The sequence below is a fragment of the Miscanthus floridulus genome, chromosome 3, assembly GCF_019320115.1.
Source record: "Miscanthus floridulus cultivar M001 chromosome 3, ASM1932011v1, whole genome shotgun sequence".
Lineage (NCBI taxonomy): Eukaryota > Viridiplantae > Streptophyta > Magnoliopsida > Poales > Poaceae > Miscanthus > Miscanthus floridulus.
The window spans coordinates 141,665,598-141,735,637 of NC_089582.1; the positions used below are offsets into that span (position 1 = coordinate 141,665,598).

Below are 70,040 nucleotides of genomic sequence, written 5' to 3' on the forward strand. Positions count from 1 at the left end.
TTTGATACCAAAAATGATGTTTAGCTGAACCAGTTAGCATGTCCATCTAATAAATTTGATACTGTTGAAAAAGGGACATTAGATCGATGATGGATTGCCATGATTTTTTCTAACTCTGCAATAATTTGCATATGAGAAATGAGTATATTAGAGAGAGTACTATGTAGAAGATGGATTTGAATTATTATATCATTCACAGAAAAGCTAAGAGCTTTTGTGCAAAGCTAGGGGTTTAATTATGTAGATGGGCTGATCGTCAGCTCTTGCCTGCAAAATCGAACATTCAGGTAAACATACACAATATAAGTTAAAATATATAATAAAATATACATGTTCATGGGCTCAAATCAGGCAGTCCTTTGGATAAGTATAAATCAGAATAGAGAGTCATAGCTGATAATAATTTGATGAAAACTTTGGAACTAATGACAGTAGATATACTAAAATTAACTACAAGTTTAATTAGGGGAAGCAAACGTTGTATATCTAATCAGTCTATACATGGCAGTTAACTTAACGTGGAGGGTTCTTTGTCATGTCAGGAACATGGAATTCTTTGATCATGCAGTAGGAAAGCTGGAGAAGCTATTAGCAAGTTGAGAGAGCATGGGATGGTGAGCTACCACGACATAGAAGAAATGGGGCAGATATTTGTCTTCAATTAATTCTAAGCATGAATTCCTTCTTAGGTGCAGATGCTTAAGATAAAAACATTATGAACTGTAATGCCACACATTTTAGATGTGGGCACCAAGAAGAGCACCGACTGAAACCTAGCCTAGCCTATCTATGGTTAACAGGAAACAGATGAACATGTACAATAAGATCAAGACATACCACAGTACCACACACCAAGCTGTCAAGCACTGCGATAAATCATATCAGGATGTGGTTTAATGTTGGCTTCTTAATGTTCAATATCAAAATATCTGCTTGCGAAAGGTGAACAATTATTTTTGTCCCTTTCTTAATGGATTGACTCTTTGGTAAAATGGCAAGCATTGCTTGGGCCATTATTTCAATAGACTGAAAAAACTCCAGACGAAATCTAAACTGAAACCTTGCATTTTAAAAGTTTTTGGTTCATTTCCAGCCGGATCGGGTCTTATGCACTGATGTGATGAAGGGTGCAGAGATAAGTCTCCTCCTGTTCGAAATATTGCACAGAGAATTCAATGGAGTCGAAATTGTTGAAACTTGACAAATTTGAGCACGGCTATGAACTATTCAAGAAACTCGCACTGGACATTCTGAACTCTGGTGAGCCAAAGCAATCCATAAGTCCATATTATGCAGACCTAAGGTGAGCCCGCATCATTTTAGGAGAGAAAGCTAGCGAGAAAAAGGTTTTACCGTTTGCAGGGACTGTACGCATCGGAAGCTGCCGGCGTAGGAGGCATTGCGGCAGCGCTTCTCCAGATCGTTCACCGCCAGCGGTAGGCGTGGCGTTCTTGGCCGCGGCGCCAGCTCCGACGGCGAACGCGGCAGGGCAGCAGAGCCAGCCGATCTGGTGGAGCCGGATGCCGCAGAAGCAAAGCACCGTGTCGCACGTCGCCTTGGGAAGGGGCAGCGGCACAAGGCGCTTCCCTAGCGCGGCGCCCAGCGCGTGAACGCACCTCTGGGCTCCAGCCCCTCCTCCCGGGCGAGCGCCGAGGGCACGGACAACGCGGTGTGCGCGTGTGCGGCGAAGAGCCATATCGCGAGGACTGGGCAGCAGCGGTCGCGTTCGAGCGAGCCCGGGCCCCGCCGGTGCCGCACGTCGCGGCCACGCCACCGACCAGCTCGGCGAAAAACGGAAGCCTATTTCCAAGCATCAATAAAGGATCACATCAATAACATGTAATAAAATATTATGTTCGCAAAAAAAAATGTAATAAACTACTATAACCAGCAATCAAACAGGTGAGCTAAGCTTAGTACTAAATGTGGATTCTCTCACTAGTTATCTGAACATCATGCGGCCTGTTCGGTTGGCTGGTTCGTATCGTTGCTGGTTCGTGAGGAAGTACTGCTGGTTGGTTTGTGTGAGAGAAAAATACTGTTTCGGCTGAAAATTTACGATCGTTTACGACAAGCCACAACCAAACGAACAGGCTGCATAAGCGGTGGAACTACAGTCAACCGAGCAGGTGCACAGATTCTCACTTAATTCTTGGCCCACATAGTAAATCACAAATTTCCACCATAGATGCCCCTGCTTCGCATTAACCATAAGGCTCTCAGCTAGTGCTAAACTAGCTTCGGCTAGCATGCCCCTGCTCCATTTTTTTCTGGACCTGCCATGGCCCTGTGCATGAAAATTGAAACTGCAGTGATGAGACATTACTTGTGTTGTGGTTTCACATGTATAACATTGGACTGTTAGCAATTTATATGAAATTGGATTGCTCCATCATCTCTTCACACTAGTGCTACATGCTTTCTAACCTCTGGTAGGTCAACTTGCAATGAAAAACGGAAACCCAACTCCAAGCATCAGTAAAGGATCACATCAATAACATGTAATAAAACTAATATTACCAGAAATCAAACAGGTGACCTAAGCTTAGTACTAAATGGGGATACTGATATCAGAATTCAAATTTTACAAATTGCATCATCCATGATGCATGGCAAAAGGAACAAAATACAGAAACAGAGTTAAAGACTAACATAGTAATATTGAGTAAAGATTAGTAATATTGAGTAAAGATAAGCTACACCCAGGACTTATTCATATGGAAAACTGCCTACCTGATAGCATGGACAACAATCGACGGTGCAAACAAATTACTGATGCACAGCAAATAAAACACTAGCATTCTTAGCACCAGATGGAAAAATGATATAAGGAAGTTCAAAATAGGGATTTATAACACACAATCATATTACATTAGCATAATAGTGATATTGACTAGAGCACCTGATGCTGCAAAAGACAAAGCAACCGCTATTTTAACTAAGAAATAGTTGGCAAATATCATAATCAAGTAGTCAGCAGTTCAATAAACATTTAAACACACATACCATCACATCAAACCATCAACGACGTGAACTAAATGGTACCAAAGCCAAAAACTAACGCAACTTAGGTTGTGTTTAGTTCGCAAAATGAAAATTTTTAGATGTTACATCGGATGTTTCGGGGATATCGAAAGGGATTTTCGGATACTAATAAAAAAATTAATTACATAGCTCGTCTGGAAACTGCGAGACGAATTTATTAAGCCTAATTAATCCATCATTAGCGCATGTTAGTTACTGTAGCACTTATGGCTAATCATGGACTAATTAGTCTTAAAACATTCGTCTCGCGATTTCCAACCAAACTGTACATCTAGTTTTTTTCGTCTATATTTAATACTCCATGCATGTGTAGCAAGATTCGATGTGATAGTTTGGGGTGAAAATTTTTGGAACTAAACCAGGCCTTACTGCTAAACTTGTTAGATACTTTGGATCATCTAGTAGTGGATCCGGTGGATGTTTACTTTACTAATTGAATCAAATAGACCTAGAGCTTTCTTCGGGAAAGGAGACAGAGAGAGAGAGGGGGGGGGGAATGTAGGAGCATCTGACCGTCGGAGGGTTTGGAGGAGCTCCCTGCCTTCGCTGCTTCACCGGTGATGATCTGTGCTAGGGCAGCGATGTTTGGTGTAGCTGTGGAGATCGGCGGTGGTGGAGGCAGTGGCGCTTCCCGCCGCTGGCAGTGCCACCCTCTGGATCGGATTAGGGTTAGGACAGTGGGGCTGTGGCGGCGGTGAACCTCGTACCCAGAGCCGTTTGCCCCACCTCCTCTTTATAGGCACTGTGCGACGGGGGCCCACTAGCCACTAGATGGCTGGACGTCCCCGATCAGGACGCGGTCAAGGGGTCCGTCTCGGCCGTTGCGTCAAGACGGATGAGATCAATTCTAACATTCTCCCCCTTGATCTCAACTCATACTTTAACTTTGAACTTTGACTTTAATCCATTTTACTTTTATTTGTTCCATCATAGATTAGTGCATAGAGCATGCTTCATCGTCACGGTCAATCGCCGATAGACTTAACAGCTACAATACACATCTCTGTTCTGAAACAGATTCTTTAACTTTGGGCCCTTTATTGTCCAGAAATCATAGGCTATACCATAAACCCATGTCGATTGTGTGTTCTCTAAACACACTGGGTGGTAAGCCTTTTGTACGCGGATCCGCAAGCACTTGCTTGTTACTTATATGTTCAATACTTTTAGTATGATTCTGGACTTTCTTCTTCACAACGTACAACTTTAACGTCAATGTGTTTGGCAGCACACTTGACCCGTTGTTATAGGAGCGAACTACTTAAATGGTTATTGCTGTTGTATACCATTATCAATTCCGGGTGTAAGTTCTTTTAACCATTTCGCCTGTCCTTAAGCCTCATAACAAGCTATACCATGGGTATGCATCTTTGATGACACCATAACTGTTTCTTTAGAGCTTTTCCACAATAAAACTCCAACTGCGAGTGTTAGCTACTATGTGGGTTTCACTAAACATCTCACCAAAATTTAACTTTTGTACCCACAACTATTTGAGAGTACTTATTCTTTCTTACTCACCATGAGGCCTATAAATCTTTGCACAATTGCAAAACATTCTCAACTCCATTCTAGTGATCTATATCGGGACTGGACTTCTGCAAAAAAACATCCCGGATACATAAACTGTGTCAGGGTAAGTTCTTGCTTATAAGCATTCAGTAAGCTTCCAACAACTGAAGCATATAGGACGTCCATTTGATCGATCTCACATTTATTCTTGGAACACTGAAAGTTCCGAAAACTATTACCCTTGACTATAGGAACAGGCGCATGTTTATTCACATATATACTTTATTTCTTTAGAATCTTCTCTAAGTATACACTTGAGATAGTTCTAATATCCCTTTTCCTTTTATCTCGGTAAGTTCCAATTCCTGGAACGACTGATGCTTTACAAAGACCATTCTCATTGAAACTTGAGGACAAGAACTGCTTCTTCTCCAACAGTAGATTAACACCACTACTAGCGAGTAAGGTGCTACCCACATGCAGGATTAGGAAAATAAATTTCCTATGTTTAAACTTTGCATAAATACAATTGTCCTCTACATTTTCTTTAAAACCCAAACTTTCTTATTGTACTGTCAAACTTCAAGAACCACTGTCTTGAAGCTTGCTTTAACCCATAAATGGATTTCTTCAGGCAATATCCCTTACGTTCTTTTCTGACAAAACCTTTTGAGTTATGCCATGTAAACTTTTCCATATAAATCCCCGTTGAGGAATGTGTCTTTACATCTTTCTGATGTAACTGTAAATCGTAATGTGCCACTAACACCATTATGATTCTAAAAGAATCCTTGCATGCTCATTATAATCTATTCCTTGTCTCTTAGTAAATCATTTCGCCACAAGTGGCGCTTTGTAGCTTTCCATATTCCCTTTTGGAGTCACATTTGTCTTGCAGACCCATTATAGCCTACTGTTTTGGCTCCATTGAGAATTTCTTCTAACTCCCAAACATCGTTGGTATTTATCAATTTCATTTCATCTTCCTTTGCTTCTTGCCATTTAGACGAGTGAACGCCTCTCATGGCTTTTCTCTTAACATTGACTCCTTAGTCACCAGAAATATTTGATTTTCTTATTCTTTAAGACCTTTTGGAGCCTCGTGGCACTTCTTTTATATGGGGCTATTGTTACTCTTCATTGCCAAAAGGCAATTGTTCTATAGCCTCCTGTATCACAAGATCCTTGTTTACTTATTCATCTTCTTTAAGAGCTAACATCTGGTGTTGTATATGTCATACAACATCAGCATGTATAAGGCAATTTGTTGCTCTAAAAAACACTATAGTGGATATGTAATTCCACTTCTATTCAAGCCTTAGGTATCTACATACCATGCTCCCCCAGATTACTCCATCTTCTGAAAAGATGGTGTATCTTCAAATTTCTTATTTTGGGTTTAATCTGCTAAAAACTCATACGGCGCGTTTAGCACCGCCTTGATAACTCTGAACTCGTCCAGTATGAATACTAGCCGACTATGCTATCTTCCTATCGGAACTATAAAAAGTCCAGGAATTTAGCTATTTCTTTACTTTAGGGGTATCGTTATTATGACCGTCTTACTCCCTCAACGATCACATTCATCTTTTATAGATCACTTTTACCTTCAATGCATAGTATGCATTGCATTATCTGAAGTATGGGGAAGTATCTTTCTTAATTAATCTTACATTTCTCCCCCTCGAAATGTGGTATGAACTTTTCTACCATAATTTCGAAACATTCAGAACTCTTGTGAATGAGGAAACTTTGATTACTTACTTCATCCACATGATTATATCATGCAAACAAAATTCGTATGGGAGTATATTTTCCTCATTACACTTCAAAACTCAACATAGTCTATTATTATCAATACTTCTGTAAGTCACACTTGTATATCATTCTTATCTTTTGATTCACATGCAACTTTCTTTTGTTCTTAAACTCATTGAGTACTTAATGACCATGACACAATCAGAGTGTACAGTCAATTCTAGGATAGCATAAGAGCTACCTCAAACTTCTCTCCATGTGTGGAATACACTCAGAGCACATGAGTCATCATATCCTTCTCTCGCCATGCGGGATAAGTACTATGCCAACTTCACCCCGCCATGCGGGTATTTTCTCAAACTTTTCCCGCCATGCGGGTACTATCACAACCTTTTCCCGCCATGCGAGATAATTCTCTTGAACGGACATAATTGCTAGGATTGGCTCGTGTTCAATTATCAAATTCAGAAATAAATCTGAATATTCTTTTAACACACATGTTTAATCCATGTATATGACTTTTACAACTCTCATAAGTGAAGCTGAAAATAAGTTCTTCTTCACAAAGAGTACATAAAAGACATTTCTCAATGAAGACTCTCATTGATCTATCTCTTTTCTTGGATCAATATCCTAGAATTCTTTTCTTTTGAAGCCATTCTTTAAAGAGAACACAGTCTCTTAAACAATGGCATTCTTTCATACATAACTTGCCCTTAGGCATTTCATCATCTGAGTCATAAGTACCCAGCTCATTTCTCTTACTGCCTTCAAAAATGAAAGCATGGAGATCTTTTGTCTGAAAAAATATTCAATAATAATGCTCATTAAACTTTGAAATCTTTATGTTCTATTCTATATCACCGTTGGGCAGAAATAGAATAAAACATCATTCTTCTACATTAATTCCACATCACCGTTGGGTAGAAATGGAATTAACGTATAGAAATTCAATAATCTTGAAAACATAGTACTGCTCCTCAAAATTAAATTCTCCCGTTGGTTCGAATTTAATTAGAAGACAATCAACTTCATTGCAGCGGAAACATGAAAATACATTTCTCTAGTTTAAGAGCATTCCTTGATCTTTATCTTTTCTCTGAAAAATTGGTCACTTTAATGCAAAATTCATCAGAGATTTAAACTTTAAACATAAAACTCATAGAATTATAATATTGTTATAATCAACGTTGGTCAGAAAATAATAATACCATAATTTAACTTTAAACTTAAACTCATAAATAAACTTATAATATTGTTATCATCAACGTTGGTCAGAAAATAACAATATTATAATTTATCTTAACTATCAACCGACTATTCCTCTAATTAAAAATTTTCCAGGTGGTTCTAATTTTAACTGGAGGATAAACTTTTCATCATTTACTGAATAACTATAACTGCTCTTCAAATTAGAAGACAATAAACCTTTAACTTTGCAGCGTAAAATTGACAAAATTTCTTTTCTACTTTTCAGAAGCATTTTACTGTACTTTTCTACTTTCTGAAAATTCTAACACATTGGTGCAATAATTATCAGAGATTTTAAATCATTCTTTGAAAGAAATCATCAAAATTTGCTTCTGAAAAATAATAAAACAATTCTTAATCATCACTGTGCATTCTGGCCCGGTCCAGCACTGTGTAGCCCGGAGCCCAGCAGCAGCAGTGCGTGCGGCCCAGCTGCTCACGCGCTCGGCCCATATGCTACAGCAGCGCGCGGCCCACAAGCAGCAGCAGCGCACGGCCCACCACTACGCGTGCGCCTTCCTCCCCGCGCCCAGGCCACAACTTGGGTCTGGGCCGGGAAAGCTCAATCTCGCCTAGGCTACGAAACGGCCCATTCGATCTCCTCGCTGTCGGATCTTGATCGGACGGTCGTCCTTGCATTTCGCGCGAACAAAACCGGCACGAGTGGCCTTACCGTGAAACCCTAACCTCATTTCCTCCCTCCCCTTCTCTCTCATCGCGCAGCGCCGCTTAGAGACGCAGCCGCAGCAGCAGCCGTCCTCGGTGGCTGAGGGAGAAGAAGAGGGGCTCCGCCCCGCGTGTGCGCAAAGCCGGCGCCGCCGTTGGGCTTTTCGTCAGCGCGCGCGCTCGCCCGTGGCTGAGCAGGCCGCTGCCGAGTAGCCTGGCGATGGTGCCCTATCCCGCGCGACGTCCAGTGCGACGACAGGCGGTGGTGACGGCGCAGGGGATCCCTAGGTAGGAGAAAACCCCTTCCAATCCGTCCTTTCTTTCTTGATTCGAGATCACAGTTAGGGTTAAGGCATGTTCTTTCCCGATCCGATCCAGATCAGTCATTCTTTCTCTCTTTTCTTTTCCTGTCCCCGATCTAGATCTACGAACTAGACTGGGATTTTAGGGTTTGGTGAAATTTCTGGTCGATTTGAATCACCTTCTTCTCTATTTTTCTTTCTATTTCTTTCCCCAAGATCTGGTCGCGGGTTTAGGGTTCGGATCAAGCGGTTTTGAAGCTGAGCCCCTTCCGTCTTCACCTAGCTAGGGTTAGAGTCTGTTCTTTGTTGAAACCGTGTTTCAATCTCATCCCCACTTTTCCCGTACCCGATCTAGGGTTAGGGTTCGATTTGCTTTTCTTTCCTCGATCCAGATCCACATACTAAAACTGGCTCTGGTACCATTGTTAGATAGTTTGGATCATCTAGTAGTGGATCCAGTGGGTGTTTACTTTGCTAATTGAATCAAATAGACCTAGAGCTTTCTTCGGGAAAGGAGACAGAGAGGGAGAGAGGGAAATGTAGGAGCATCTGACCATCGGAGGGTTTGGAGGAGCTCCCTGCCTTCGCTGCTTCACCGGTGATGATCTGCGCTAGGGCAGCGACGTTTGGTGTAGCTATGGAGACCGGCGGTGGTGGAGGCAGTGGCGCTTCCCGCCGCTGGCAGTGCCACCCTCTGGATCAGATTAGGGTTAGGACAGTGGGGCTATGGCGGTGGTGAACCTCGTACCTAGAGCCGTTTGCCCCATCTCCTCTTTATAGGCACTGTGCGACGGGGGCCCACTAGCCACTAGATGGCTGAACGTCCCTGATCAGGACGCGGTCAAGGGGTCCATCTCGACCGTTGGGTCAAGACGGATGAGATCAATTCTAACAAAACTCACTGAAATTATAGTCCAAACTTTGCACTATCCATGACAGCGACAGGTTCCAAAATCACAGAACAGATTGACAGAACCAACAGCATACTATTCAGAAGAGCAAACAGACAGGTCGCCATGTCACCATCCCCTTCACTCGGCCTTGTCGGCGACGGCGGCCTCCTCCACCTTCTCGTCCAACTCGGCCACCTTCTCCTCCACCTCAGCCGGGGCCGGCGGCGCGGACGGCTCCACTGGTGCGGGCGCCTTCTCCTCCTCCGCCTCGGCCGCAGCGGCAGGCGTGGGGGCCTCCTCCTGGTCGGGTCGTGGGTGGTGTCGGTGGAGCAGGAGATGGCGGCGCGGAGGCGGTCCATGAAGGGCCTGAAGGCGGTCTCCACGGTGACCCATGCGAGCACGAGCCCCCCAGCGACGATCACCGCCGTCTTCAGGGCGCTACCCTCGCACTGGCCTCCACCTCCCTTCGCCATGGGTGCTCGCGGGTCGCTGGTGACGGATGGGTGGCGTGATGCGCGTGTGTGACGGGTGTCTCTGGCCACGGGCGGTCGGAGTTTGGGGGTTCTACGCGCGTGGGGGAAACACCGGCACCGGTTTAGACCGGCTCCACGGCGCGTGCGCGGCCGGACTCGGAAGCACGCGACTCTAGTGACCCAAGCTCGGTGGGCCCTCGGTGGGAGGCCATGGCGCTGGCGGCGCATGCGCGGCCGTCCCCCAAGCGCACGCGACTCTAGAGGCGTGAGCTCGACGGGACCTCGGCGGAGCGCGGCTCCACGAGCAGCTACTCCCCCGGCGCGGCGCCCATCAGCCATCAGCTCGTGGGGCTGCGCCGCTTGCGGCGAGGGATCATGCAGTAGGCGGTGCCTCTGGAGAGAGAGAGAGGAAGGGGAGGGCGAGATGGAGGTGAGAGGCAGGCGAGGGAGAGCAGCGGTGGAGGAGGAGGAGGGCGGCCGACGCCGCTGCACCCCGGTTACATCAGTCGCCGTGGTCGCGTCGGGATAGAGAGGGTCAGACCTAATTTTGGTAAAGTTTAAGGGTTTTTTTGAAAAAAAAAATGAGAGGAGGCCTGGACTGCGGGTTGATTCGACTAAAGTTTGAGGTTTTTTTTTATAAAAAGACCGCGGCTCGTCCAATCTGGACCGTCCGCGCACCCGATTGAATGGCCAGGAAAAGCACGCGACGTGGCACGCTGGCTAGCCAGCTTTTGGAGGCAGGATTCATATGGTAAGATGCCAAGTAAACACCACTAGGTTGCATTGATTTGGAGAGGATCGAGGTAGCCCGATAGCTAGAGTGTCGGATATTTTTTTCCAAACGCTTCCGTGTGCACGCACAAGACAAAAAAAAGTTTGTAGGCCTACTCACCTATCGCCGTCGCCGAAGATGAAGTTGGTCCACGGTGTTAGGTTCGGGGGTTTCCTTGCTCTCCAGACCTAGAAGGGAGGTTTCGGGGAGGATGTTGGACCGATGGGAGAGGGCGGGCAGCAGGGCGCCACTCACCGAGCGATGGGAGAGGATGGTTGGGTGGTGTCGGTAGCGGTAACGACGAGAGGAGAAGAAGAATAGGATAAGATTAGTGTGGTGGCAGAGATGGCGGTTCGTCGATGGAGTAGGGTGAAAGGTCCTAGTATGGCTAGAGGGGGGTGAATAGCATATTTAAAAATCTATAAATCAACTAGAGCAATTTGATTAGTATGATAAATAGCGTAATGCAAACTTGCTCTAACTCTACAAGGGTTGCAAGCCACCTATTCAACAATTCTAGTTGCAATGATTACTTAGGCACACAAACTTGCTACTCTCAAGAGCTCAACTAGATGAATGTAAACAACAAAGCAAGCTCTCAATTCTAATTACTCTAAAGAGCTTGTATCAACTAGTTTGCAAGAATGTAAACAAGTAAGTAGGGTGATTATACCGTCGTGTAGGGGATGAACCAATCACAAGATGAAGATCAAACCAATCACCGGGAGAATGCAAATGACAAGAGACAATCGATTTTTCTCCTGAGGTTCACGTGTTTGCCAACACGCTAGTCCCCGTTGTGTCGACCAACACTTGGTGGTTCGGCGGCTAAGAGGTGTTTCACAAACCTCGTCCACACGATAGGACACCGCAAGAACCGACCCACAAGTGAGGTAACTCAATGACACGAGCAATTTACTAGAGTTACCTTTCGGCACTCCGCCGGGGAAGGTACAACTCCCCTCACAATCACCGAAGGCGGCCACGAACAATCACCAACTCGTGCCGATCCTTCACCGCTGCTCCAACCGTCTAGGTGGTGGCAACCACTAAGAGAAACAAGCGAAATCCGCAGCGCAACACGAATACCAAGTGCCACTAGATGCAATCACTCAAGCAATGCACTTGGATTCTCTCCCAATCTCACAATGATGATGGATCAATGATGGAGATGAGTGTGAGGGCTTTGGCTAAGCTCACAAGGATGCTATGTCAATGAAAATGTGCAAGAGATATCCCTTGAGCCGGCCATGGGGCTATAAATAGAGCCCCCATCAAATAGAGCCGTTATACCCCTTCACTGGGCAAAACGCGCTCTGACCGGACGCTCCGGTCATACTGACCGGACGCTGGCCCTCAGCGTCCGGTCGCCCGATGGACGCCACGCGTCACCAGCTTCAAACGCTGTTCGTCAGATTTCAACGGCTACGAAGCTGACCGGACGCTCCGGTCAAAACTGACCGGACGCTGAAGCCCCAGCGTCCGGTCGTTTCCAGTAAGCTCCCCGAGGCATATTTTTCTGACCGGACGCGTCCGGTCCACCTTGACCAGACACAGCCAGCGTCCGGTGCTCAACCCTTAGCCACTGTGCAGACCCGTCAATTTGACCGGACGCAGAAACCAGCGTCCGGTGCATCTCAGGTCCAGCGTCCGGTGCAACACCGAAACTGGCGACCTCTCTGCCAGCTCGACCGGACGCAGCCTTTCAGCGTCTGGTCGCTGAGTGACCCAGCGTCCGGTCAGTAGACCGACGCCAGCATCATTTCGACCAACTCCATTTCAACTCTAACTTCTTCACCCTTGCTCAAATGTGCCAACCACCAAGAATTTTGCATCCGGCGCAATAGAAAATAGGTATTTCATTTTCCCGAAAACGTCGAATGTGCACATGTGTTAGCATAATTTCACAAATATTATCAAGGGTGTTAGCACTCCACTAGATCCTAAATGCATATGCAATGAGTTAGAGCATCTAGTGGCACTTTGATAACCGCATTCCGATACGAGTTTCACTCCTCTTAATAGTACGGCTATCTATCCTAAATGTGATCACACTAAGTGTCTTGATCACTAAAACAAAATGGCTCCTACATTTTATACCTTTGCCTTGAGCCTTTTGTTTTTCTCTTTCTTCTTTTCCAAGTTTGAGCATTTGACCATCACCATGCCGTCACCATTGTCATGATCTTCGCCATTGCTTCATCACTTGGAGTAGTGCTACCTATCTCATAATCATCTTGATAAACTAGGTTAGCACTTAGGGTTTCATCAATTAACCAAAACCAAACTAGAGCTTTCATAGGGGAGGGGGTCAAGGCGAGGGCACTCATGCTATATTTAAAGCATAGGGTTCAGATTAGGATTGGCTGTGGTCGAAGGCGGTAGCGGGTGAGTGCGGGAGAAAGAAGAGGATATGTGTGGGAGGAAGGAGGAAGTGTGCAGCCGGAGTTATCCGCACCTGCACATGTGGGCCGTAGCCCGTAGTAAAGTTCACAAAGAGGAGTGTCACATCTCAGCCTGTATATAATATACATACCTTAATGCATGTGTTTGTTGAATTTTTGCATTTCTTATTTCTCTGACTCCAGCAATATCTTTGAGATTATGTAATAATGTAAACGCTGTGTGCGAAGACGCAGAAGCGAGAAATATCTTCCATTTTCTAAAAAAATGTGTTGGTTGAAGCTACACCGATGGAGCGCGCAACATCCCAGTGTCGGAGTATATATCAGCTATTGGCCGTTCCAGTTTTAACAGTTTTGTTATCGAGAGAAGGCACGGAGGAAACGTCTAACGAAGGCAGTGGGGAGGCAGCGAACAGAAACAATTGGAAAATTGGGATGCACGTGCATGCTAACCAACAAGGCAATTAAGCATGCATTTTATTATTCCGAATAACACGACGCTAATAAAATGGCGTGGAATGACGTGCTATTACGCCGCTAGCGAGATAAAGCTAAGCGAAGGGAATTCATTTGACAAGTCGTCATCATCAACATGGTAAAGTCCACAAAATAAAAACCCAGAGCGGTCCTCGCAGCGCTCACGCGTCCACGACCTCATCGTCCTTGGCCGCAATCACGAACTCCTGACGCAACGCCGGCGACACCACCTTGATGGTCCCGTCCACGGCGTTGGGCCTGCCCAGCGCCTGCAGCGCCAGGTGCGCCGCCTTCTGCCCGGAGATCATCATGGCGCCGAACGTCGGGCCCTGCAACAAACAATCATGTTATTAATTCCTCATTCAGTGAGTGGTAACGCAATGCACCAGGATTATTCTTCTCACCATCCTCGGGGCGCCATCAATCTCGGCGACCTCCATGCCGGTGACGATCATGCCGGGGACAACCTCACGCGTGAGGCGCACGATCTCGTCCTCGGCGGTGTTCATGTCGAGGGCCTTCATCCCCGGCACGGCGCTGATCATGCCGATGTCCTGGAGCCTCTTCACGCCGGTGGCCCCGAAGGGCCCGTCGTGGCCGCAGGAGCTGACCACCACCTTGGCCTCCATCACGTTGGGATCCATGCACGACTGCGTGTCGTGGTTCATGGACACGAGCGCCCAGTTGGTGACGACGCCGCCGACGCGCCCTTGCTTCACGATCAGGTCCTCCACGGCGACGGCGTTGAACAGCTTCACGTTGGGCCGCGCCAGGAGGCGGCTCATGACGGTGGACGTGAAGAGCGCGGCGTGCTTGATCACCACGTAGTCCTCGCCCTCGTCGTACGCGACGCCCAGCTCGTCCAGGAATAGGTGCCCGCCCAGCCACGCGCCGCCGCCCGGGGACACCGACTGCTCCACGATGGCGATGCTCACGGTGGGGTCCTTGGAGAGCTCGTACGCGCAGGAGAGCCCCGCGGAGCCGGCGCCCACGATGACCACGTCCGTGTCGGCGTAGGTGATCATGTCCGTCATGTAGCGGCGGGTCATCTCGCGGGAGACAACCGACTCCTTGATGGGGCTGAACCGGAAGGACGTCAGGTCGTAGGGCGGGTTGGAGGAGGAGATGGACGCGCGGATCGGGCCGGCGGCGCCGCGCGGGGTGGCCACGACGGCGGACGACGACGGCGTGCGCGTGGCCGCCGGGAAACGGGCGCCCGCAAAGGAGGACTTGAGGAGGCTAGACGCAGTGGTCGCCATGGCTGAAAGTTTCTTGCTGCAGGGTATGGAAGGGACTCAGCAGTGTGTGAGCTGTGAGGGAATGAGGCTGCCTGAAGGCTGCAGTGGCACTAACCGCAAGGGTTTAAGAAGGGGAACACGGAGGCTGCAACGAACAAATATCTTGGCTACCGCCGTGCATGTCTACGTGCTAGCAGTAGTAGATGGGGTGTGGTTGGTCACGGGCACTGGATCGCTGGCAGCAGTGTAGCGCCGCCCACCAAGATATCAGCTGGTTCCGGCAGATTTTTTGGAGGGTGGGTTGATATTTTGGCTACCAGAAAGGGAAAGGAAGGACACGGCCGTCGTGGCTTCTTGTTCGTCCGTGCCAGAGCTCTCTTCCTTGCAGGAAAATTAATTTTCTATTTTCTTGTCGGTTTTTTGCATTTTTTCTATACCGATAGGAAATTTTTCTATTCGAGTATTGTTGTTTTCTTGCTCACCGTGGGAGTAACTAACGAAACCAAGCGAAAGTGCGAATTTTCTAGTATTTAACTACGTTGTACTTTTAGTGACATGCGATGCTCCCATTCCCGTCAGGTGTCTGTATAAAAAAAATTAACGAAACTAAAAAAATTAACGACATCAACTGGGCCTGTGTGCTATAACCCCGTGCACACCAAGCGTCAGGCAGATGTTGCGGTTCTCGTCGAGAGCGGTGACGAAGACATGATTGGCCGATCCCGCGGCCGCCGTCGGCGCGCGGCCAATGTAGCGGAGGCAGAGCACCTTCACACGGGATTCGCACGTGGGTCACGAATCGTTTAGGACGTTCACAGGGCTCTCAAGGTGAAATTTCGGAATTAAATGGCATGAACTCAGTGGTCTAAATTCTCTTATAGCTGAAATTAAATACGCGGCTCGTCTATTGATCTGGATGAAGATGTTAACGATTTATTGTGTCACCGCACTGATAAGGAGCTAGATTGCTCGATGTCGAGCTTAGCCAACTTTTAGGTCGGCCGGCTCCTAGGGTTGTTCACACTCGAACCTTGTGCCTCCAGCAATGAGCACGATACGCAAGACACGTCGCCGGAGAAGTCTCATTCGGAGCGCGATACGTAAAACACATCGACGAGATCTCTTGAGTCCTGAAACCCCACACGTCCGGGAGAGACCCGTCGGGACGTAGCGGCTCTCGATCTTCATTGTCGACTCGTCGTCAATCCACGAGCCATGCAGCACCGACGAAGAACAAGAGAAGAGGTAGATGGGAAAAGAGGATAAAGAGAGGTAGTAGATTGACTTTTACGTCGATTATATATTGAATACCTCAATCGGCTATAATCCTCCAATATATATAGATGGGGTGGTCTTATTCTAGTAGAAAACCGTCCCTAGATGCAATCTTCAAGTTTCCCACAAGTTTTGATCGAGCTTGGACTCTCTTGAATTCGGACTGCAAAAAGTCTGAAGTTCCGACATGGATGAGAAGTTCTAGCCTTGCGAATGTCGGAAGTTCCAGCAAGGGGTCGAAACTTTCGGCATGGTGACATCTTTCCAAGGGCGTGACTCCTTCGTCCACACTCCAAACTGGACGTTCCATATAGTTTTTTTTACTATCTCGACGAGAGGAACACAATGGTGAAGTTCATTCTATATTTTGACAACTTCACAAAATGGAAAATTTTGGTTGTCAACAAAATTAATGGATTGTGGAGCTATATCTTTGTATGAAATTGATAGATTTGTTAATTGTGTTTTTTATGAGGGCGGAGCCAAAAAATTAATGGAAATAAATTTTATGGGACACCATCTTACAACACCCATGTGCGACACCCTCTCATCACGTAACATGTGTCCTACTTGCAATATCTCCTTGTTTGGATTCACTGGTTCACGGAAAATGCAGGCTCGGCTCAACCGCACACCATTAGTGGCTACCTTGTTGGGGGCTGGAGACGAGAGTGTGCTGTGGGACAGGTGTCACAGAGAATTTGTTTCCAAAATTAACATAGAGGGACCATTTTCAAAAATAAACAATGGTTAGCTGGCAAGAGGGGCTATGTTCACTTAATACACTTGAAATGGCACAAGAATTAAATGTGGATCCCTGTTTTAACCGGAAGATTAGGGGGGGCGTGTGCCCCCCACTAGCCCCCATCCCTCCACCTGTGCCCACAAGATTGGGTTTGCGTGACGATGGGAGTCACCTTGAACTCTGAATTTGGATTTAGATTTAGATTATTGATATGTAGGCCACACATACAAATATGTTCCTTACCTCCTTTGATAACATGTAGGCCACACATACAATAATGGTAATTCCATGAGTTTTGGTAAATCTGTGTTTCCAGTATGATTTAATCAGAAAACCGCCAAGGACTTATTCGTCAAAGGAAATCACAGAATTTCGCCGTGTAATCGACATGGGAAGACTCTAAAAGACTCCAGGAGGCTCTCCACCGAAGTGGGACACATGTCACTAATATGTGGGGCTGGCCGAACCCACATGCAGGCCGCTCGGCCCCTGTGGGTCCCACCTATCAGCCTCGTTGCTATGTCAGTTCTCCACCGCCTCCTAGGATGCATCTACACCGGTTATTCAAGTCGGTTTGATCCGAGGGTCCAGGATGATTCAATGGGGCTATATATATCTACCTGCAGCCCCCCTCAGGACATGTCTCATTTGATCATAAGAGCTAAGAAGCCAGAAACTCTAATTCATATGTCCACCAGGATCATAGCTAGTAATCAAGAGAAGATTAGTCCTCCATAGGATCTAATCTTATATTAGAGATAGAGAGATAAAGTGAGATAGAAGAGTTTCGGAGGAGTCCCGGCCTATCGGTGCTCTCTCTACGGCTTGTACCCTAGCGGAATCAAGTTTTTCTTGAGCTTGCTTCTGAGATTTCTCTGGTAATCGACTTCTAATTCAAGTAAGCATCTTGTTCATATTGTTCTTCAGGTTTGCGACTCTCTTTTGAGTACTTTAATCCTTGTAGCTCCTGGGTTAAAGTAGTATTCATAGTGTAAGCATGGTGATTAGACTCGGTTACTCATGAATGTACTCTATTTTCTAGATCAATGGTAGCTCACGAGGGTGACTCTTATAGCCTCGTTGAATCCCTTGTAGTCCACCTACCATTAGTAGGCCTAGCAAGACTTTGTTACTTTAGGAAACATACTCTGCCTATGTTTTTCTCTAGTAATATCCCTAGAATTGAACAATATAAGATAAAGTATACCAAAATTAGAACTAGAAGACCTTAGCATTCTCCTCTATGCTCCTATTATCTAGCCTTGACTGTGAAGTTAGGTTAAGTTAGATTTGGTTATTATCACACACGTTTCCTCGAGTTCGATATAAAACTGGGTACTCCCGGTGAAGTGCTACATCGGTATAATATCTATGCGCTTATGGAATATTCTGTGTGCATTAATTTATACCAACAAACATTTTCTAGCGCTGTTGCTGGACAAATAGGTTGCTGAGTTAACTTCGAACCTAGCTTATCCTTGTATCATTATTCTTTTATCTTTTATCCTTTTCTTCTTACCTATGTATCTAGAATCCACCCCTATCTACAAATATGGTGCACCCACGAGCACACGCCTACATCCAAAAGAGTCTTCAAAGCCTATCCTAACACCTGGTTATGAGCTGCTCCCGCGTTTGATCAACATGGTTCAGGATCAACCCTTTTCGGGTGAAGATGATGAAAACCTCTATTCCCACCATGATGAAAACCTCTATTCCCTCCTAAATGAGTTTGAGCAAACCTGTGCATGCCTACGCATAGCAGGCATGTCAGATGAAACCTTATGATGGAAGCCTTTTCCTTTCTCCTTGACGGGAAAAGCTAAACGTTGGTACAACCTCACTATAGGGAGTAGACAAGAAGATAGGGAAGCCCTATGTTCTGGCTTTTGTTTACAATTCTTTCCTATCTCTAGGGTAGTCAGGCTTTGTTCTGATGTTCTATCTTTTAAACAAAAGAAAAAAGAATCTCTAGGCATGGCTTGGGAATGCTTTAATACTCTCATTAATACTGGCCCTGACCTTGCCATTCAAGACCCTATTCTTCTTCAACACTTCTATATGGGTCTTGATAGAAAAACCTCAAGACGTCTTAATACAGCCTTAGGAGGTTCGTTCGTGCATGTCTCCGCCAATTCGGGGAGAAGCATTCTTACGAAAATATTAGAAAATATCCCTAAAGAAGTAGAAGAGAAGCCATTAGAGGAATAATCCCAGATAGCTGAACCAGAATCCTTACTAGACCCATCACCAACTTAAGCTGTCCTAGATCCTGAACCACCGAGAAAGGAGGAAACTCCAATTTCGGATTTTATGCTTGAATTCGAGGATGAGCTTTTTGATGAATATGGAAATACCTCGAATTACCATACCATGAGGAGACCCCAGAAGTCTAGAAAATCATCATTACATGAAGAACCTTTAGACCCATCTGAGAAAGCTTTCCTTAAAAAGACTACGAAAGAGCTAGTATATATTATAAGCAATGAATGGTTAGAAGAATCAGAGCTTTCCTCTGATGTGATTCGCTTAGATTCACCTTCTATATCCATTCGTTGCCAAATTAATAAAGCTCCTTTTAATGATCTTTACAATTCCAATTATGGGTGTTAATATCATGTCTGCATGTTTTTCTCATGGTTCATTGAAACACATGCCATTAACCCCAACAACAAAGTTGTTGAAAAGTCTTTTAGGACACATTCTCTCAAGTTTGGGAATATTGTATGTCCTCCCTATTCCAGGTAAAAGGAACCAAGGTTCATTTGAGCTTCTATATCTTTGATATTATGGAGTTCGACCTGTTGATAGGACAACCAATTGAAAGACTTATCCAAGAAGGACAAACAGAGGAAGTTGAATATGACTTGGGAAAAACTTTAAGCTTTCTATATCCATTACTCATTATCTAAATGCTGAGAGTGAGCCAATTTCTGAAGAAGACCCAATGGAAGAGGTTAAGGCTGCATCTCTTGATTACTTGATTGAACCCAACTTTGAAGATGATGCCTAGTTCTTCATCGAAGAAGAGGAGGAAAACCCTATAGATTCTGAACCTCTAGATGAATTGCTGGAACCACCTAAGCCCACCATTGAGCTTAAACCCCTGCCTTCTGGTCTTAGATATGCTTTTCTCAATGATGATCAGGATTCTTCTGTGATCATAAGTGATAAACTCTCTCAGAAAGAAACCCTATGCTTGCTAACTGTATTAGAAAAGCATCGTTCTACCTTTGGCTATTCACTCCAAGACCTTAAGGGTATCAGCCCTACTCTTTGCACCCATCGCATCCCTATAGGTCATAACTCTATACCTTCTAGGGAGCCCCAGCATAGGCTTAATAATGCGATGAGAGAGGTTTTTAAGAAAAATGTTTTGAAACTCTTGCAGTCGGGATCATCTATTCCTGTACCGCATAGTGAGTGGGTCACCCCTATTCAAGTTGTGCATAAAAAGGGAGGCATGACTGTTTTTAAAAATGAAAAGAATGAATTAATCCCCAAAGAACCATCACTGGGTGGCGGATGTGTATAGATTACCGAAAACTTAACAAGGCAACAAAGAAAGATCACTTTCCGTTGCCCTTCATTGATGAAATGTTGGAGCGACTGGTAAATCACTCTTTCTTCTGTTTTCTTGATGGGTATTCGGTTATCACCATATTTCGATCCATCCAGATGACCAAAGCAAAACCACCTTTACATGTCCATATAGAACCTATGCTTACCGTAGAATGTCTTTTGGATTATGTAATACTCCAGCTTCTTTTCAAAGATGCATGATATTTTCTGATATGATTGAAGAAACCATGGAAGTTTTCATGGATGATTTTTCTATTTATGGAAAAAACTTTTGATGATTGCCTTGAAAATTTAGATAAGATTTTGCAAAGATGTGAAGAAAAACACTTAGTACTTAATTGGGAAAAATGTCATTTCATGGTTAGAGAAGGCATAATGCTTGGACACATGGTGTCCGAACGAGGAATTGAGGTAGATAGAGTTAAAATTGAAGTAATTGAATAGTTACCTCCTCACATAAATATCAGAGGGATCCACAGTTCTCTTGGCCATGCGGTGTTTTACTGCCATTTTATAAAAGATTTTTCTCATATTGCTAGACCATTTACAGATATTTTGGCTAAGGATGTTCTCTTTGAATTTGATGATGCATGCTTGAAATCTTTTAACATTCTTAAGGAATCACTCATCTCTGCACCAATGATTCAACCTCCTGATTGGTCGCTACTTTTTGAAATTATGTGTGATGCTAATAATTATGCTGTGGGGGCAGTTTTAGGACAAACCAGAGATAAAAAGCATCATGCAATTGCTTATGCTAGCAAAACTTTGATATGACCTCAACTTAATTATGCAACAACTAAAAAGAGCTCCTGACTGTTGTTTTTGCTATTGATAAGTTTAGATCTTACTTAGTTGGAGCTAAGGTGATTGTTTATACTGATCATGCCGCTTTAAAATACCTGCCCACTAAGAAAGATGCTAAACCTAGACTTATAAGATGGATTTTGTTACTCCAAGAATTTGACTTAGAAATAAAAGATAAAAAGGAAGTAGAAAATTCTGTTGCCGATCACTTGTCCATAATGCAGTTTGAGAATTCGTAGGAACTGCCCATCAATGATTCATTGCGGGGCGACATGCTCTTCAAGATCACAAAATTCGACCCTCTGGTACACAAATATTATTAATTTTATGGTTGCAGGTTATGTACCACTTGGGGAGAACAAAAGGAAGCTTATCTATGAAAGTCGTCTCCACATATGGGCTGAACCGTACCTCTTTAGAGTTTGCTCTGACGACCTGCTCAGAAGATGTGTTCCAGTGGAAGAAGGCATCAAGATTATAGAATGATGTCACTCATCACCATATGGAGGATGTTATGGTGCATTCCGCACTCATTCGAAGATCTGGCAAAGTGGATTATTCTAGCCAACCATCTATGAAGACACGATGGACTTCATCCGAAGATGTGGAGCATGTCAGAGGCATGGGAATGTCAATTCAAGTGATGCCATGCCACTCACCAACAACCTCCAGATTGAGCTCTTCGATGTCTGGAGAATCGACTACATGTGACCGTTTCCCAAATCAAAGAACTGTGAATACATCTTGGTGGCAGTTGACTATATCTCCAAGTGGGTTGAAGACATGCCATGCAAAGCTGCTGATGCAAAGAACTCCAAGAAGATGTTTGAAGAGACAATATTTCCAAGGATGGTGATTAGTGATGAAGGCACTCACTTCACTAACAAGAATTTTCATAATTACTTGTCAAAGCATGTGATCCGTCACAACGTTGCTACTTCATATCACCCTCAGACAAGTGGCCAAGCAAAAACATCAAATAAATAAATCAAGAACATTCTGTAAAAAACGGTCATCGGGATGGAGACTGCATGGAAGGATAGACTACCTGATGTACTGTGGGCTTATAGAATGACCTATAAAACACTACTTGGGATGTCACCATATCAACTCATCTATGGAAAGACTTGTCATCTACTTAAACAATTGATATTGTGTGTATGCTGTATGCATTACTGTCCAGAACTGAAACTGCATCGGCCCGTCAAGCAGTCGCTCCATGAACTGGCTCCTCGCGTTTATCTTTCCTCTGCACAAAATTGAGCCAAAGGCAACACCATACAGCTCAGCTCAGCAATTCCGGTTCCAACATACGGCTGGTTGTTTCTCGGTTTTGACGGCTTGAACCATACAGATACGGGTGCTTTGTATTCCTGTGCGCGCATCAGAACGAGGAGGATGCATAGCATAGCAGGCATCCTTGATGCTGCCTTGTTGCTCTTTCCTCCACAAATCGTCGTGCTCTGCTACCCTTAAGCGCATGCAGCCGCAAGGGGCATACATCCTCGGAGAAGGCCGAGCGACCTGCCGGCACCGTTTGCCTAAACGGTCATTCACCCCGTTCACACATCGTTTGAACACTACACGATGGTATACTGTTTCTATTTAATCGGTTGTTTTAACCGTTTAAACAACTGTTTTGCTTATTTAAACACCTGTTTTAGTGTTTAGGATAACATTGCCTGCCGGCTGACGATGGTCGGGCCACTGATACAGTCCACTGAGTTCAGCAAGGCAGTTTTGGCAGTGGCACCCGACTCGAAGGCAGGCAGCGCGGTGGCGGTTGAGGTGGAGCACGTGCACAGGACACTTGGCCGTCCACCGAGCTGAGCTCATGCATAGATAGGCTCGTAAAGCTCGGGATTTAGCAGGATCTCGCCGGTAAGTTGGTTCTAAACCGTTTTGAGGCCAACTCGTTTCAAGGACCTGGACGGATATTGGGTTCACCGGTTGCGGGTTTCAACCCAAACCGTGAACAGGTCTACGACAACATGATCTGAGTGAGGAGCAGTACCCTGTACACGGAGCAAATTTTCTGATGCTCAACACGGCCATCCACTCAGCATATTCGTGTTTGGTTTCGTGATTTTCAGTTGTTACCCATTCACAGAGTAATCTGAGTATGTCAAATTTGTTTGGTTCACTTGGGCACTTGCGTACTCAGGTCCCGTGTAATCAGGTCTGAGGCTAATGCAAATCCAGCGCTTACCTGATACGATCTTGCGTGGAACCAAACAAAATGCAAACTGATTATCTACGATCTTGCGTAGAACCAAACAAAATGCAAACTGATTATCCTGTAATCATTGCCCCATGGATCTCATACCATTTACGTTTGCCGACCAAACAGCACCTGAGAACGAGAAGTTGGAGTACCAATTTGATTCAGACAAGTTGGAGTACCAATTTGATTCAGACATTCAGTCTTAAACATAGGATGCCCGACGAGCAAATAGCCACGCAAACCAGAATACACAATTCATAGTGTCCAGACACTTTGCCAATGCTTGAAATTAAAGTGTCAGTATTGGGCTGCAAAATTGTCTACCATCGTAGGATTTCTGAATTCAAGACCACAAAAACTCAGGCACAACACCTTAAGTGTCCATCTCACACTTCAACCAATTGCTGTCGCAGAATCCTACGTGGCACTACTCATCGTCCTCCTCACCATCACCGCCGCCACCCGATGCCTTCTTCTGGTTCTTCCGCTTCACCCTTCCAGAAGGACCGCCACCCAGAGGACTGGTGAGGGAGAAGTCAATGTGCTTCTCTGATTCGACCCTGACCATGAACGAGGGAATGTTGACGAGCTGCCTTCCCACCCTGTGAAAATTCAATGTTAGATCAAGGAGAAAAAAAGGCTCGTAGATCCAAGTTGCTAAACTGAACTTGTCTGTCAATCTACCAAACTATGCCAATGATTTAAATTTAAAAGTATAAGCATCCCCTTGAATAATTTGGTCTTTTCCATAAGCACCACAGCTCGTTTTCAATGTGGAGCACATGACTAATTCAGTGATACAAACAGATACATGCATGTCACTATATTTTACTAGCACACAAGCAAAGCAATGGATTAGAAACTAACCACATCAGGCAGAGTTACGACACTAACCACATCAGTCAGAGTTACGACTGAGTCTCACAGGTTTGAGAACGGTCAGAACAAGGAATTCCATATTAATTAGAAACTAAAGAATCTGAAGTATGACAACATAATCACACATTGAAAGGGAAAAAGAAAACAGAAACATATTATTTGAACATCCAATAGGTCACTCAGAATGAAAAGGACATAAGAATCAGTGACCTTCTGGCCTCGGAGATACATTAGCAAAATTAACTCCTCATTGTGCCCAACAATGTTTTCAAGGCGTCGCTTAATCGACGCTTAGGCATCGCTTAAGTGCCAAGGCGCTGCACACACGACGCCACGACTCGCCTTAGACTCCACATCAGTGAGCGGGAGAGCGGGAGGGAGAGAGCAGGTGCGCGGGAGATTCCACACCCGTGAGCGGGAGAGCGGGAGGGGAACAAGAAGCCGCAGCTCGCCCGTGCCGACGCGTTCTCCTGCGCCGACGGGAGAAGTTGCCGCCCGCCTGCCACCGAGCCGTGCAGCCGCCTGTGCGGGCCACGGCCATCTTCCCCAATCGGCGCTGGCCTGCAACATCCTACAACATCCCGCAAGCAGAGCAGCACATTTGGTCATCTGGAGGAGAGAGGGAAGCAAGAGACATAGAGGGGCAGAGGCGGAGTGGTAGTGGAGAACGAGAGAGAGAGAGATGCGGCGGCGCTGGAGTGAGGATTGGGAGTTCGAGAGATGACCTTGGAAGGTTAGGGGCATATATGGGCTGTCTGGTGGGCTGGGCCAGGCTACTTCTTGCTCCTTCTCCTTTCTTTTTCATCTTTTCCTTTTCATTTTTCTTCATTATCTACTGCTCTAAGCTGCTTTTTTAAGTTTTCCTTAAGCTGTTAAGGCATCGCCTTGCCTCACGCCTTAGTCGCTTAAGCGTAAGGCGGTAGTCAGTCGCCACGCCTCGCCTTACCGCCGTGAGAAAGGCAAGTGTCACACAAAACTATTCATTATGGTAACAGCTATAAGAATCAAATGTAACCAAGGGCATCAGAGAAACATGACTGCAACATTACACACAAAGTGTCTCAGACGACCGTCGTGAGAATTGCACATGGTTTTTCATCATATGGCCCATCCAAGATCAAATGTGTCTTTACAACATACAACCACTAGCATTAAAACATAATGAAAATTGGGCACAAACTGGAACAGTATATTGCAAATTCATAACTAACATAGGAACAGAAGCGTAGGAACTGCTCAAACCCACAATTGCCAACTTTCAATCTTTGTGAGCATTTTACAATACAACTGAAATTGATGCACAATTGAGGGATCAGGAGCGCATAAACAAACCTGATGTGGCGCTGCCTGATCAGGACACGAGCATGGTGAATGGACTTGGCCATGCCATTCTTGAAGACGATGGTCTGGAGGCGGCGCTGGAGGAAGTTCTCAACAGTGAGGGCAAGCACATAATCAAGCTTGTTCTGACCCTCACCAAGGAGACCATATCGGTTCATGCGGCGGAGGAGCGCCTCACCCTCAAAGATACGGCGTGGGTTCTTCTCATCCAGGGTGAGCAGCTCCCTGGCTGCATTTCTGATACGGCTCAGGGCATACTGCACGCGCCACAGCTCACGCTTGCAGCGCAGACCATACTCACCAACCAGCTTCAGCTCAGCATCTAAGCGCTCCTTCTCATACGGACGCCTTGGCTTCTTGAAAGTCTTCCCATCTGCAACATGCAACAACAACATAAGCTACTGATAGCACTACAAAATTAGCTTTGGAAAATAACTGAGAGTGGTATCGGTAACAACTAACCTATCACTATCAGTGAATGAAAGATTTCTGTCCAACTTTCTAGTATTGAAAACAAAGCCAGAGCCTATACTAAATGGTGCAAATAACCAGTTTCAGGTTGACTGGTTGAGCAATAACGAAAATTGCGACAACTGTGTAAGGACATTGTCTGATACTATTTGCTTTTAAAGAGTACTAAACTAGTACAAAGCTTGGTATTTTGAATTCTGATCCAGCACAATTTCACCCCTATATACAGATTTGAAACCACATGCATGCCCGCACAATCAGTTCACCTAAGGGCAATCCACCATACTTTGGGCTAGACGGATCAAAGCAAAGGCGAAAGGTATTCTTCGACACTTCCGACCATCCGAAGTGCTACTATTAAGCGTATCCGGAAGGAACATTCATCAGTAAGCATTTCCCCAACACTACTGGTGGAAGAATCTTGAGAACCGCAAGGAAATAACAGCACGAGCTGGATCGATCTACTGTACGTCTATGGAAGTCACAAGGCAACACACATACAATGCAGTGGAGGAGGGGCTCTTACAGTTGCGGTAGAAGCTAACATGCACCATGGCTGCCGCGGCAGGGTGGCGCAGTTAGTCGTCGGGTTGCCGCCGCCGGAGGGAGTGTGAGAGATGGAGGCGAGGGTGGAAGACGAGATCTTATAAGGGATGTAAACCCTAGCTTCGATTAGATGGGCTGGGTTTCAATTCTGTCAAGTGTCATCGGCCCGGTCTGTGATGCTATGGGCTTTTTTCGCTAGATGAGCACCCCGAACGCTGCTCACAGCCCACGTTCTTTTCTGCTTTGGCGACACGCGCACGCGCGCCTGCCGATCAGTCAGACGTCTCATCGACGAAACTTTCCAACCCAAAATCCCAAAATGTAGCCATCATATCGAATGTTTGCGGCTCGTGTATGGAGTATTAAATGTAGACGAAAAAAAACTAATTACACAATTTGGTGAAAAATTGCGAGACGAACGTTTTGAGCCTAATTAGTCCATATTTGAACACTAATTGCCAAATAAAAATGAAAGTGCTACAGTAGCCCAAAATTCCAACTTCTTGAAACTAAACACGGCTTCATGCAACTAAGCGGCCGAGCCGGCGCCCGCGGCCCGCCCAACCCAACCGAGAGCGATGCCGCCGCGGAAGTCGTTGACGGCGCTGCTCAAGTCGGCGACGCGGCCGGGCCACCTGCTCCACCTCCACGCCCGGATGCTAGGGATGAAAACGGATCGGATACGGACGGATATCACCGATATTACATTTGTTTTTATATTTCTGTCCGGATTTGGATTCGAATACGGATAGTGTCAACTATGTCGGATAGGATACGATTGGATATCGAAATCATAAATATACGATTTAAGTATTCAGATACGGTATCGGATATGGGATATTCAGACTCAGATACAGACATATCTCAACTCGTCTAAACGGATTCGATTTCAAATACAGTCGAAAAATATGCGGACCGTTTTCATCTCGTACCTGATGCTGAAATGCTCCCACTTCCCGCACCACGCGTTCCCCACCGCCAGGCTCCTCGCCTCCCCACTCGCGCCGCTCCCCTACGCGCTCTCCCTCTTCGCCGCCGTCCCGCGGCCCACGCTCTTCCACCACACCGCCGTCCTTCGCACGCTCTCCTCGTGCCCCTCCGCGGCCTCCCTCGCCGCATCCCTCTCGGTCCTCGCCTCCGCGCGGGCGCGGCTCCCCGAGCTCGACGAGTTCGCGTTCCAGCCGCTGCTCGCGCTCTGCGCGAAAATCCCCAATGACGCCGAGGCAGCTTCGGTTGGCAAGCAGGTGCACGCGCTCGTGCTGCGGTACGGGTTCCTGGACATTGTGAGCCTGCGGAATGTGCTGTGCCACTTTTACTGCAGCAGTGCGAACATGGCGGACGCGCGGAGGTTGTTCGAGGAAATGCCTGAGAAGGACGCTGTGTCGTGGAACACGGTAATCGGGGGCTATGTCAGGGTGGGGGATGTGGGCACAGCGGTGCAGATGTTCACCGTGATGAGGTGGTCTGAAGTGGATGTCAATGTGACGGTGGTGATCACCTTGATTGGGTGTGGCTGGCAAGGGGAGTCAGTGCATGGCTTCTGCATTAAGGCAGGGTTCTGTGACGATGTGAAGGTTGCGGCATCACTGGTGGGGGTGTATGTGAGGGAGGGCAGCGTTGAGTGTGCAAGCAAGGTGTTTCATGAGACAGCTAGACGAGACTTGGTGCTGTGTAATTGTATGGTGGATGGCTATGCAAAGGCAGGGCAGATTCGGGAGGCAATGGACTTGATTGATGGCATGAGGCAGCACGGGATGAGACCTAATTCTGGGACGCTTGTTGGTGTGCTCTCAGCGTGTGGAGCATCTGGGGCATTGGCAGCCAGTCGCTCTGTCCATGAGCTTGCTGAAGAGGCACGGCTAGAGATTGACAGCACGTGGGACAGCGCTCATTGACATGTACTTCAAGTGCGGGTGCCCCAGCGAGGCAGCTGCAGTCTTCGATGCAATACGAGATAGGGACGTGAAGGCATGGACAGCAATGATCATAGGATTGGGAGTCGATGGGCAGCCAGGCTCTGCCATCTCCTTGTTCTACAGGATGGAGGAAGACGGTGTGGCTCCTAACGAGGTCACCTTCCTAGCCCTGCTAACTGCTTGTAGCCATGGCGGGTTGGTGCAGGAAGGGAAGGAATTCCTCGAGACAATGGTGCAGCGATGCAGCTTATCTCCCAGCCCTGAGCACTACAGTGTGTCATTGATCTCCTGGGAAGAGCAGGGCGTCTACATGAAGCCTATGAGCTCATACAAAGCGTGTCATCCCATGGTGATGCTACGGCGTGGAGAGCGTTGCTTGCCGCCTGCAGAGTGTATGGCAATGCGAAGCTGGGGAGGATGGTGCAGGCACAGTTGGACGCCATTGGCCACTACCATCCTTCAGATGCCATTCTGCTGTCGAACACATACGCATCAGAAGGCCAGTGGGATCAGATAGCTCAGGTGAGGGATTCAGAAGCGCAGAAAATATCTGTGAAGAAGTCAGCAGGCTGCAGCTCCATTATTGTGTCTTGCTGATGTATCCAGACTTGCTGAGTTTAAGCAACTGTACTAACTGAACTCAAGGTGGGGTTCCCAGTGAGAAAATTGTAACTGCACAGTGGTATCAGACAGACTAGCTTTTGCTCGGAGCTATGCAAACTTGTACAGAACTACAGATACATAGAAGAGTGATTAGCATGTTTTCTAGAATCAGGTACTCTTTGAACTTCTGCTTGGTACGAGTACTACAGATAAACTACGAAGTGGACGAACTAACAAAGATAGATTGCTCCCATCGAAGTAACTAGTCGAAGATTAAGTTCAGGTAATACAGAGTGGGATGATATTTACATGTGCAGGCACAGCCGCATAGGTTTTAGGTTTCTTTAGCACATCAGCTATAATGGAAACATTAAACTTGAAACTACGAAAACTTTTCAAACTGTGAGCCAGATCTCTCGTTTTGTACTTGAGCTGTTAGGGGTTGCCTACCCCGCCTTCCTCTCTGCTACCAGTACTGCATTGCTCATCTTCCATTCTTGGAAGGACTGGATATACATGTACAGGCAAAGTTGTCACTACTGGTGGGTACCTTGCCTGCGGCCGCGTCACATTATTAGAGATCCCCTGGTTTTGTGGTGGCTCAGTATCTTCAGTGGGTGCAGCTTCGGGGAATAGCTGTAGCTCCCGCCGTGGGGCAGCATAAGATTGTTCAACGACTGCTGGCTGTTGCAGAGGAAGTGCCATTGTTGCGATGACTTGTGGATGTGCTGAATGTTGCAATGTAAATACTGTGGTCGCAGGATGAGGTGCTGTAAGATTTGATCTAGAAGTGTCATGACTCCAGATTGGGTTGCCTTCTAGCCGCATCCTCAGCTCATTTTGAAGTTCTGAGATTTCACCACGGATCACATTGGTTTCATCCAGTAGTTCATTTCTCTCCAAGGCAACCTGTTTTGTACAATGAAGGAAGCACATATTGAATTACTGGCTAGGATATAGCAAATCTTTTCAAGTGGTACTGTAAGATTTATTTGCTAATATTTGCATATTCTTTTTTTAGGACAAAAATTTACTACCCACAGATTTTTCTCGTTCATAAATTACTACCTACAGTCTACATACATCAAATTAATCAAATTCAAGGACAATTTAATTACTACCTACAGTCTGTTGGCCTTTCCTTTTGGAGGTCCTACAACGGCTCGGCTTCAGTCGGCGGTGGAGGGACTGGATGTCTATCCTCCTTGGATCGGCAAGCACCAGAGTCCTCCTCAACAGCAGACCGGGCAACCGCATCTGCCATGCCAGAGGCTTGCGGCAAGGTGACCCCTTGTCCCCGATGTTGTTCGTCCCAGCTATGGAGGTGCTTGGCGGACTCATCCGGTGGGCTGAGTCCCAGTCCATCTTCTCACCTCTCCGGTGCGACGCGGTGCGTTCATGGGTGTCACTATACGCGGACGACGTCGTCATGTTCATTAAGCCAGAGATGAACGACATCATCGCCATCAAAACCATCTTGCAGATCTTCGGCGATGCGTCGGGTTTGTACACAAACATGGACAAATGTGTCGCCAACCCGATTGCCTGTTCACAGGAGGAGCTTCAGCTGGTTGAAAACATGTTGTCCTGCACAATCGGAGCCTTTCCGTGCAAGTACTTGGGCATCCCTCTCTCTACTCGTAGGCTGCGCCGGAGCGAGGAGCAATTCCTCATTGACACCGTTGCGGCGCGTATTCCGCTCTGGAAAGGTCATCTCATGAACATTGCGGGCAGGGTGGCGTTGACACAGGCGACACTCGCGGCCATCCCAGTGCACCTCTCCATTGCCGTGTGCCTGTCGCCATGGGCGGTCGACCACATCGATAAGCTACGTCGATCGTTCATCTGGACTGGGTCGACCACAGTGGGCGCGGGCATGTGTCGCGTGGCGTGGGAGGTGGTTTGCAAGCCCAAGGAGCTCGGTGGTCTCGGCATCATCGACCTGCGAAGGTTCGGTCTAGCTCTAAGACTGCACTGGGAGTGGGTGCGGAAGGTTGACCCGAACAGAACTTGGATCGACCTTCCGTCATCATCAGACAAGGCCACGCGTGCCCTCTTTCGTGCAGCAACCATGATGGTCGTCGGAGACGGGAGCTCAACGTTGTTCTGGCAAGACTCCTGGATTCATGGGTGTTGTGTTGAACAAATTGCGCCTGCGGTGTTCGCCTCAGTCCCACGGGCGAAGGCGAGGTTAAGGTCTGTGGTGTCGGGTATGGCTGATCACACCTGGGTGTTCGACATTACTGGGGCACAAACTGTTCGGGTCTTCCTCCAGTACCTGGACCTCTGGGAGCGGGTTCGCGGTGTCTAGCTCATGACGAGGGTTCCGGACTCCGTCATCTGGCGTTGGCTCGCTGACCACAAGTACTCCGCGGCGTCGGCGTATGGTGCGATGTTCATCGGATCGACCTCGCCATCCGGTGCTAAGTTGATTTGGGAGACGCGCGCACCGCCCAAGGTCAGGTTCTTCTGGTTGGCTCTGCATCGTCGTTGCTAGACCGCGAATCGGCGGATGCGTCATGGGCTGCAGGACAATGACGCTTGCATCATGTGTCTTCAAGCCTTCGAAACTCTGGATCATATCCTGCTGGGTTGTGTCCTCAGCCGTCAGGTTTGGAATATGCTCCTGTCCAAGCTTGGGCTCACAACCGTGGCCGCTCACGGTGACGTCGACCCCTTCCTCTGATGGGCCTGGGCTAGGCGTAGGGTGCCCCGTGGCAGCCGGAAGGGCTTTGATTCGCTCGTCATGCTAACCTGCTGGGTGCTTTGGAAGGAACGCAACGCACGGACGTTCAGGAATGAAGCCAAGGACGCTCGCGAGCTGTGTTTGGAGATCCTACAGGAGGCCGCCATGTGGTTGCGGGCCGGGTATTTGACCCTGTCGTCGCTCACATCATTCATGTAATTAGTCTCTTATGTGGTCACTGCCGAGTTCCTCTGGTTTTTCATTTGCCGCTCAGTTTTATGTTTGTGCAGCTCGACGGGGCAACCTTTGGTTACCTCTGGTCGACGCTGGCGTTGTTTGTTTGGATGTTCTCTTTTTCCTCTTAATGAAATATGTGCTACACTGCACATTCGAGAAATTTAATTAAAATTCCCCAAGTTGTGATATGGTCGGTTTTCAGAAATGAGAGGAGCCCACTTACATAATGAGATTCATTCTTCAGCGTGTTGTTCTCCTTTCGAAGAGATTCTACTTGTGAAAGTAGATCTTTAAGTATTCGTGTAGTGTCACTTATTATGCATGCCTTCCCATTGTTCTGCCTATCAGGTTCTGAAAAGAGATGACATTGCTTAGGAAAAATATAAATGTAACTTTGAGCAAAAGTAGAGTAGTAGTAGAGTTGAGGCAAATAATCAATAATCATATATGCATGGAGCACTTGTTGCGAGATGTCTGTACAACAATGCCAAGTGTGTGTTCAATATTATTCCACATAACCACATAAACATGCTAAACTCTTAAAGTTACGACTTGGAAATCCAAAACTTAAGAGAATCAACAAACAGCAGGCACACAGGTGAGCCGCAAACTGCATTGACCTGGACAAAATGATATGAAATAAACAGGATGGCACTCCATGAAACAAAACACCATGGATTTTTCAAGTTCAGAAAGAAACACTCTAATGCTGTGCAGCCATAGATCATGTTGTTGTCGGTTAAATTTGTAACAGACCACATACCTAGCATGTTTCCCAGCTCACCGAAGAGATCATTCTGCTTGTCCCGCTTACGTTTCTCCCTCTCAGATTTATGCACTTTCTTTGGAGCCTTCTTTTCGCACTTGTTCGTGATAGGCCTATCAGATATTCGGCATCAGCAATAAATCATGTCATGCACTTGTAGTAGAAAAGCTTGCTAATTCACTAGTCATGCTCGAAGAATGTAACAAGCCTATCCCACTCTCTGGTTCTACCTTATCCACAGCCTCGACATTAGAGAAAGCCTAATTTCCTTCGAAGGCATTATCGATTATTCAGTGACAAACATCCACATGTGGTTGCACTAGTTTTGAAGGTCCAGGATAGAAAGGATTTGGAGCATAAGTGTTACAAATATTAAAAAAACTCATGAAAACTTTTTCTCAAACAGCAGCACATCATCATCATTAATTAAATAGAGGTTTAAACCAATGTTAGACATGATCTAAACTACGTGTGCAGAGACCGACAAGAAACACTACTGATCATCAAAGAGTAGGAGTGCAGATTGCTGCGTAGGTAGTGCTCTCCCCCTACGAAGCCCAAAAAAAAAAGCTTGCTAATTCACTAGTCATGCTCAAAGAATGTAACAAGCCTATCCCACTCTCTGGTTCTACCTTACCCACAGCCTCGACATTAGGGAAAGCCTAATTTCCTTTGAAGGGATTATCCATTATTCAGTGGCAAACATCCACATTTGCTTCAACTAGTTTTGCAGGTACAGGAAACAAAGCATACGGAGCATAAGTGTTACAAATAAAAAAAAACTCAGGAAACTTTTTTTTTTCTCGAACAGCAGCACATCATCATGCTTGAACTAAATAGAGGTTTAGACCAATGTTAGATATGATCTAAACTATGTGTGCAGAGACCAACAAGAAACACTTCTGATCATCAAAGAGTAGGAGTGCGGATTGCTGCGTAGCTAGTGATCTCCCTCTACAAAGCCCAAAGACCTACTGCGATCAAACGCAGAAAAACTACAAAAATGTATCTGTTGTTTTTTTTCTCTCTCCACTGATTAGTCACGAGTCACGACCAAGGCTCACCCTTGAACGAGCTTCTCCGCCGGGGCCGCGGTGGCGCTATGCGCCCTGTCCCTGGGCACCATGGGTGATCAAGCGACCTGGTCCGATACCTTTCCTGCAGCAACAAATCAAGAGCTCCGCATCAGTTCCCCACACCCTAACCACAGAGCAACCGTGCGTTCATCAATCGACGCCAGGACTAGGGAAAAACGACCCTCACCTTCCCGAAACTACCTCGAACCGAGCTCAGGATGAGAGAGCGCGACGCGATGCGGCTAGATTTGAGGGCTCGGTTCAGCTCTGCCCTTTCTTCGATTGCTGGGGAGGACCGAGGAGGATGGATAGGTATGGAGGAGAGGAGAGGGAGAAGAAAGGGGACGAGGGCGGGTCCCACGGCGGGGCAGGAAGAAGAACATGGGCTGAGGGAGGAACTGCGATCTCTGTTTCGCTGATCCGTGGGCCAGGCGGTGCCGTGGCCCGCGTGACGGGGGAAAGGGTAGTTGCCGGGTCCGGTGGGATAGACAGCGACACGCGCGGGGCGTGTGGGAGGCACCCACCGCTGGCCGCTGCTCCGCCCTGGCGCGTGCTCCTGCGTGGAGGCGGATGGGATGGGATGGGATGGCCATGACATCGCCACCACACAGCACCACCAGCGCCCTACATGTGCCACTGCAGCACGCCACACCGCCCTTCTTTCGAGGCCCAAAGAATTATTACGCAAGTGTTTTCTGCTATAATTTAATGGCTCTGCGCGCTCGATGGCAATAAGATTTATCAGCTCAAACCTAAATATACGCACCGTGCAAGTAACGGCGCCTGGGTGGCTTGTTGAGACTTGAGAGGCAGCTACATGGTACGACTGACTGATTGCGTTTTAGTCATGGCTTATGCATTCAGAAGAACAAACAAACTAGCCATCCTTCTCAGGTCACGCACCGTTTTGGCGTTTTCGGCGGGGTAGGTGAAGTCTAGCAAAAGAGCTGCAGGGAAGGGATCGCGTCGGGCGGGGAGGTAAGGTAGTGCGGGGCGCGTGGCGGACACACGCGACCAGGCGGCGCCGCTGGCCCCGGACGCCATAGATACGACGATACCCTCGTGCCCCGCTGGCCGCGGCCCTCGGCCGCGTGCAGTGCGCCCGCGGTCTCGGCCGGGGACTCGAGGCTCCGGGCTCCAGCGGTCCAGAGCCACATGCCCACACGGCCACACCCGACCCCAAGAGCCATGGTTTCTAATCCCAGCGCATCACGAACACGACGAACTCACGATTACGAAATACTAAAAAGTACCGCAACTTGGACTACAGGACAAAGCCTGCATTAGGTTAAGCGCAACGAACGTCGGAAGCACTTTCACTCCTTTTCAATCTGGGTGAGACTGCTCCTTGACCATTTGATCACTTGAAAAGATATTTTGATATTATTATCTCGTATTTTTTTAGAACCCTGGAGTCCTGGCGCCCACATGAACACAGCCCAACGCCAGGGCGCCAGGGTGTAGGTGGCGTCAATCGGACTGACAGCACCAAGGAGACTACAGATGAGTTAACAGACCAACGAGTATTAAGAATCAACACAATTGTCATTGTCGTTGTCCCATTAAATGCTTGACATATATATGGAGTATTAAATATAGATTAATTACGAAATTAATTACAAAGCTTGAGACTAATTTGCGAGGCGAATCTTTTAAGCCTAATTAATCCATGATTTGACAATATAGTGCTACAGTAAACATATGCTAATGGCGAATTAATTATGCTTAATAAATTCGCCTCGTAGAGTACTGACGGATTCTTTAATTTGTTTTTTTACTAGGCAGCGTGGCCATGCGTTGCTACGGGATAACTAACAATTTATACTAAAAACACACGGATCGCGCGATAAGATAACAATACTGTTAAATTAAATATCAACGTTAAAGTGACATTTAATCCAAAAAGCAAAGTTTATGAACTTAACACAGTCACGGAGTGCGCGGCGTCGTAGGCTCACAAACTCTAGAGCTTCCAGAGATTGAGTCGAATCCAACCTAGAGCCTCGGAACCCTACATCTTTTCCTGGACGGGCTTCACTTCGGATGCGCCGGTAGCAATATCAACGATCTCCGGTCAATGGACCAAGACGTATGGATCCTCATACAATGGCTCAGACATGTAGATTTTATTCTCCTTGTACTTGGATACACTTGTTCCACTGAAGCTTTCATTGAAATGTTTAGACACGAACAGTGTCTGATCACCGATGTCCCTCACCCTGGACCACTCCGGCGTACAGTCGTAGAGGTTGCACTTGTAGATCGCGCTGCTGTAGGTGAAGCTCTATGTCTCGTGGAATGTGCTCACCATGGCACCCACAATATGCAACTCACCGTTTGATTCTAGGTAGCTACGGTGGCGACAGCGATGGCAGCAACATCGCGGTTGGAGTAGCGTCGACGGCGTTGCTGCTGCAGACGGAGATTTCTCCAGTGCAGTCGATCGTCAAGAACTTGTCTTGCCAGTGGACGATGGACCTCATGGAGAACTCCAGTTTGGTGTCGAGCAACGTCCATGCGCTGTCGACTCCAACCCGACAGCGACCTCCGTGGAGCACCCAAGCAATAAATAAATGAATGTACACAGTACATTAACATAATCAACAAAACAAATCAAGCTAAATTAAAAAAATAAAAAGAAATAAAATCATGACTTAAAGACTACACGCATGTCACCAGCGGTCATCTAGATTGGGAACGCCTGATGCCTTCATCTCAAGCTGCATCTTTTCCTATCTCCATGCGAAACTAAAATAATCAATATTTTTTCCATCCCTGCCTGCATGCAAATAAAAAAGAGAGATATGTTAGGTACCTAGCCAAATTATGTGTCTTGTGCAAAGATGGTGAGTAGGACCCTAGCGAAGAAAACACTTTGTAGCTTGATGTTGAGGATCTATCAACCACAGCGGTTTATCAAGTACGGTATTTGTTAAACTAAACATTAGCTCAACCATTCAAGTGAACATGAGAACAAGATCCTTTTTTTATTTCTTTTGAGCAAACCTATGATAGACAAATGTACACTCATTAACTGAAAAATAATAACCTATGATAGACAAATGTACACTCATTAACTGAATAAATAATCAGACAAAGGTATAATCACTGCCAAAAAGCAAAGTTCATTTCATGAGAGTAGGAGCATGTCTAGACAGACAACCACATACATCTAAATTAGTACGATGTCTGTTGGATATACATACGTTTGTTAGTTTCTTGTTGAGCAATTTTTGCATAAATGTATAGCCAAGAATCTGGCTAAAGCTTGAGAAGATAGTGATTGCAGTACATAAACCGGATGACCAACCTTGATAAACGTTCCAAAAAAATGCGGGATATACAGTGTGCCCGTGCGTGGTTACGGGACAACTAAATTTTTATATTAAAAATACACAGATCGCACAATAAGATAACAATACTGTAAAATTAACTACCCACATTAAAATGACATCAATCCAAAAAGCAAAGTTCGTAAAATTAACACGGTCACGAAGAGCACGACGTCGCAAGCTCACCGACTCTACTATATAGACCTTTCCAAATTTTTGTTGACTCAGATAATTAACAAATAAGCAATGCCCCGCCACATTTTTGTTGACTATTCACTGTGTTTTTTTTAAGAAAACATGTGATGGAGGGACATTGTTGGTTTTTAACTTTTTTTACATCATCACTCGTCCAATTGAAGAGAGAGGACCATAATTTTTTTTAAGAAAACAATGTCTATGAATTGTCACATTCTTAGAAAACTGAACTGGTTGTCATCTTCCTATTTTTACCAGTAAACTTATCTGAGCTTTATATGTATATCATGAAAACTGAACTGCTTGTCATCTTTCTATTTTTGCCAGTAAAATTATCTGAGCTTCATATTTATAACTTGGACTCAATATGGCCATGCCAAGACATAAAAAGTTACCTTAGTTACAATATCATTATATTAAGCTCAATAACATGGCAGCTGATTGTGCTCTGCATCAAGCATCAGTGTATCAAAGCCAACCATTGACTCATCCTCTAGAGTTTATAAATGTAAGCCATAGCAATAAATTGCAACAATTCAGGGCAAGTTCAGTGAGAAATCCCTCTTTTTCAAGGTTTAACTTCAGTGAAAAATCATCATTCTTTTTCTTGCCTGCCTATATCAGATTGTTCAAAAATAAACAAAGATCAATCCACAGACATTTTGCAGTGCAGAGATAACTTTGTGACTTGGCTTGGCGTTGCTGTTACGGGAACACCAATTCAGCGAGCAAGGTCTAAAGGTGCAAAGGGCTGATGCCAAACATCTGAATACCAAAGTGTAATAAAAAAATTAGCAAACCAAAAATTCAGTAGCCATACAAAAAGTTGACAAGAGAAAAGTATTTAATATATTTTACCAGTAAAGTATCTAACATTGGTACACCAAGCTCATGAATTGAGACTATCAGTAAATAAATAAGACTCGAGCTACATGAAACGAGAGTGGTACAGACAAAGGGCTAACTATGCTAAAAAATAATGGCATCCAATGTGCAGGCACACAATATCGAAAAAATACGTGTAACATCATGAACGGCGAGCGATGGAGGACGAGAGACGTCAATCGGTCTACATATCCGAAGACGACGGCTCGGATGCACGACTCAGGTGGCATCGACGTAGCGGCGCGGTAGCCGAGGACGACGGCTCGGGTGCATGGCGCGGGCGAACGGCGAGGACTACGACGCCGACGTCGTGGAGGCGGCGGTGTTTCCGGGTCCACGATGCGGGCGAACGGCGAGGACGACGGCGCGACGTCGTGGAGGCGGCAGTGTACGTGGCGCACGGGGAGGATGACGACGCGGGCGCACAGACCAAACGATGGAGCAGGTCGTGTAGGGGAGATCGCACGGGGAGGTGATCTTGTGGCGACCTTGCGGCAATCGATGATGTAGCCATAGGTGCATCCACTGGTAGGCAGACGGTGGATGATCCATTGCTGTTGCTTCTCCACTACACGGCGAGGAAGAAGTTGGGGTGGCTCAATCGTGCAGGGGCTTGAGGAATGGGGCGCGTGATGATCATCTCCGTGCAGCGACAAGTGACGCGCTTGAGTCCTACCAAGAAGACGTGTTCGCTCGTGCAGCGACGAGCGACGATGGTCTTCCGTATTTGTAGCGCATGCAAATCGGGGTTAAGAATTTCATATTTATGGCACGAGGGTAGTATGATCAAGCGTGAGACGTGGGTGATCGTTTTTCTTGTTTGAGGCAATTAGGGTCAAGACTTTCCGTGTTTGTAACGCATGCAAATCAGGGTAAGACTTTTCGTATTTATAGCGCATGCAAATCAAGGTCAAGACTTTCCATGTTTTCTTCGCACCAAAGGACGCAGCATGCAGGAAATGTCGTGAAATCGCAGACGTGGACAGACAAACGAACCAAAACAAATATCACACAAAAAAATGTTACACTTTGTTCTTTTTAGTTGAGGAGATTAGTATCCAAACACCCCATGCGACACTCTCACGTGACACCTCCTAAATTTTAGGCACCGGATCCAAACACCCTCTGACACGGGATATCAACACGTCATTTACACCCGGACGTTGCCCAACAGCATTTTTCATGAATAAGTTATGTCACAAAGATAAATAAAAACAAGGAGCAAAGGCGTCCGATTTTTCCCTTTGCGTTCAGAAGGAAATCGATGAGGATAGAGCATAGACCACTTTCAGTCTCGGCAATTCCATTTGTTGCGAAGAGGGTTCAGGTTTATCTAGTTGGCTGCAGAAGGTACTTCTGCCGGCTTCTTGAAGTTAAGTTCAGCTTGCCTCTTAGGCTTGGCAGGGTCTGGAAACGGAAGGGAACTAATCTCGTCAGACATGAGGTTGGATTGAGAAAATTAATAAATAGTCGGGGATGCAGAACAGAGCAAAGCACAAACCTGTTTTGGTTTTCTTGTTCGACGAAAGAACAGACGACTTCCAATCATTGTATGCTTCTTTCTCCATCTTCTTGCGCCTCTTGTGAGTTGGTAACTGACATCAGAACAAGCAGACAGCGGTCAGGCCCAAAATAATCCGTATAGACATTGCAGAAGTAACCTCGACAGGAAAACTGTGTAGATGCAACAAGACCACGCTTTAACACACCATGGCATAGAAGAAACGATTAGATGCAGTTACTGTTGCACACTATTATATAGTAGGAACCATCAAAATTGCACAGCTGTAGAAGAAAAGACATCTTTCAGTACTGTTTTTGTGTGTCTTTCAGTTTATTCGGATTTCAGACATCTAGCATGTACATAAACCTTACTTGAGCCAACCTTAATTGATCAAACCAGGATTATATATAGTCCTGGTAATAAAGGATGTGGACAGGGTTCCATGCAGGGGAAAGCCATATACAAGAAACTGCACTAGTAGCGACTTTTACAATGCAGAAAAATTTCAAACAGGAAGACTACTACAAATTAAATATAAAACCATTTTTCATCAGGAAAAGCATATCAGTGTAGTTGTGTTCCATGACATGCAATTCAAAATGCAGATTAAACTCCAGTACTTAGATATTTTTTAGATGCAATTCAAAAGAAAAGTGAGATCAGTAATCCATAAGCAATCAGAAGTAATCAAGTACATACATCTAGCTCATCTAGATCATCGTCTGAGGATTCATTGGATGCAGATGAATCACTGTCATCTTCATGTTTCCTTTTGCTTGGCAAAACATCCAGCAGTTCTGCAACAAGGACAAAACATAGGAGTTTAATGGAGAGTTAGCAACACAAAGCATTATTTGTAGCATGTATTTTCGCTATGTAAGTGGATTAATAACTCAATGATGTAAGGAATGGATCAGCAATGAGTATGTAGGTACCTCTGTTCCCTTTGATGGACTTTGGATCCTTCTTCTCCTTGGCTATCCCGAAAACATCAAAGCAGAGATCTGTCATTGATGTTGAAACCTGTAATCAGAACAGGAAAGTAAGAAAAGAGCATATGTACAGTAAACAATTCAAGTGAGCACACAGCACAAGTGCACATTGCAGCTATGCGCAGACATACAAAGAGGATATGAATAAACTGTACCGTTGTAAACTCAGTGCTGGATGTGCCACATAGATCTATCAGCTTTAGTTTGTCAACTTTGAGCTACAAGAAAATTAAGGAAAGCTTCAGCACTAAAGAAGACAAATCGCCTATGCATTGCAGAACAACAAAGTACACTGTTACTAAAACAGGCAAGTACCTTGTGCCTCTTCGCACATAAGTAGAATGCTGCTGCAGTAAACACTGGGCGACCAAAGTCAGTGCTTGCCCGGCGTGAAGGTGGCAATGCAGCAAGGAAGCGCTCCTTATAGCTGAATTGTATGAAATCTACCCTCAATATAACATTGAAACATCAGGTTGCAACTAGCAAACTTGGGCACAGTTTCAATGAAGCTCAAGTGACATAGTCTACAATTCGTGGTCTCGAGACAAAATTCACAATCAGTAGGCCCTCAAATATTGATGCAAGTGCAATCGGACTGCCATGAGAGAAGACTTACAGAGACAATCCCTTCTGAACGAAAGGTATCAACCTGACACAACCAAACTGGATGCCCAATTCACGCATATCCAAAGTCGTCCTACAAGAGCAAATTTTCACCTTAATAATCACAGGGTAGGAATTTGACGCTCTGAACGGCGAAACATAAGGGAAGAGAAGCATACTTGACACCAAGACCATTTTGGAGCGCATTGAATGATCTGATGTACGCCTTCTCAGACATCCCGCTCATACGCACAGCCTCCGCGCGGTCAAAAATCACCTGGAACCTGAGCAACCAACAAACGAAATGACACAAAGTTCCCTACACGGGCAATTCATCGAACAGTTGACCAGCAAATCCAGACTCACTTGGACGTAGCGATCTCCAGGCAGATGATGGCCTTGCAGACCTCGCCCTGCAAAAGCACACAGGTCAGAGGCACGTCCGCGCGGCGGAAGAAGAACGGGAAATCGGGGAAGAGGGTGGGCAGTCCGGGCCGCTTACGATGCCGAGGACAGATGAGTCGAAGTTGACGTCGCAGAGGCGGCGGAGCTCGCCGGCCTTGCGGATGACGGGGCGGGACCCCGAGAGGCCGAGGCGCGCGGCGATCGCCGACATGTCCATGGCCGCCGGCGCGTCAGAGGGGCGCGGATCGGTACTGGGAGTGGGGACGGGGAGCGGGAGGCGGATTTGGGCATTTTGGCGCGGAGAAATAGTCGCGATCTGGGCGGTTTCGGGATCGTTTTGGCGGGCGACGGAAATGGCGGGAGGAGGAATCGTAGCCTTTCGCGCCTAGCATGTCTCGACTCTCGAGTGGGTTTTTTCCTCTTTGGGAGCAGGAAGGTGGGGGGGGGGTTGGCGTGATGTGATGGGCTGAACCATTGGGCGGTTGGGCCATCTGCTGTTACGCTACATCTCTTGGCCCTCTCCTACAGGATGCTAAATCTCTTGATTTAGCCACCATGTAAAATAGAAAAGGCCCTTAAAAAGATGAGTGCTACACCTACAGCAGCCTGGCTAAATATGGTCCTTTTGTATATTTAAATGGGCCACATCATCCCGACGGTTGGTCCTTGGCCGCTCGCAATATACGTCCGCCGCTAGGTCTTCTCGCAAAGTCGCAGCGCACGACTACGCCGCTAGGTCCGCTCGCAAAGTCGCAACGCATAGCTACCCCTTGGCGGCGCACCACTTGGTACGGTCCTCCCTGCTTGGTCGCTCGGTGTGACGGCGGTGCCGAGCAGTAGTCGACGACGGCGAGCACTTCATGCGTTTAGGATTTGTCAGGTCAACTCATCGTGTATTTCTTGCCTCAGCTTTGAGCCGTAGGTGTGTAATGGATTCTGAAGCTGAGTTCAATCTACTGAATGAAGTGGTGGATTAATCATCTTCGGATGATGACGATGAAATTTATATTGCTACAATTGGATGATCACAGGGAAAAGGCTAACATACCGTTCACATAAAAAACTGACTAAACTTACTGAAATACACAAACTCTAGTTCAATAAATAAATTTGTAATATGCACAATCACTCCCTTCACTTTACTGCAACTACTCAAACTGTACTATCTGAAAGTAGCAAGAATGCTTTCATGATCTAGAGCTCACCAAATTGCCAAGAATGCTTTCATTTTCAAGTACTCGCAATAGATACCTATTCACAAATTGCAATAGATACCTATTCACAAATTGCATCTGAGCTCACATGTACATATCGAGTTGACTTGATTATTAAAAAATCAAAAAATTGGATCTAGGTATTTGGATCTCACCGGAATGCATGCCAGACAAGGGGCTGATGCAGCTGGGGCAGCATTGGGAGGAAGAACGCCACGCCACAGCCCAAGTACCACTGCACTTTGCAACCAAGGCAACGACAAAACCGCTGTCACTCCCAACCGCTGGCAGCCGAGAAAGATGGGGAACGAGTGGAGTTCAGAAGAATTGGGGTCCCCATGGTCGTGGCTCGCGGACATCAGATCCCCTTCTGATTGTACGTGCGACATGGTGCCTCGGCACGATTCTGAGGACCTTGAAGGGATCCGCGTCGTGGAGAGAGGAACACATAGCACTTCGGATGCGCCGGTAGCAATATCAACGATCTCCGGTCAATGGACCAAGACGTATGGATCCTCATACAATGGCTCAGACATGTAGATTTTATTCTCCTTGTACTTGGATACACTTGTTCCACTGAAGCTTTCATTGAAATGTTTAGACACGAACAGTGTCTGATCACCGATGTCCCTCACCCTGGACCACTCCGGCGTACAGTCGTAGAGGTTGCACTTGTAGATCGCGCTGCTGTAGGTGAAGCTCTATGTCTCGTGGAATGTGCTCACCATGGCACCCACAATATGCAACTCACCGTTTGATTCTAGGTAGCTACGGTGGCGACAGCGATGGCAGCAACATCGCGGTTGGAGTAGCGTCGACGGCGTTGCTGCTGCAGACGGAGATTTCTCCAGTGCAGTCGATCGTCAAGAACTTGTCTTGCCAGTGGACGATGGACCTCATGGAGAACTCCAGTTTGGTGTCGAGCAACGTCCATGCGCTGTCGACTCCAACCCGACAGCGACCTCCGTGGAGCACCCAAGCAATAAATAAATGAATGTACACAGTACATTAACATAATCAACAAAACAAATCAAGCTAAATTAAAAAAATAAAAAGAAATAAAATCATGACTTAAAGACTACACGCATGTCACCAGCGGTCATCTAGATTGGGAACGCCTGATGCCTTCATCTCAAGCTGCATCTTTTCCTATCTCCATGCGAAACTAAAATAATCAATATTTTTTCCATCCCTGCCTGCATGCAAATAAAAAAGAGAGATATGTTAGGTACCTAGCCAAATTATGTGTCTTGTGCAAAGATGGTGAGTAGGACCCTAGCGAAGAAAACACTTTGTAGCTTGATGTTGAGGATCTATCAACCACAGCGGTTTATCAAGTACGGTATTTGTTAAACTAAACATTAGCTCAACCATTCAAGTGAACATGAGAACAAGATCCTTTTTTTATTTCTTTTGAGCAAACCTATGATAGACAAATGTACACTCATTAACTGAAAAATAATAACCTATGATAGACAAATGTACACTCATTAACTGAATAAATAATCAGACAAAGGTATAATCACTGCCAAAAAGCAAAGTTCATTTCATGAGAGTAGGAGCATGTCTAGACAGACAACCACATACATCTAAATTAGTACGATGTCTGTTGGATATACATACGTTTGTTAGTTTCTTGTTGAGCAATTTTTGCATAAATGTATAGCCAAGAATCTGGCTAAAGCTTGAGAAGATAGTGATTGCAGTACATAAACCGGATGACCAACCTTGATAAACGTTCCAAAAAAATGCGGGATATACAGTGTGCCCGTGCGTGGTTACGGGACAACTAAATTTTTATATTAAAAATACACAGATCGCACAATAAGATAACAATACTGTAAAATTAACTACCCACATTAAAATGACATCAATCCAAAAAGCAAAGTTCGTAAAATTAACACGGTCACGAAGAGCACGACGTCGCAAGCTCACCGACTCTACTATATAGACCTTTCCAAATTTTTGTTGACTCAGATAATTAACAAATAAGCAATGCCCCGCCACATTTTTGTTGACTATTCACTGTGTTTTTTTTAAGAAAACATGTGATGGAGGGACATTGTTGGTTTTTAACTTTTTTTACATCATCACTCGTCCAATTGAAGAGAGAGGACCATAATTTTTTTTAAGAAAACAATGTCTATGAATTGTCACATTCTTAGAAAACTGAACTGGTTGTCATCTTCCTATTTTTACCAGTAAACTTATCTGAGCTTTATATGTATATCATGAAAACTGAACTGCTTGTCATCTTTCTATTTTTGCCAGTAAAATTATCTGAGCTTCATATTTATAACTTGGACTCAATATGGCCATGCCAAGACATAAAAAGTTACCTTAGTTACAATATCATTATATTAAGCTCAATAACATGGCAGCTGATTGTGCTCTGCATCAAGCATCAGTGTATCAAAGCCAACCATTGACTCATCCTCTAGAGTTTATAAATGTAAGCCATAGCAATAAATTGCAACAATTCAGGGCAAGTTCAGTGAGAAATCCCTCTTTTTCAAGGTTTAACTTCAGTGAAAAATCATCATTCTTTTTCTTGCCTGCCTATATCAGATTGTTCAAAAATAAACAAAGATCAATCCACAGACATTTTGCAGTGCAGAGATAACTTTGTGACTTGGCTTGGCGTTGCTGTTACGGGAACACCAATTCAGCGAGCAAGGTCTAAAGGTGCAAAGGGCTGATGCCAAACATCTGAATACCAAAGTGTAATAAAAAAATTAGCAAACCAAAAATTCAGTAGCCATACAAAAAGTTGACAAGAGAAAAGTATTTAATATATTTTACCAGTAAAGTATCTAACATTGGTACACCAAGCTCATGAATTGAGACTATCAGTAAATAAATAAGACTCGAGCTACATGAAACGAGAGTGGTACAGACAAAGGGCTAACTATGCTAAAAAATAATGGCATCCAATGTGCAGGCACACAATATCGAAAAAATACGTGTAACATCATGAACGGCGAGCGATGGAGGACGAGAGACGTCAATCGGTCTACATATCCGAAGACGACGGCTCGGATGCACGACTCAGGTGGCATCGACGTAGCGGCGCGGTAGCCGAGGACGACGGCTCGGGTGCATGGCGCGGGCGAACGGCGAGGACTACGACGCCGACGTCGTGGAGGCGGCGGTGTTTCCGGGTCCACGATGCGGGCGAACGGCGAGGACGACGGCGCGACGTCGTGGAGGCGGCAGTGTACGTGGCGCACGGGGAGGATGACGACGCGGGCGCACAGACCAAACGATGGAGCAGGTCGTGTAGGGGAGATCGCACGGGGAGGTGATCTTGTGGCGACCTTGCGGCAATCGATGATGTAGCCATAGGTGCATCCACTGGTAGGCAGACGGTGGATGATCCATTGCTGTTGCTTCTCCACTACACGGCGAGGAAGAAGTTGGGGTGGCTCAATCGTGCAGGGGCTTGAGGAATGGGGCGCGTGATGATCATCTCCGTGCAGCGACAAGTGACGCGCTTGAGTCCTACCAAGAAGACGTGTTCGCTCGTGCAGCGACGAGCGACGATGGTCTTCCGTATTTGTAGCGCATGCAAATCGGGGTTAAGAATTTCATATTTATGGCACGAGGGTAGTATGATCAAGCGTGAGACGTGGGTGATCGTTTTTCTTGTTTGAGGCAATTAGGGTCAAGACTTTCCGTGTTTGTAACGCATGCAAATCAGGGTAAGACTTTTCGTATTTATAGCGCATGCAAATCAAGGTCAAGACTTTCCATGTTTTCTTCGCACCAAAGGACGCAGCATGCAGGAAATGTCGTGAAATCGCAGACGTGGACAGACAAACGAACCAAAACAAATATCACACAAAAAAATGTTACACTTTGTTCTTTTTAGTTGAGGAGATTAGTATCCAAACACCCCATGCGACACTCTCACGTGACACCTCCTAAATTTTAGGCACCGGATCCAAACACCCTCTGACACGGGATATCAACACGTCATTTACACCCGGACGTTGCCCAACAGCATTTTTCATGAATAAGTTATGTCACAAAGATAAATAAAAACAAGGAGCAAAGGCGTCCGATTTTTCCCTTTGCGTTCAGAAGGAAATCGATGAGGATAGAGCATAGACCACTTTCAGTCTCGGCAATTCCATTTGTTGCGAAGAGGGTTCAGGTTTATCTAGTTGGCTGCAGAAGGTACTTCTGCCGGCTTCTTGAAGTTAAGTTCAGCTTGCCTCTTAGGCTTGGCAGGGTCTGGAAACGGAAGGGAACTAATCTCGTCAGACATGAGGTTGGATTGAGAAAATTAATAAATAGTCGGGGATGCAGAACAGAGCAAAGCACAAACCTGTTTTGGTTTTCTTGTTCGACGAAAGAACAGACGACTTCCAATCATTGTATGCTTCTTTCTCCATCTTCTTGCGCCTCTTGTGAGTTGGTAACTGACATCAGAACAAGCAGACAGCGGTCAGGCCCAAAATAATCCGTATAGACATTGCAGAAGTAACCTCGACAGGAAAACTGTGTAGATGCAACAAGACCACGCTTTAACACACCATGGCATAGAAGAAACGATTAGATGCAGTTACTGTTGCACACTATTATATAGTAGGAACCATCAAAATTGCACAGCTGTAGAAGAAAAGACATCTTTCAGTACTGTTTTTGTGTGTCTTTCAGTTTATTCGGATTTCAGACATCTAGCATGTACATAAACCTTACTTGAGCCAACCTTAATTGATCAAACCAGGATTATATATAGTCCTGGTAATAAAGGATGTGGACAGGGTTCCATGCAGGGGAAAGCCATATACAAGAAACTGCACTAGTAGCGACTTTTACAATGCAGAAAAATTTCAAACAGGAAGACTACTACAAATTAAATATAAAACCATTTTTCATCAGGAAAAGCATATCAGTGTAGTTGTGTTCCATGACATGCAATTCAAAATGCAGATTAAACTCCAGTACTTAGATATTTTTTAGATGCAATTCAAAAGAAAAGTGAGATCAGTAATCCATAAGCAATCAGAAGTAATCAAGTACATACATCTAGCTCATCTAGATCATCGTCTGAGGATTCATTGGATGCAGATGAATCACTGTCATCTTCATGTTTCCTTTTGCTTGGCAAAACATCCAGCAGTTCTGCAACAAGGACAAAACATAGGAGTTTAATGGAGAGTTAGCAACACAAAGCATTATTTGTAGCATGTATTTTCGCTATGTAAGTGGATTAATAACTCAATGATGTAAGGAATGGATCAGCAATGAGTATGTAGGTACCTCTGTTCCCTTTGATGGACTTTGGATCCTTCTTCTCCTTGGCTATCCCGAAAACATCAAAGCAGAGATCTGTCATTGATGTTGAAACCTGTAATCAGAACAGGAAAGTAAGAAAAGAGCATATGTACAGTAAACAATTCAAGTGAGCACACAGCACAAGTGCACATTGCAGCTATGCGCAGACATACAAAGAGGATATGAATAAACTGTACCGTTGTAAACTCAGTGCTGGATGTGCCACATAGATCTATCAGCTTTAGTTTGTCAACTTTGAGCTACAAGAAAATTAAGGAAAGCTTCAGCACTAAAGAAGACAAATCGCCTATGCATTGCAGAACAACAAAGTACACTGTTACTAAAACAGGCAAGTACCTTGTGCCTCTTCGCACATAAGTAGAATGCTGCTGCAGTAAACACTGGGCGACCAAAGTCAGTGCTTGCCCGGCGTGAAGGTGGCAATGCAGCAAGGAAGCGCTCCTTATAGCTGAATTGTATGAAATCTACCCTCAATATAACATTGAAACATCAGGTTGCAACTAGCAAACTTGGGCACAGTTTCAATGAAGCTCAAGTGACATAGTCTACAATTCGTGGTCTCGAGACAAAATTCACAATCAGTAGGCCCTCAAATATTGATGCAAGTGCAATCGGACTGCCATGAGAGAAGACTTACAGAGACAATCCCTTCTGAACGAAAGGTATCAACCTGACACAACCAAACTGGATGCCCAATTCACGCATATCCAAAGTCGTCCTACAAGAGCAAATTTTCACCTTAATAATCACAGGGTAGGAATTTGACGCTCTGAACGGCGAAACATAAGGGAAGAGAAGCATACTTGACACCAAGACCATTTTGGAGCGCATTGAATGATCTGATGTACGCCTTCTCAGACATCCCGCTCATACGCACAGCCTCCGCGCGGTCAAAAATCACCTGGAACCTGAGCAACCAACAAACGAAATGACACAAAGTTCCCTACACGGGCAATTCATCGAACAGTTGACCAGCAAATCCAGACTCACTTGGACGTAGCGATCTCCAGGCAGATGATGGCCTTGCAGACCTCGCCCTGCAAAAGCACACAGGTCAGAGGCACGTCCGCGCGGCGGAAGAAGAACGGGAAATCGGGGAAGAGGGTGGGCAGTCCGGGCCGCTTACGATGCCGAGGACAGATGAGTCGAAGTTGACGTCGCAGAGGCGGCGGAGCTCGCCGGCCTTGCGGATGACGGGGCGGGACCCCGAGAGGCCGAGGCGCGCGGCGATCGCCGACATGTCCATGGCCGCCGGCGCGTCAGAGGGGCGCGGATCGGTACTGGGAGTGGGGACGGGGAGCGGGAGGCGGATTTGGGCATTTTGGCGCGGAGAAATAGTCGCGATCTGGGCGGTTTCGGGATCGTTTTGGCGGGCGACGGAAATGGCGGGAGGAGGAATCGTAGCCTTTCGCGCCTAGCATGTCTCGACTCTCGAGTGGGTTTTTTCCTCTTTGGGAGCAGGAAGGTGGGGGGGGGTTGGCGTGATGTGATGGGCTGAACCATTGGGCGGTTGGGCCATCTGCTGTTACGCTACATCTCTTGGCCCTCTCCTACAGGATGCTAAATCTCTTGATTTAGCCACCATGTAAAATAGAAAAGGCCCTTAAAAAGATGAGTGCTACACCTACAGCAGCCTGGCTAAATATGGTCCTTTTGTATATTTAAATGGGCCACATCATCCCGACGGTTGGTCCTTGGCCGCTCGCAATATACGTCCGCCGCTAGGTCTTCTCGCAAAGTCGCAGCGCACGACTACGCCGCTAGGTCCGCTCGCAAAGTCGCAACGCATAGCTACCCCTTGGCGGCGCACCACTTGGTACGGTCCTCCCTGCTTGGTCGCTCGGTGTGACGGCGGTGCCGAGCAGTAGTCGACGACGGCGAGCACTTCATGCGTTTAGGATTTGTCAGGTCAACTCATCGTGTATTTCTTGCCTCAGCTTTGAGCCGTAGGTGTGTAATGGATTCTGAAGCTGAGTTCAATCTACTGAATGAAGTGGTGGATTAATCATCTTCGGATGATGACGATGAAATTTATATTGCTACAATTGGATGATCACAGGGAAAAGGCTAACATACCGTTCACATAAAAAACTGACTAAACTTACTGAAATACACAAACTCTAGTTCAATAAATAAATTTGTAATATGCACAATCACTCCCTTCACTTTACTGCAACTACTCAAACTGTACTATCTGAAAGTAGCAAGAATGCTTTCATGATCTAGAGCTCACCAAATTGCCAAGAATGCTTTCATTTTCAAGTACTCGCAATAGATACCTATTCACAAATTGCAATAGATACCTATTCACAAATTGCATCTGAGCTCACATGTACATATCGAGTTGACTTGATTATTAAAAAATCAAAAAATTGGATCTAGGTATTTGGATCTCACCGGAATGCATGCCAGACAAGGGGCTGATGCAGCTGGGGCAGCATTGGGAGGAAGAACGCCACGCCACAGCCCAAGTACCACTGCACTTTGCAACCAAGGCAACGACAAAACCGCTGTCACTCCCAACCGCTGGCAGCCGAGAAAGATGGGGAACGAGTGGAGTTCAGAAGAATTGGGGTCCCCATGGTCGTGGCTCGCGGACATCAGATCCCCTTCTGATTGTACGTGCGACATGGTGCCTCGGCACGATTCTGAGGACCTTGAAGGGATCCGCGTCGTGGAGAGAGGAACACATAGGTGCCGAGAAAAAGCAGCGCGGGATGGGAAGAAAAAGAGGAGCACGACAAAGGGGCGCACGCAGGAGCGGGAGAGGCTGGCGCACGGAGGAAATCAAGCGCGGGAGAGGCGAAGCCCGCGCGCGGGAATCCATTGGCGCCGCGGATAGCAAGCGATTCTGGCTTGGGAAAGTTGGCCAGCGGCGACTGCGGGATGACCAGCGGTGAAAAATAGAAGATATGATAGAAAGGCTTTTGGACAGTTTTTTTTTTGTCATAATAGCTACAATTACATTCACGGGTGTATTTAGCTAGATGCTCTTATTTTAAACATACTACTACTCTTTGCTACAGATATATTTATTTGTTCTTCCTCCCAAAGCATTAGTTGCCCCAGCGATCACTTGACTAACGTGGTCGTCCAAACTCTGTACCATCCCCATGCCTCCTGCAGCGGCAGCGCCCATCCTATATCGGTAACTATCATTCCCATTCTCTCCTCTTTGCTTTTGCTATATACTGGTCCTTTATCTTCCATCCTATCATCAGCATGTTCGTTTCGGCTGGATTGGCTTATAAACCGTGGCTGAAAGTACTGCTGGCTGATTTGGTATGAGAGTGAAAGCATTTAGGCCCCTAGTTGGGTTTCGGTGATTAATGACAATACAAGATTACTATGACTAACGTGTGTTTTGCAGAGGCAATTAAGTTAGGTCATGGTAATGGAGATCGATTGGGCAATCAAGGTGGTCATGCCCCTACGATGGAAATCGTTTCGGTTTTCAAAGGATGGACGACAAGATTAAGGATGGACTAGTTCTAAGTGTCGATTGGAGTTGGAGAGACGCTTAGAGTAGTTTAGGACTTTGTTTTTTCTTTGGCCGTACTATTAAAGGGGGTATGAACGGATAGCTTGACCTAGGTGGGTCTAGTGAGTTAGATGTGGTGCACACTTGTTAAAACTAGCGCTAGGTAGCTCCACATATGCCTAAGATCCAATGGAGCAAACTTCATTCACATATGATCGAGAGTTGGAAGTGAATGGAGGGTCAAATACTGACCCGACGCTGGCTCCGGTGTGACCGGACGCTGGCTCAGGGTCCGGTCAGTTCATTTGACCAAGGTGATTACGTCTGGTTTGACCGGACGCTGAGAGGCAGCATCCGGTCGACTCAAGTAAGGTTCCAGAGAGAGAAAATCGTGACCGAACGCGTCCGGTCACACTGTAAACTCTGGAGTTCGGGGTATACTGATCGGAGCGTCCGGTCAACTTGACCGGAGCGTCCGGTCACCCCGCAGAGGCACATAACGGTTCGTTTTTCAGCCGGTGTTATAAATACCACCTCCACTCGTGTGTGGGGGGTACTTTTGCTCATTCCAACAGCTAAGAAACACTTTAGAGAGTGCCAAGAAGAGAAGGTCCTAATGAGGTGATTGGGATTTGAGAATCCAAAGAGAGACCTTATTAGTGAAGATCAAGAGTATCAAAGTGTGCATCCACTTTCTCATTAGGCTTGTCGTGGTCAAGTGAGAGTTCGTGCTGGTTACTCTCGGTGATCGCCATCACCTAGACGGCTTGGTGGTGATTGGGAGTTCGGTGATCACCTGACGGAGCTTGTGGGTGACCCAACTCAAGTTGTGAGCGGTTATGGGTGATTCGCCGCGACGGAGTGTCGAAGAGTCAACCCGTAGAGAGCACTTGATCCTTGCGCGGATCAAGGGGGAGCTACACCCTTGCGCGGGTGCTCCAACGAGGACTAGTGGGGAGTGTCGACTCTCCGATACCTCGGCAAAATATCGCCGCGTTCCTTCCTCTCTATTTACTTTGAGCATTTACTTTGAGCATTTACTTTGTGCAATTCAATTTATGTCTTTATATTCTTAGAATTGTCATGCTAGAGTAGGATTGGAATTTAGGTTGCAAGTCTTTTGTGCGGTAGAACAATTAGGAACACTTTCTAGGCAAATGGGTTAATTGGGCTAACCATAGGACTTATTTATTGTAAAGAAATTTAGAATTAGCCCAATTCACCTTCTCTTTTGGACATCTTAATTCTTTCAGAGAGAAAAATATTGTTTAAGTCATGTATTATAAGCTAGATACGAAGAATTCGGCCGAAACGAATAAGCTGCATGGCCTTGTAAAATCGTCCAGTGCACGAGCAATGCACCACAACAAGCATCATGTGCAGGAGGGTGATGATTTGGAGAGAAGTAGCCGCACCTGGGTAAAAATGGTATGAAAATGCAGGCGAGTGACACCCAGTTGCTATGTGTGGGAGTGGGAAGCGATTTGAGATGCCACTTTTTTTTTCCACAATGGTTAAAACCGAATTTTATTATGACTGTACCGAAATTACAATGTTCAACCAGTTCAAACGACTAAGATACCAAAACACTCTCCGTCTCCATGTTTCTGGTCACCAAGCCATCAGCTAACGCGGGTCAAAAACAAACTACCCCACAATTCTAACAGCGATCAACATTCAAAGAAACCACTCAGCGAAAGACACTATGGATCTGTTTGATTGGGTGACTAACCCGTAATTAGACTTCAGAAAGCCAATTTCTAATTGTTTGGTTGCCTGTAAACCGTCTATAGCTATGTCCAGGTAATCCAATCTTAGTCAGGCTCTGAAAAAACGGAACCGTGGCCAGGCTTGGCTAAGGCGCCGTCGAAGTCTCGTCACCGCCCGCGTTCCTCCGCTCGCCGGTCCCCCGCTCCTCCGCTCGAGCTCTTCCGCCCGGACCGTCGCGCTCCTCCGCGCGCGGCTCACCTGGGTTCTGGTAGGCGGCGGCGCGGCCTCCCCAGTCGCAGCCCTGACGCACAGGCGCACGCGCGTGCACCCGCCATCGCCCCGACACGCCCCGGACCCGCCATCGCCCAAGCTCCCTGATTCGATCTGGAGGACGCGGACGCGGACTGCAGCAGCGCGTAGTCGAGGGGCACCGACGACGGGTCGGCCGAGTAGGCGAAGTACGGGTACACGTTCGCGAGCAGGCGGCAGCAGCAGCAGCAGCTCCTCTGCTCGCTCGCTGATGGACGCCCCGGCCCCCACGAGGGGCCCCGCGAGCTTCCTCTCGCCGTCCAACTCGCTGGCCAAGAAGGAGGACTACAGCTACCTGATGGAGTTCCTGGACGCGGGCGCGAGGCTGCGCGGGCAGCAGCAGGGCTACGGCGGCGCCGCGCCGCTGACTCGGTCGGCCACGATCGGGAGCCTGATGGCGTTTCAAAAACGCCAAAAAATCGACTGAAACAGCCATCTTCTCCCATCTCTATCTCCTGATCCAATTAGCAAAAATCTAAATCAATTGTACCGTGTTGTAGAGCTACATGAGTGCTACAACATTGCTTAAAGGTTCAGAGTCAAACTCGGATCAGAGTGGGAGGTAGAGAGCTCCAAAGTAGGGTACTTGCAAACTGAAACTGAAGTTCAGTAAATTCAGTTAAGTCACCCAAACTGAAGTTCAATAAATTCAGTTACAGCTGAATGTTCGGACATTAACTCTGCAGGAAACTCGTTCATTTGTCACATCAGTCATGGCTTTGGCAGTGTAATTCTGAGCCCTTCAGGTCCATTTATTCAGTTACAGTTTAAGGGTCTTTACTGAATGAGCATTGGACTTTACTGAATGAGCTGTCATTGGGCTTAGGACACTCGGTCAGATTACAGTGATAATCGGGATGAGGTTATGGGCAAGTTGCTTGCATCCTCCATTGGGCATTTGGTCAGATTACAGTGATAATTAAGTATTAGATGCTTGCACTACTGGCCTTCTCTGCTTTTGAAGCAAAGATTTTTGCCTGATGCAGGTTTTTGCCTATCTATTAGTCTTCGTTAGCAATCCATTTTTTTTCTCCTAAACCCTTCTTTGCCTGGTTAGGCAGGGAGGTTGCTTTTGGATGCGCCCCTCCTTTGCAGATTGTTATCTTTCTATGTTAGAATGTGTCTCTCGGCTCATCACCTGTCCCCTTCTGTAGCGTCTCTCTCTCTTCCTGGCACCTCTATTACTTGTGTCAGAGGTGGTAAACTTACCTGCGCAAAGAAGAGGCGACTCCATCCAAGCCAAACCAACCAACCAAACACATTAGTTGCTAACTAGGCTTAGATAGCGTAGGCAACCAAACAAGTCCATCTTAGCTTGCTAAAGACAGTCTTAGATTAGCCTAACTTAATTCCTAGCCAGACTAGAAGGGAGCCCGTAACCAAACAGACCCTGTAACTACACTTTTCACGTGCCCTGTACAAGCCAAGGGCCCAAACAGCGAGGAGGCTGTAGAGAGACTGTAGAAAAGCGACTATCCCATCCGTGTCTTGATTTGGGATGCCACTTAATTGTAGGACGTGATTCTTTGTGCTAAACCTAAAATTTAAATTGAACTACAGGTGATTTGATAGGAGAACTCTTGTATAGCCATTACAAAAAGCTATTGGTTCCCTCCGGTCCAGTTTACAAGGAACACATTTCTATTCGGAGTTAAGCTTATTTATAGTCTCGACCACTAATTTGGCCAATAGTTTTCATCTATTAGTTGATATTATTAGATTAGTAATCAAAATTACTATCTAATAATCACCAGTTCATAATCACAAACAATATAATATGAAGTGAATGAATGATCAATGTGTAATTTAGAAGATTCTACCATGTCATATTACACCTTATAAATTAGACATGAGTCAACTACATAATGTAGACAAGGGCAGATCTACCAGTGGGACCAGCGGAGTTCAAGACCTCCTACCACCTTCGTGATTAGATTACCCACAACGATTGGTAAAAGTCGATGCTAAAACGTTCAACAAGTTCAAAAGACTAAGATATCAAAACACTCTCCGCCTCCACGTTTCTGGTCACCAAGGGATCGGCTAACATGGGCCAAAAACAAACTGCCCCACAGTTCTAACAGCGATCAACATCCAAAAAGAAACCACCCAGAGAAAGACACTAATCAAGTACACTTTCACTTACTCCGTAGAAGCCAAGGGCCCAAACAGCGTGCAGGCTGTAGAGAAACTGTAGAAAAGCCCTGACTATATCCCATATATGGAGCGATATGGTGTTTATCTTGCTTGCCATGCTCCATATACTCGATCCATGTCTTGATTTGGGATGCCACTTAATTGTAGGATGTGATTCTTTGTGTTAAACCTAAAATTTAAATTGAACTACGGGTGGTTTGATAGGAGAACTCATGTATAGGCAGTATAGACATTACAAAAAAAGATATTGGTTAGTATTCCCTCCGGTCCAGTTTATAAGGCACACATTTGTACTCGGAGTTAAGCTTATTTATAGTCTTGGGCTACTAATTTGGCCAATAGTTTTCAACTATTACTTGATAATGTCAGATTAGTAATCAAATTTACCATCCAATAATCACCAGTTCATAATCATAAACAATATAACATGAAATGATTAAATGATCAGCGTGTAATTTAGAAGATTTTGCCATGTCATATTACACCTAATAAATTTGACATGAGGGAGTAGCGAGCAGCGGCAACTACATAATGTAGACAAGGGCGGATCTAGCAGTGGGACGAGTGGGGTTCAAGACCTCCTACCACCTTCGTGATAAGATTACCCACAACGTTGGTAAAAGTCGATGCTAAAACTTTCTCCACCAGGTCATACCACTGCGGTAGACGTTGCCGAGTTAAAGAAAGCCAACATCGAGTCATATACCAGCGTCGATGCTTAAAGATGTGCTGTTGGGATATTTTCTTAGCATCGATCTTGGTAGCATGCGGTCTTACCCTTCAGCCTTTTTTTTCCTTGCAAAACGGTCTTACCCTTCAGCCTGAAGCAACACTGTGCGTAGTGTAATGGAGCCTCTTATTTAAAAAAAAATCGATAAAAGACCGAAGAGGCTGTAGAGATTAAAAATGATTTGAAGCTCATCTTCAGCAAATTTCTGTGCCCGCTTCTGAATGCAGGCGTGAATGCAACCTTTCAAAGATGAAAGACGAGGAAGTGGAAAGTTGGCAGAAACGAGGGACACGTCTATATCTCTTATAAAGCTAATTTCTATTACAAGTTCTATCTCAACATGTAAGCTATTCACGTCATCTTTCACTATCTATCTACATCATCTCCTACTAATAATCATGTTATCCCACTAACTTCTAACCTTTTAATGCAACAATTTTAACAAAAATAGATGTAAGAACAGCCTCTTTCATTTCTAAGGGATTCCTGCAACAAGGCGTGTGATATCCTTATAGTTGTTATTAACATTGAGTCTACAAAATTAATGCATGGTTGGGAGTTTTTGATCAAATTCAATGGCCAAATTATAGATGTTTTGCACTTTTGCTTTGTTATAGGAATTTATATGATTTATTATTTTTTTGCCTAGCGTAGCTTGTCAGAATTAATACGGAGGCACCAAAAGAAATAACAAGATTTAGCGTGTGTGGCGGGAATAATTAACGGTCAAGATTTGTGAAATGTACTCCCTCTGTCCATTAAAGAATGCAACTACAGGTTGCGTACCGGTAAAAGTAGTCCACGTTTGACCAAGTTTTTAGTGAATAATATTCGTATTTATGACTCTAAATTAATTTATTATAAAAATACATTTCGTAATTAATCTAATGGTATTTATTTGATATCATAAATATTAATATTTTTATCTATAATTAGTCAAACTTAAGATTCTAAAATATGATACTGTGCTAGAATTGTATTCTTTCCTAGACAGAAGAGTAGATAGGTAGCACGCGTATTAACTGCACAGTTACAAAATCTGTTCGTACATATATAGCATGTTGATAGATATCTTTATTTTCTTTCGATTATTGGTTATTTCCGTGCTAGACCGATTTTTAAGGCATTTAGAAATCCACACAATTATGTCATGCATTTCAAGAGCCGAGGTGCGTGGTCAGTTTAAAATTAGGGTGTGCCACGGACATCACTGTCAAGTCTACCATACTAATTCACCAAGTTGTCTTCGTTTGGTCCACCCAGAAAAGCGTCCCCCGCTGAGATGGTCATCCTAAATGCACCCTAAAAATTATACACACAAAACCAACCACATCCGAATCAACCGTCCAGATCTGTCCTTAATATTCTCTCTCATTAGTCACGCACGATCCAACGATCATCATATTTTGTATGGTATTCCTCCTCTCCCTCCATGCGTCGCGGAAAAAGGAATATTAACGCGAGAAAAATTGACGCACGAGAAATCCGCGGCTCTTTCCACGTGGAGTCCGCCTCCGCTCGATCTCCTGCCTCCGCACCTACGAAGCCTCGCCGCAGCACGTACGTTGCCTCTGCATACGTTGCTCATCCCTCCTCCATTCCGGTGCTCATCCTTCCTACGTGATTCCCCGCCGGCTCCGTCGTGGACGTGCAGGCCGGCTCCATCATCGACGTGCAGGCTGGGCGATCTAGATCGTGGGCAGCACAAGTCCGGGCGGCGGGTGGCTGCGCTGCACTGCGTGCCTGCGCCTGAGACGCGCAGAATCGAGGGCCGCGTCGGGGACGCTTGCGCAAAGAGAAAGAGGTCGAGGTGGGAGGTGGACGGGTAGCGCGCTAGTGCGGCGGGGAGGAGATCCGCGCGGAGCATCCGGCTGTGCCGGGAGTCCACGACATGGCAGGCGTGGGAGCACGCGGGTCGGCCAAGGCCGCGCAGTCCAAGACCAGGAAGAGCGGGTCCAAGGGGCGTGCCGGCGGCGCTCGGGGTGCCTGTGTTGCTAGGGTACCGCCGCGGCCATTCTAAACTGCACTCCCTGAATTTCATCTTGTTTCCATGATTTTCTCTAAAGAAGAGTAACGCAGGTAATAGATGATATCTTGTGCCTTGCTCCATTCTAAACTGCACTCCATGATCTCTTCTGTTGTTTTCTCGACGCAAGCCACTACTGCACATACCCATCATACAAAAAATGCTTCGAGGTGAATTGATTAAAGTGCCATATTAAATAAATTTTGGAAAGGTTTAAACGACGCCCAATGATCCAAGCCTACGCAGCGCATGCCTCGTATTGCAGCGCATGTCGTCGTGAGGTCCAAACTATCTAGCTATTTGGGGCACTGCCGATTTCTTATGTCTCGGATTTTGTTGCTTAGTACAATATTGCTTGTCTTTGTAATCCACTTCTGACTGAAGGATTGATCCCAGATTAAAAATGTATGCAGGAGGCATCACAATTCAAGGTTAAATAATCATGTCTGAATAAATAAAATTGGGTTCAACAACCATGTAGTAGACATTGAATTTTCCAGATCAATGCCTATTCAACATTCCCAATTCTTGGTGATACTTCATGGACGGTGGTGGCTCGGGAGGATATGAGGCCGCGACGGTGGCGGCCTCCTTCGTCGTCCACTCCGTGTGCTTGTCACCATTGCCACATCGAGGAACTGCCGGCTTGTGTGAACTCGCCACATGTTCGTTTCAGCTTCTCATGCAATCCTAATGGCACTATAGTACAAGAGTTCAATGTTGAGTCCTATTGTTTCGGTATCTATTTTCTTCCCAGTCTGGTCTGGGATTGATGATGTATTTTCTTCTGAATCTGTCTAGGATTAACGAGCCCTGTTTCGTTGTGGCTAACTAATGATCGTCGTAGGCACTTGTAGTAACATGGATGAAATGATCGATTCATGTGGTGATTTTGCTGGAAGGGGTTCAGGAAATGTATGATTCGAAAATTTATTACTTCAATCCATCAGTCAATTCAAAAATTTGTGGTTGGTTATGAAATTTTTGTTTCTCATGTTTGTAGCTTTGTGAATTGCATATTGGTAAATGGAGGTTCCAGTCTGATGCAGTAGTGGTGACAAGAGGAGGCCGCCAGCGGAAGTCAGTGGTGACAAGAGGAGGTCACCAGTGGAAGTCACATCCGAGACCTCCTGCCTGGCCCATGGATCTCTAAATCCAGGATATCAATGACATCTTGCCTTGCTGGTAAATGCAAAAGTTCCTTCCTTCCCCTCAAATTTTTGGCTCCCATTGCAACGCAGGTAAATGCAAAAGTTCCTTGTCCTTGTCATAATCAGGGAGGTGTGCTTCACGTCAAAGTCATAGATCACCACAACATGCTAACGTATAGAACACTCTGCAAATCTCCTCTGTCCAAATATAGAACACTCTGTGCAAATCTCCTCTGTCCAAATATAGAACACGTCAAAGCCATAGATCACCACAATATTTTAAATACTTTTACGGTTTATGGCTTGGTAAAAGAAGAATCTGCTTGAACTATAGAACACTCTGTAAATCTCCTCTGTCCAAATATATCTCTATCAGTTATACGTGAAGATTTACTACATCTTTCTCTTGTCTTCTGAAGCTTGCATCAGCAATAATAATAACTTGTAGGCTAGACTCTCAGTAACAGGCGAGCTCTCGAGGCAATGACAAACAACACAAACATGTACTACTTAATTAACACAAGATTTCGGTGACCGCATATTCTAGAAAACTGTTGCTGTTCAGCACAGGGTTTCTATTAACAGTCATATTGTATCTTTTTCCATTAGGAATTACAGTTGCTGAGTATTTCCATGATATGGGCCACAACATCAGTATTATATCCTGGGAAACTAGATTTTGTGTGTACCATGATTGTGGTACTACAGGCTTTCAGCTACCATGGTCGCCACTGGACATTGTTTGTTAGAAACAAAGAACAATGTGTGGGGGCAGCAGGCCATGGTCATGGTCGATCGCATGCATGATTAAGCGGGCTTTGTTCAACATTGATAGTACCTCTGCCTGCATCGTATTTGGTTGTTTATATGTGCATCCCTAAAAAAAACGCCGTGGCGTTAGCACGGACACTATACTAGTTTACTGTAATTGAGCACGCTGGATTGCAAAAGCTGCATGTAGCCTATTGATACTACACTATGTATCTTTATTCTTTCGATTGGTGCATCCACACTACTCTCAGAATCTATGGCTCACGTTCGGCTTGCTGAAACTTGACTGAATTGGCTGAAAAACACTCTTCTGGCTGAATTGTTAGGAGAGAAAAACACTCTTCCGGTTGAAAAAACGAGCTGAATAGTGTGGATTATAAGGTAAGCCGAATGGAGCCTATATTAATTTGTCAACGCACCGAGAAATTAAACAATTGGACCGTGTTCCAGGTGTGTGTTTAGTTTATTCAGTCGTATAGCCTATCACGGCAAAGCCACATAGGCCCGTACTTATATAAGCCGGACCAAACTACAAATTATAAAAGAGCCAAATTAAAGGTGGCCTTGTGAAACGTGAGATCATAAAATAAAACAAGTTTTATTTCAACATGCATGCCATGCACATCATCTTTAACTAACTATCTACATTATCTCTCACTAATAGCTATGTCATACCGCTAACTTCTAACCTGTTAATGCAACAATTTTAACAAAAATAGATGTAAGAGCATGTAGACCAGTCAGTAGAGAAACGTCGAAACACAAGAAAATTCGTCGATCCCACTCACTACTGCATGCCTACTGGTGCTGGCGACTCTGGCAGTGCCCTAGTGGCGACCAAGCAACTGAGCTCACCGTAACTAGAGCGAACGGCTGGCTGAACGGCGTGCACCGGTTGACGTGGACCCCCGAGCACCGTCCGGCCACGGAAAGAGATCCGCCTGAGGATTTGACAGGAAGGATGCGCCGTGCCAAAGGATTGGCGTCGGCCGTGCGTGTTTACCCTGGCACGCACGCACGCACGGAGACGAGCCGCGCCATTTACCGACTCCTGCGACGCCACGACACGCATCGATGGCCGCGCCCGGCCGGGCCACGAGTAACAGACTAACAATTGCGAATTCAACCAACCAATTGCACCAGGAAGCCCCGTTGGGCGGGGCATCTCACGGACGCACGACGAGGAGGGGACCGGAGGAGCCGTGGAGCCCGTGCGCCGCCCGCCAGATGCAGCAACCCCACGCGCGCCTTCCGCGCGCTGCCGGGCGGGGCGGCGGCTGCGTTGGCAGGCAAGCACGCCGCTACCCCCAGCGAGTTACCCGCGGCAGCTCGCGCGATCGCGTTCGCCGATCGGAACGCGCGCCGACAACCAGTTCGGCTCGTCGCGTTCGTTCGGTGGCGCGCCAGGGTCGAACGTGGCCGCGTCGATCGACCGAGGAAACGCCTCGTCGACGGCATTTGCCTCTTCGGGAGGGAACCGACCGCCCCCACTGCTCCTGCTGGTCGCCATCGCCTCGGACTAATTCCATTTGACTTGGCGCCTACGTACGTATCTGATGAGGCCCGACGCCTGGCATTACGCGGGCGAGTGCATGATTGCTCCGTCAGTATAGGAATGCTGCATAGGCATGGAGGATCGACTCTCTCCGATCCATGGGTGTTTTCCTGACCGATCGATCTGCACGGAGCTCCTCTCTACAGATGACGACAGGCCTAATCCCCGGGCGCTGTTGCCGTGTCGCACTTGCACGGCAAAGTCGGTGGGTCGGTCGGTCTGCGATGTACCACCGCCGGTACTCGGAAGACATTCCGCAGTGCGTGTGCGTGCGTGCTCCGGTTGCATTGCATTGCATCCTCGCGCTGGGGTCTCGGCGAGCAGTTAATGGAGAAACATGCCGTGTCGGCCAGCCTGGGCAAGCGAAGCAAAGCTCGCCGAACTGCCATGGCCCGCGGCCCGCCCACGGGAGCGGGAGATCAGCAGCATACACGGACACCGTTGGCTTGGCTTTGCCTGCCTCATTTCCTTTTTTACTGTTTCTTTTTCCCTTTTCCTTTTTTTTTCTTTTTCTTTTTTCTTTTCTCTCTGTACGTTGTGTCTTTTCTCACGTTGGCACACGGGTGTTGTGACGCGCACTCGGTTTCGTTCGTTGCCTCACCGGCATTTTGTGCCATCACGGGCAGTTATGTTAACCCCGTGTGATCACTGGCGCAAAATGCAGTTGGAGTTGTCAGCACCAAGTAGCACGAAACCTGTGACACGGTAACATGCATGCATGCATGGTCTCGGTCGTCTCAGCGGCCCTGTCCTCCTGTCTGTAAAGCGTGTGTGACAACTGACAATATAAATACCACAAGTCCAGAGTCGAGTAGTCGACCAAGGTGTTAAGCCACTGTTTAGGTCAGCTAAAGCATTGATGATCATGATCTGCAATCGATCACCAATGCAAGCACGCTTACAGCGCTGGGACAAGATGTGAAGCTAAACTGCAACATGCTGCTGCACCGTTCTGTAAACTGGGATGAGCTGTAACAACGCATTTTTTTCTTCTCCCTGATACAATGACATGTACGTCTTGTCCTTCGTGTTGAGAAAAAAAAAACAGCACTCTAAGATAGGATCGGATCGAGCGAATATGACCATGTCGATCAGCACGGAACGAAGGATCGTGTTCATTACACGGAGAGTAATTAGCATCTTTTTTTTTTTTTGAAGACATCACCGGAGGGGTGAGAGCCCCACCTGAATGGATTTTCCATTGATTCCGGCGAGCCGGTGGATGGAGGGTGCCAAGGCACCTACAGGGTCGAAGACCCGTAGTCATATTTAGAATACAAATGAGGAGGTAGGAGAGCTTAGTTCATTACAAACATTGCGCACCACTTGTCAACTATCCATCGATCTTCGACTTTTAGGCGGCAGCTCCAGAGGCGACATGCTTCTTTGGCAGTAGCAAGCAGCCGCCGAAGGCAAGGCTGTTGCTGACGGAAGACGACATCGTGCCTATGGTTCCAAACTTGCCAGCAACAGAGGAGAATCATTGTAGAAAAGAGCTTTGATGGCACCTCAGCCGGCCTGGGCAATTCCCAGAGCCTGTTGACAGGAGGGATAGGCAGGTCTCTCCATCCAAGGTGGTTCCAGAAAGATCTAGCGACCGTGCACTGGAAGATGAGATGGTCACATGTCTCAGCGGACTGACCGCATAGTTCGCAAATGTCGTCATCTAGGACATGCTTGTTGTGGAGGTTTGCTCGGCACTGAATTCTTTCATGGAGCAGCAACCAACCGAAGAACCGAACCCGGGGGGGAGCACGGCTTTTCCAGACGAAGTTGTCGATCATACCGACTTGTCCGGAGTGTGTCGAGACACGGTATATGCTGCCGGTGTCCAGCCTGTTCGTCGTGCAAGTAAACTTGCTGGAGCGTTCGTCTGGCTGCTGTTGTAGGTTGATGGAAGCGATGATAGCCTCGACCTCAGCCTTCTCGCTGCATGCCTGGGGAGAGAGTCGCGGCACCAGGATGGTCGCAAGGCCGCGAATGCATACTTCCCTGACTGAAACATTTGGCTGAGTGCAGTGACTGAGTAGGCAGGGAAATTTGAGTGCCAGCGTGGTGCCCTCTGTCCATGAATCCCACCAGAACGTCGTAGATGCACCATCTCCAATGACGACCTTGGTTATACATCTGTATGCTGGCAGTAGAGATTTCAGGCCATCCCAGTGGTTACCGTCATTGGCCCCCTCCAATGTTGATAGGTCTGTGTGTTGCCGTGCCCAGGCTGCCCATGCTGACTCTTCTGGATGGTGTAGGCGGTGCAGCAGTTTAAGGAGGAGGCAGGCGTTCTGTGTAGCCAGATCGCGCACCCCCAATCCTCCTTCAACTTTTGGCTTCTGGGCAACCTCCCATCGTACTAGGCATTTGCGAGTAATTAGCATCTCAGTGCCGTATGCCCATATTAGGTGGCTTTTAATTTGTTTTGTGCTTGTACGTTGAGGTGGTTATGAGCAGTTGCAATACTAGACGAGCCAATGCGAAAACTGGAACGAACAGCATGGGGGCCTCAAGGGAAATTGCAGCGTCGTCCGCCTCCACTAGATGGATTGGCTAGAAACTGAAGATGGGTTAGTTGTCATGAACGCAGGGCATGGACAATTATATTTGCGGCACGTGTCACTCACTGTCAAGGGAGGAAAAACAACTACTAGCAATCTAGCATGCAATGTAATAGCGTACACATCTCCAGGCGCTGAAACCACTCTCATTTTTTGTTTATTTTTCTGGTGGTACGAGCAAAAAAAATCTCATATCGAAACTGTCCTTGTCGTCTGAATTCAAAGGCCGGCATTCTGGCTTGAATATGTGCTCCATCTTCTCCCAAATCCTGATCAGAGCATTCAATTCAAGGCCTCCGATGCAAAAGCCTCTTGCCTGGGCGACTGGGGCACGGGGCTCAGAGACCCTCCAGGCTCCTGCAGGTTTCAGCAAGAAACCAGAGCCTGCCTCTCTTCGATGCAAAGCTAGAGCTGTGAATGCATGGCAATTGGCATGCATTGCAACATGGCCATTTGGCAATTTGGGTGTGCATGCAGTGCAGGGTGCCCACGGATGGATGCCACTTTAGTCCCTTTCACCATTTTTACAGCTCGAGAATGATGTAACGGAAAAGAAACTACGCATGCACTAGTGCATGATTGAGTCAGTAGTGGTTGTTGGGTGCATGGATGGGGCTGGCGACGAGGCTGCGTGCCGGTGTCGTCGTCGTCGCTGGGACTCGGAGTCAAGCCCATCACACATGTCGTGTATTTAAGGACTGCTAAGTTTCTGATTTTTTAAAAAATATAAATATAGAATTTAAAGATGCTATACAGACATTGATGGCATTGACTTTTAGTGGCACTTGTACAGCTCAGTTGTTAGAGCGAGATTCAGAAACTGTGTACCAGCTAGCTAGTACTGCTTCGGGTAGTTAGTATGATTGGGTCGTGCAGTGATAGTAACCATCAATAGGTACGGTAATCCAAAATGTTTTAAAGATGCATGCCTGTGCTCTTTGTAGTATTTGCGAGATGACGAGATACTATTAGTGTTTTTGAGCCAACATATGGTGTGCTAAATGTGCTACGGCGCAACTAACTCGAGAATGGGAATTTGGTTCTAGTTCTGTTTTTTTTCCCACGATAACCCTGGTTCTGAAAAAGAACTAGGTTTTGGGTGTAGTAATCCATATAGTTTACTCTAGTTTTTTAATAAATTTATTTGGAGATAGAAATGTTGCCCATATTTTCTATAAACCGAGTCAAAGTTATCGACACACAGAGCGTGGAGATAAACGTTTAGGGACAGAGGGAGTAAATTTAAAGTTTCAAGAATTACGTCATAGCTCAAAATTCATAATTCTGTTGCGTCCAGTATTCATGGTACTACACCGCATATTATAATTTAATTATACAAGCTAAGTACTAGAGCATGTGTAGTAAGGGTGTGTTTAGGAGGGCTCTTCCCCAAAAGCTTCTCTGGAGAAGTCGGAGCCATTTTGGAGACGCCACAAGCAGTGTGTTTCGTTGCGGAATGAGGACTTGCATTGTATATTCTCTATGAGTGGATGTAGACTGAGTGGAACCGTATTTCAGAAAAAAGGTGTTCAGTGAGGTTGGATGAGCGGATGCAGAAAAATTGAGATGCTGTTTAGTGGTCTGCATGAGCGGATACAACTTGGCTAACATGTAAGGCTCACATGTGCACCCATCCTCTGCAACCTGCATCCACCGGGCTAGGCTCTAGAGTGAAGCTCGTTTTGGCCATCTCCACCGGGCTAGGATGAGACCGTATGTCTACATGAGTGAAGTCAAGTTGGAACAGTGGAGCGTGCCAACCAAACAAGCTTATGTTATGCGTATACGGACAAGCGGAGCCAGGATAGAGTGGGTGAAAGGTCCTTGTTTGGTTTTGATATTTGAGTGACAACCTAGGTGGACTAATGTGTGGTTAAGTGATTTACACAGGAGATTAGTCCACAAGAACACTTGTGTGAGCAACTTATGCCATAGAGGTGAAATGGCTTGGATATGTTGCAGAGCTCACACATGTGATGATGGAGCTTATTGCATATGAGACAAGACATGAAGTCATGTGACTAAGGTGGATAATATCAAGACAAGACTCGGCTTGACGGACCGTGTCGATGCAGAAAATGACCAACACGTAAATACTTGTAACACGTAAATACTTGTAGTTTTGCCGTACGTTATGATCGGATGTGGCCTAGCACTCAATGACACAGGGTTTATACCGGTTCAGGCAACATGCCCTACGTCTAGTTTGAGTCGGTCGGTGACTTTATTCATGAGCCCAGGTGCTCAAAGTTTGCTGTGGGTTTACAAACGGAAGGGAGAAAAATGGGGGTACAAGAGGTCCGGTCGGACTCTGGTCTGAAGGGCCGAGAGTGACGAGAGCTCCGCTATATGCTAAGTGTTCGAACGTTTGTTGTTCGTTGGGATCCTTGGTCGTTCGGATCATGTGTGTTGATCGAGTTGTTGTGGACTCTGGGATCTCCTTGTTGGGAGAGAGCTCATCCCCTTTTATAGATGAAGGTGACGGCCTTACAAACAAGAGAGAGAGAGTACATATGCTACTAAGTCTTGTTGCCCACACCGTCGGGTACAAGATGATGGTAGGCGCCATAACACTGTTGTTGTCAGACGCATGTGGGAGGTTTTACCGTATTCACCATGTATGATGGCGCCCACAACATTATTGATGCCCAGAGGTATGTGGGGGGGCCTTACCGCGTTTGTCTAGTATAGGAGTTGATGGCGCCCACAACACTATAGGGCAAATGTCGGTGCCCACAACACTGCTTGGGTTCTGGTATGCCTGGAAGGTTGCAGGCACCCTTCTGACATGTCCTGTCGGTTACTGTCCTATAGGTGTGTAGGGTACAATCCTCGATATTGTGGTTGACTTGGGTTCCTTGCCTTACTTGCTCCATCCGTTTTTTGGTTTTTACCGAGCGGGTGTCCCCGGTCGGTTGGTCCTAGTCGGCTCTAACTGTGCCAGTCGGCTCCGACTGCGCCAGTCGGAGAAGAGCTGTAAGCAAGGGTTCGATGCATCCCCGGTCGGAGAGGCGGGCTAGAGCCGGAAGCGAGCGTTGTTCCTCCTTGGCCAGGCCTTCCGGTCGGAGAGGCGGGCTGGAGTTGGAAGCGAGCGTTGTTCCTCCTTAGCGAGGCCTTCCGGTCGGAGATTGGATCGTTCTTTTGGCCTGTCGTTAGGTTTCTTGGACCGGCCCAGGAGTTGCGCGTCGTTCGCAACGTCATCTGCTGGGCCGAGCCTTTGCTGGGAAGCCGGTCCATGAGGGACCCCGGGTTTATGAACCCGATAGGAGCTCTCGAGCCCTCGGGCGATTCGGGTAGAACCGTCTGGGGGATTTTTGTCTTGACGGCGGGTGCACGCGAGCGCACCCGCTGGTGTAGCCCCTAAGCCCTCGGGCGATTCAGGCATAATCGCCTGGGTGGTTTTGTCAGCGGGCATGTGCAAGGCATTTTTTAGGGACCAGGCGAGACGAACTCGTGGATCCTAGCGTCGGGTGCAGCCGAGGCAGTTTAGGGATCGGGTGAGACGGAGCTCGCCGATCCTAGCGTAGCCGAGGTAGTTTTTAGGGATCGGACGAGACGGAGCTTGCGGATACTGGCGTCGGGCGCAACCGAGATAGTTTAGGGATCAGGTGAGACAGAGCTCATGGATCCTGGCGTCAGATGTAGCCAAGGCAGTTTTTAGGGATCGGACGAGACAAAGCTTGCGGATCCTAGCGTTGGGCGTAGCCGAGGCAATTTTAGGGATTGGGCGAGATAGAGCTCGTGGATCTTGACATTGGGCGTAGCCGAGGCAGTTTAGGGATCGGGCGAGACAGAGCTCGTGGATCCTAGCGTCGGGCGCAGCCGAGGCAGTTTAGGGATCAAGCGAGACAGAGCTCGTGGATCCTGGCGTTGGGCGCAACCGAGGCAGTTTAGGGATCGGGTGAGACAGAGCTCGCGGATCCTAGCGTCGAACGTAGACGAGGTAGTGTTGACACCGTTTTTTGCACGTGTCAAAATGATCAGAGTGGGCTGTAACACCCCGGTGTTATGCCTGCATTTAGGCACTGCAAATCACGCATATCATGCATCATCAAGCATCCAAATCATACATGCCTAATCATGTGAATAACAATTGAAACATTGCTTCGAAACATCTGAAACATACGTGAAACCTGAATGTTGCATACACATGTTAAGAATTGTTTTGCCCTGAATTTGTCTTGCTAGATTAGTAAAACATGTTTGGCTACTATTGTAAATCATCTAGCAATGTTTAGTTCAATTTTTGGAGCAATGTTTGTATTCAAATTAATTCAAAATTTGGCTTCAAAAATAAATTCCAAAAATTAGGGTTTTGAGCTAAACGTGGACTTTGATGTTATAATTCAAAATCTATCAAGAATTGGACTTTGATCTTAAAAGCAAAGTTGTAGAGAATTAAATTCTAAACAACTTTCATTTTTGGTACATTTTCAAAAGAGGTCATTTTCTTGCTCAAAATAATATTTGAAAGATGGCATTTAAAAATTCCTTGAAAATATATTTGGAAAAAGGATTTTTCTCCTTCGCGGGCCGCCGCCTCGCTTCTGGCCCGCCTGCCGAAGCCGGCCCAGCGCGCCAGCGAACCCGCCCGCGCGCGTCAGCCCACCTTGCACGCCGGCCTGCTCACTCCATCCCGCGCTGCGCTCGCCTCGGCCCAGCCCCGCGCCGTTCCCCTGCTGGCCGCTCGCCCACGCGCCGACCGTGGCAGAGAACTCCCGCCACGTGGCGACCATGTGCCAGCGTCGCCCATCGCGCGACAGCCGTGGCCTGACCCCGCGCCCACGCACCCGCCTTCACCTGCCGCAGCCAGTGCGCTCGCTCACTCCATCCCGTGCTGCCTCTCCTCCCCGCCAGAGCCGAGAGCCTCAAGCTTTGCCGCTCGCCGCGCCCACGCACCCGCTGGCGCAATTCGTCGCGGCTTCCTCGCCTCGGCTGGCAATCATGCGCCCGTAGCTCTGCCTCGCCCTCCTTCAAGTCGCGCTCGCACTTGCGCCGCCTTCCGAGCACAGGTTGAGCCTCCCCGAGCCTCGCCATCGACGGCCATGGCGCCGCCGTGCTCGGTCGCCATGGAAGTCGTCTTCCTTCTCTTCTCTAGCATCGCCTAGCTACCCTACCGCACTCGTCGTCTTCTCGCGCATCCTGTGTGCTCGCTAGCTCGCCCTGCCATGGCTGGAGATGGCCGCCGGCCTCGTGGCCGAGCCGCGCCGTCGCG

The 70,040-nt window shown here is 46.6% G+C and overlaps 5 protein-coding genes, 1 long non-coding RNA gene, 2 other non-coding genes and 2 pseudogenes across 8 annotated transcripts; 2 read left to right on the forward strand and 8 right to left on the reverse strand.

Annotated features, from left to right (window-relative positions):
- Positions 1-9,533: 9,533 nt before the first annotated feature.
- On the reverse strand, positions 9,534-10,054 carry LOC136547282 (outer envelope membrane protein 7-like; annotated as a pseudogene).
- A 3,445-nt stretch (positions 10,055-13,499) lies between these two features.
- LOC136547283 (thiamine thiazole synthase 2, chloroplastic-like) lies at positions 13,500-15,015 on the reverse strand. The gene is made up of 2 exons (XM_066539243.1): positions 13,959-15,015; positions 13,500-13,883 (listed from the first exon to the last, which is right to left on the reverse strand). Exons 1-2 carry the CDS (start codon positions 14,811-14,813, stop codon positions 13,716-13,718), a joined length of 1,023 nt encoding a protein of 340 aa, XP_066395340.1. The 5' UTR covers positions 14,814-15,015; the 3' UTR covers positions 13,500-13,715.
- Positions 15,016-23,567: 8,552 nt separating this feature from the next.
- On the reverse strand, positions 23,568-26,796 carry LOC136547285 (small ribosomal subunit protein uS4y-like). Its single transcript, XM_066539244.1, has 3 exons — positions 26,643-26,796; positions 25,637-26,018; positions 23,568-24,027 (listed from the first exon to the last, which is right to left on the reverse strand). Exons 1-3 carry the CDS (start codon positions 26,668-26,670, stop codon positions 23,853-23,855), a joined length of 585 nt encoding a protein of 194 aa, XP_066395341.1. The 5' UTR covers positions 26,671-26,796; the 3' UTR covers positions 23,568-23,852.
- On the reverse strand, positions 24,477-24,564 carry LOC136547777 (small nucleolar RNA Z162). Its single transcript, XR_010781733.1, has one exon. It is a non-coding gene; the product is annotated as a small nucleolar RNA Z162 (small nucleolar RNA).
- Positions 25,323-25,413, reverse strand: LOC136547774 (small nucleolar RNA Z161/Z228). The gene has a single exon (XR_010781730.1). It is a non-coding gene; the product is annotated as a small nucleolar RNA Z161/Z228 (small nucleolar RNA).
- A 444-nt stretch (positions 26,797-27,240) lies between the features above and the next one.
- On the forward strand, positions 27,241-29,224 carry LOC136544575 (pentatricopeptide repeat-containing protein At1g26900, mitochondrial-like; annotated as a pseudogene).
- A 177-nt stretch (positions 29,225-29,401) lies between these two features.
- Positions 29,402-34,523, reverse strand: LOC136547286 (transcription factor BHLH062-like). Its single transcript, XM_066539245.1, has 5 exons — positions 34,134-34,523; positions 33,935-34,028; positions 32,868-32,983; positions 32,328-32,455; positions 29,402-30,090 (listed from the first exon to the last, which is right to left on the reverse strand). The coding sequence occupies exons 2-5, from the start codon at positions 33,994-33,996 to the stop codon at positions 29,617-29,619; spliced, it is 780 nt and encodes a 259-aa protein (XP_066395342.1). The 5' UTR covers positions 33,997-34,028; positions 34,134-34,523; the 3' UTR covers positions 29,402-29,616.
- A 4,855-nt stretch (positions 34,524-39,378) lies between these two features.
- Positions 39,379-42,186, reverse strand: LOC136547287 (origin of replication complex subunit 6-like). Its single transcript, XM_066539246.1, has 10 exons — positions 41,960-42,186; positions 41,824-41,870; positions 41,637-41,741; positions 41,471-41,551; positions 41,170-41,281; positions 41,010-41,072; positions 40,798-40,885; positions 40,562-40,659; positions 39,860-39,953; positions 39,379-39,765 (listed from the first exon to the last, which is right to left on the reverse strand). Exons 1-10 carry the CDS (start codon positions 42,077-42,079, stop codon positions 39,692-39,694), a joined length of 882 nt encoding a protein of 293 aa, XP_066395343.1. The 5' UTR covers positions 42,080-42,186; the 3' UTR covers positions 39,379-39,691.
- Positions 42,187-46,925: 4,739 nt separating this feature from the next.
- On the reverse strand, positions 46,926-49,733 carry LOC136547288 (origin of replication complex subunit 6-like). Its single transcript, XM_066539247.1, has 10 exons — positions 49,507-49,733; positions 49,371-49,417; positions 49,184-49,288; positions 49,018-49,098; positions 48,717-48,828; positions 48,557-48,619; positions 48,345-48,432; positions 48,109-48,206; positions 47,407-47,500; positions 46,926-47,312 (listed from the first exon to the last, which is right to left on the reverse strand). The coding sequence occupies exons 1-10, from the start codon at positions 49,624-49,626 to the stop codon at positions 47,239-47,241; spliced, it is 882 nt and encodes a 293-aa protein (XP_066395344.1). The 5' UTR covers positions 49,627-49,733; the 3' UTR covers positions 46,926-47,238.
- A 9,684-nt stretch (positions 49,734-59,417) lies between these two features.
- On the forward strand, positions 59,418-59,821 carry LOC136547289 (uncharacterized). The gene is made up of 3 exons (XR_010781531.1): positions 59,418-59,531; positions 59,595-59,708; positions 59,797-59,821. It is a non-coding gene; the product is annotated as an uncharacterized lncRNA (long non-coding RNA).
- The last annotated feature ends 10,219 nt before the right edge of the window (positions 59,822-70,040 follow it).

Bases quoted from the DNA above. Each gene is read 5' to 3' on its own strand.
- LOC136547286 (XM_066539245.1), bottom strand. From the start codon at position 33,996: ATGGTGCCCAGGGACAGGGCGCATAGCGCCACCGCGGCCCCGGCGGAG. The intron at 32,456-32,867 runs GTATGTGGTCTG...ATCTCTTTTCAG, and splicing joins TGAGCTGGGAAACATGCTAG to AACCTGATAGGCAGAACAAT. The intron at 30,091-32,327 runs GTAAGTGGGCTC...TGTACAAAACAG, and splicing joins TGAAGAATGAATCTCATTAT to GTTGCCTTGGAGAGAAATGA.
- LOC136547287 (XM_066539246.1), bottom strand. From the start codon at position 42,079: ATGGACATGTCGGCGATCGCCGCGCGCCTCGGCCTCTCGGGGTCCCGC. The intron at 41,552-41,636 runs GTATGCTTCTCT...TTGCTCTTGTAG, and splicing joins CAAAATGGTCTTGGTGTCAA to GACGACTTTGGATATGCGTG. The intron at 40,660-40,797 runs GTACCTACATAC...TCCTTGTTGCAG, and splicing joins GTCCATCAAAGGGAACAGAG to AACTGCTGGATGTTTTGCCA.
- LOC136547288 (XM_066539247.1), bottom strand. From the start codon at position 49,626: ATGGACATGTCGGCGATCGCCGCGCGCCTCGGCCTCTCGGGGTCCCGC. The intron at 49,099-49,183 runs GTATGCTTCTCT...TTGCTCTTGTAG, and splicing joins CAAAATGGTCTTGGTGTCAA to GACGACTTTGGATATGCGTG. The intron at 48,620-48,716 runs GTACTTGCCTGT...ATTTTCTTGTAG, and splicing joins TATGTGCGAAGAGGCACAAG to CTCAAAGTTGACAAACTAAA.
- LOC136547285 (XM_066539244.1), bottom strand. From the start codon at position 26,670: ATGGTGCATGTTAGCTTCTACCGCAACT. The intron at 26,019-26,642 runs GTAAGAGCCCCT...TGCATGTTGCAG, and splicing joins TGTTAGCTTCTACCGCAACT to ATGGGAAGACTTTCAAGAAG. The intron at 24,028-25,636 runs GTTTGTTTATGC...GAATTTTCACAG, and splicing joins ATCAGGCAGCGCCACATCAG to GGTGGGAAGGCAGCTCGTCA.
- LOC136547283 (XM_066539243.1), bottom strand. From the start codon at position 14,813: ATGGCGACCACTGCGTCTAGCCTCCTCAAGTCCTCCTTTGCGGGCGCC. The intron at 13,884-13,958 runs GTGAGAAGAATA...TGTTTGTTGCAG, and splicing joins TTGATGGCGCCCCGAGGATG to GGCCCGACGTTCGGCGCCAT.